General features: G+C 36.0%; 4 protein-coding genes, 3 long non-coding RNA genes and 2 pseudogenes across 9 annotated transcripts in view; 3 read left to right on the top strand and 6 right to left on the bottom strand.

Moving 5' to 3' along the window:
• The window catches only part of LOC122292978 (40S ribosomal protein S14-3), a 3,105-nt gene extending 1,165 nt beyond the window's left edge, over nucleotides 1-1,940 (bottom strand). The window contains exons 1-3 of the mRNA XM_043101568.1: nucleotides 1,782-1,940; nucleotides 342-461; nucleotides 198-243 (exon numbers count right to left, since the gene is read on the bottom strand). Of these exons, the coding sequence (XP_042957502.1) occupies nucleotides 198-243; nucleotides 342-461; nucleotides 1,782-1,784 (169 nt within the window). The 5' untranslated portion in view covers nucleotides 1,785-1,940. The remainder of the gene's footprint in view (nucleotides 1-197; nucleotides 244-341; nucleotides 462-1,781) is intronic.
• A 4,375-nt stretch (nucleotides 1,941-6,315) lies between these two features.
• On the top strand, nucleotides 6,316-7,668 carry LOC122290872. Its single transcript, XM_043098542.1, has one exon. It carries the CDS (start codon nucleotides 6,619-6,621, stop codon nucleotides 7,327-7,329), a length of 711 nt encoding a protein of 236 aa, XP_042954476.1. The 5' UTR covers nucleotides 6,316-6,618; the 3' UTR covers nucleotides 7,330-7,668.
• Nucleotides 7,669-15,687: 8,019 nt separating this feature from the next.
• LOC122291232 lies at nucleotides 15,688-16,906 on the top strand. Its single transcript, XM_043098882.1, has 2 exons — nucleotides 15,688-15,915; nucleotides 16,348-16,906. The coding sequence occupies exons 1-2, from the start codon at nucleotides 15,771-15,773 to the stop codon at nucleotides 16,755-16,757; spliced, it is 555 nt and encodes a 184-aa protein (XP_042954816.1). The 5' UTR covers nucleotides 15,688-15,770; the 3' UTR covers nucleotides 16,758-16,906.
• Nucleotides 16,907-25,744: 8,838 nt separating this feature from the next.
• On the bottom strand, nucleotides 25,745-27,336 carry LOC122291080 (annotated as a pseudogene).
• A 2,998-nt stretch (nucleotides 27,337-30,334) lies between these two features.
• Nucleotides 30,335-33,442, bottom strand: LOC122291315. 3 transcript variants are annotated; one of them, XR_006236597.1, is made up of 3 exons: nucleotides 33,186-33,442; nucleotides 31,631-31,691; nucleotides 30,335-30,682 (listed from the first exon to the last, which is right to left on the bottom strand). It is a non-coding gene; the product is annotated as an uncharacterized LOC122291315 (long non-coding RNA). The 3 variants fall into 3 exon arrangements; XR_006236598.1 differs by lacking the exon at nucleotides 33,186-33,442 and adding an exon at nucleotides 31,941-33,179; XR_006236596.1 differs by lacking the exon at nucleotides 33,186-33,442 and having other exon boundaries at nucleotides 31,631-31,985.
• Nucleotides 33,443-33,941: 499 nt separating this feature from the next.
• LOC122292990 lies at nucleotides 33,942-35,144 on the bottom strand. The gene is made up of 2 exons (XM_043101583.1): nucleotides 35,039-35,144; nucleotides 33,942-34,463 (listed from the first exon to the last, which is right to left on the bottom strand). Exons 1-2 carry the CDS (start codon nucleotides 35,041-35,043, stop codon nucleotides 34,154-34,156), a joined length of 315 nt encoding a protein of 104 aa, XP_042957517.1. The 5' UTR covers nucleotides 35,044-35,144; the 3' UTR covers nucleotides 33,942-34,153.
• A 1,563-nt stretch (nucleotides 35,145-36,707) lies between these two features.
• Nucleotides 36,708-39,755, top strand: LOC122291292. The gene is made up of 2 exons (XR_006236585.1): nucleotides 36,708-36,915; nucleotides 39,408-39,755. It is a non-coding gene; the product is annotated as an uncharacterized LOC122291292 (long non-coding RNA).
• A 14,240-nt stretch (nucleotides 39,756-53,995) lies between these two features.
• Nucleotides 53,996-55,423, bottom strand: LOC122291079 (annotated as a pseudogene).
• Nucleotides 55,424-56,491: 1,068 nt separating this feature from the next.
• LOC122292816 lies at nucleotides 56,492-61,085 on the bottom strand. The gene is made up of 3 exons (XR_006237037.1): nucleotides 60,715-61,085; nucleotides 60,506-60,632; nucleotides 56,492-59,817 (listed from the first exon to the last, which is right to left on the bottom strand). It is a non-coding gene; the product is annotated as an uncharacterized LOC122292816 (long non-coding RNA).
• Between the last annotated feature and the right edge of the window lie 11,004 nt (nucleotides 61,086-72,089).

Raw genomic sequence — 72,089 nt, 5'->3', positions numbered from 1 at the left:
ACTTACATGGATGCACCAAAAAACAAAAATAAAAATCATTTACTTTTCCAAGGTTTTGAATAAAGATTAATCACACACTAACCAAATGCGCAAATACAGACCAAGCAATGCACATGTGAATGCTCAAGTCTAAATATACTGCAAAAAAATAGGCATTCAGTGTTCAACTAAACCATAAGAAGCAAGATTAGTCATACCAGTGATGCGAACTAGTGTTTCTCGTCCAGACAAATCGGTCACATGCTGTTTTTATCAGGCAAAAAAATCATTTATAATTAACTCAAAAACATCATAGTTAGACTAACAAATATCTACTTACAAAAACAAATAACTGTACTCACCAAGAAGGTATCATTAAAGGATGCATAAATGTGAGCCACGCCAAAAACTTGTTCTCCTTCTCGGGTAGCAGGCCCAAGGGTCACATTTTCTTCCTTTGGCTCCCTTGTCTTTCGCTTCGACTAAGGAACCCCAATAAATGTACAGAAAAAAAATGAAAATTTTCGGTCATCTCTCAAATATCAAGATTTCATATCCTCATAAATTTAAGTCTTGAACAAAGGAATGAGGAAAGGGGCATGCAAAAAAGTGTATACATGCATGCACTTGGGTGGTAATCCAGTATCTAAGTAGAAGTTCACATCTTTGATAGGCCTAAATTAAAGTGCAAAACCTATTGAGTTGAAATGGTGACTTTGGGAAGGAGCCAAATCTGGGATACTTGTGAAAAATAAAAGCTTCTATAAGACAAAATTTACAAAGTACAGTTCAATTACTGAATAAAGTGCCCGGTCCAACTATACTACCATGCTAAGTTTTGCAGTGTTTCACACAAAATATGCGACCATTTATAAGGAATAATATTTGTTTGTTCAAACCACTAGCCAAATCTAGATCAAGATAGAAGGGAATCATCTTGTGTGAGCTTTAAAAAGGTAGCACAATCCAATGCACATTTTCTCTTAATAGTCAAGCCAAAAGATGATGGGTTAAGTCCAAGCAAAAAAAATAAATAAATAAATGGCTGCATTATAAACTATTAAGAAAGATCCACGCAATTGGGAGGTCCATCCTCTTCAGTCCAAATAGTAAGTGCCATGACAAAACTAAGGCAAATATCCCACCAACAGAAACATAAACACCACATGCCCAAAAGTGACTGTACTTAGATATGGTTATTGATAGACTCCTAAATCACTATTGCCATCATTTGTATTTGTCTCACTAAAGTTAACATTAACTTTCCGAAATCAACAACTATTTACTAAAAAGAAAACGATATGGTTCCACTACTTCCATGAGCACATATCAGAATTTTAAAGTTGGAAAAGCATTCAGAGTTCTCATTTCAAAGATTCCACAACATCAGTACGAAGTATTGCAAGAATATTAGCCGAAGTTAATAGATTTCACCTGCTCTTATGAAAACTGAACGAATAAATTTAAAAGCATAACCATACGTAATCTTTCAGCTTTACCTAGTGTTTTTGTAGGTTTCTCGGCAAGCTATGAGAGCTTCGAAAATAAGAAGATATTTAAAAAAAAAAAAAAAAAAAAAATCAATAAAATTGTTTCACTTGCAAAATTCATTCAGCATTCAAACGTACACGAGAATCCGACTGTGTTTCACCTTACAACCTTTTGCAATAACCCTTGCAGATAAAATTAATAATTTCCGACTATTTTTACAACTCTTTCTCAAACATCAAGCAGGATATTAAAAAGAATAACATTGAGCTTCAATTTGCTGAATATATAGAGATGGGATTCAATGTGCATACCATGGTTGCTTCGAGTAGACGAGAGACTTAGAGAGATCGAGAGTGACTATTGGCTGAGGAGGACGGCTTTCTCATCGAGATGAAAGCTTCGCTTTATATGAGGGAGTGGGACTTAGGGTTTTACAGGCAGAGGAAAAGTTTTTGTAAATTACTGAGGAAGTCCCCATCTATTTCTTTATTATGAAATAACGCCTTGACTTGGGGTATCATTTTATTTTAGGCCTTGGAGTTGGACCCCTCCTTATATTTTTCTATTTTTGTTTTCTTCCTCAAGAATATTTTCCCATTTAAAACCCATTAAACGTATTCTTCATCGTACACAAATTAAGAATAAAATAAATATAAAATTCAGCTAATAATAAGTAAATTTGTAACATATGAAAAATAATTATTGATTAGCCTATCAATTTAAATAAAACATTCTACATTCTACATAGAAAAACACTATTCTTACCTATAAAATCCGCTGATAAAACCTACCGATTGGATTTTTTTTATTTAATAGTTAAATAAGTATTTTTTTATGAATTTGTATTTTTTTTTTTTTTGTATTTCTTTAAAATGTTTGACAAAAAAGCAAAAAAAATAAAAATAAAAATGCCATTCGGTGAGGATTCTCAATCCTATGTGGGTGTAACATTACCCTTCTACATATTACATTTTTGTCTTATTCTTTTTTTTTTTTTTTTTTTTATGAAATAGACCTCAATTCATTACTGAATGAAGAAAATTACAGCTGTAACCAATAATGACGGATACCAAGTCCCGATTACAAGTCAACTACCTATCAGTTGTACGTTCCCCCGTACATAATTTTCATTGCGCCGGACTGTGTCTAAAACTTCTAAGCTCTCCAATGACGATGCCATACTGAGATGCGAGACTCTGTTAAAAACAGAAGTGTTCATCTCGACTCGTCTACGAGAAAATAACACTAAACATCCTCACCCTCCAAAGGAGGAGAGGCACTACCCAACCTTCACCCTCAATAAGAGGAGAAGACTCACAACCCTCATCCTCAAGGAGGAGAGGTACTTGCATATTTCAAAAAATTTTATTAAAACCAAATTAAAACACCCATAACAGATTAATAAAAAACAAACTAATAACACTCTATGCTCTCTCAGCGCCGTATGCTCACTCCCTTTTGCCTGCACTACTTTCTGCGCATCTCTCAGTCTGTACCACGCACGGGTAGCCTGCACCACGCCCGGGTAGCCTGCACCATGCATGTCCTCCACAAGAGTTTCTCACAACAAACTAGCCAAAACAACCACTTTCTGCATCCCATCACCATCGCCAGCCCATCAAGATATACTGATCAAGGTCACAAGGGCTTCTCACCGTCGCCGGCTTCATCCCCATAACCATAACCAGCCCACCAGCCCGTACAGCACTTCGGCTAGGTGAAAACAGAATCAGAAACAAAACCGGAGACCAGCACAGAATTTATTCCAGAAGCAAACCAAAACCGAAAGCAAAAAAACCTCAAACAACTGCGTCTCCCCCGCTCCGGCCGCCACCCACAGAGTCTCCATGCTGGGTTACGTTCGGACTCCACCCCAGAGGCTCACCTTTTCCTCCCATGCACCTCAGCCTGAATCCCGAAAATCGCTCTGTTTTCCATAGATGAAACAGAGTACCTTAACCCCACAGGATTACATCCAAGCCTGCAAGAAAACCAAAACACCTCTGGCGATAAGCACCCGGACTCCGTCCACACTGGATACTCTATTTTCCACCACGCCCAGCTACGTAGTACAAAAAGGTGGTCAAAGACTCAGAAAAACACACTTCAGACCACACCAAGCCACGACCAAAGACGCAGACGATGCCCTCCTCCTCCACCGTGCAACCACCACTCCGCCAACCGCGAGATATGTTGGAGAAAGACTTCGAGCTCCTTGACCGGGGAGGTGGAGCTTTCGACCACCGAAACCACTGCCCAAACGACGCTTGATTTAAAACAGAAAACTAAGTTAAACGGTAGAAAACAGAGGAAAAGATAACAAAAATGGAACTAAGCTATACGGAAAAACAAATAAGAGATGGAGGGAGGGGAAGCCTAGGCTCCCACCTCCCTCGGACGGAAGAGAACTGCCTTGTTTCTAGAGAGAATGAGGAGCTTCTCTCACTAGGGTTTTTTTCAGAACTGTCCATGTGATTCTTTATTTTATATAGTGCTTTACAACTATTATTTTTTGTCTTATTCTTATGGGACTATAATGAGGTGGTATTACTCATCAATTTTTTATTTTTTTTAAAGTAATGATTTAAGAGTAATAAAAAGTTTCGCATTTATATAGTAAGATAAGAGCAAGATAAAATATAATAGAAATTGGTAATCACGACCATTATTTATGATTTTGCAATTTCGATCACTCTGAATGAGAAAGGATTAGTCGGTCGACTCGGTCTCGATCAAAGAAATAAAAAAGTAAATGGTTGGAATTGATTTTTATAAAAACTAGGTTCCTCCGTTGAAGTTGTGTAATTATTTGGCCTTCATATTAGTTAGAGAAACATGTTAAATTGTTACATTATTCAAATTCTTATAGGAATGTTGTACAAAGCTAGTTTGGTCCAAGTTTTGCTCCCTTACAACGTTCTAATATTTCACATGAATGTGCACATGTTGACCACTAATGTTGGAATTAATGTCTAGTAGTAAGATCTAATGTTTGAACTCAATTTTGGTTACCGTTTGAACGAACCAAACCGCATTCAAAAAATATTTCATTAGGTTCAAATACTTTTTAATTATATTCAAATGTTACAAGATAACATCAAACTACGTAGGTTATTGCGTGCATAGAGTTATGTTTGAATGTAAATAGGTGAACGTTTGAATCTGAACAATTCTTCAGTAATAATGTTTGAATGTGAAATACAACGTTCGAATATTTAGAATTTAGGGAAGGATTGGATAGTTAATTGAGATAAGATAAAAGTTGAATAAAATTTCGTAAGAATATTATTTTTTAATATTATTATTATTTTAAAATTTAAAAATATTAAAGTCTACCATGATGCCTTTAATACATTTATTGTAGAAAAATTTTGAAATTATAAAAAGGTTAATGATGTCAATCATTGGGACATGTGGGTGAAGATACATATTCATCAAGTAACAATGTTATTAAGTGTCGTGATGCTTTGATGAATTAATTACAATACATTGATAAGGTGATGGATAGGCAAATTTTAGAACAAAGAGAGAAAAATCAATCACGATTGAAGACTTCAATCAATTGTGTTAAGTATATATAAACATCTCAAGCATGTGCTCTCATGATGAAAGCTCTATTCACGAGATTTGGAAAATTTCATTTAATTAATAAAACTTGTACCAATATATAATAAAGATGTGACCGAGAGGAGAAATAATATTTGTAGTTATAAAATATATAAATATTGCGTAATCTTTTTTAAAAAAATAAGTAAATTTAGAATTTATATAAAAAAAAAATTAATTTTTTAACAGTGGATCTACTTATAATTGTAATGCCTTGTATGAATATTCTTGATAGTAGCTTAGCTGATTTTACAACCAGTGTTGGTTGTTGGAATGCTTCGTTGGATGTATCAAACAAGGTCTCACCAACAATTGCACCCTCTTCCTAACATAAATAATACAGCAAGACGTGCAATCCGCTCCATTACCAAACAAACGGGTCCGGCTTGCCAAGTTGCCAACAAGCAACACTGACCATTGAATTTTATGGTAAGAGAAGTCCGTTTGCTTTTGCAAGCTGGACCCAAAAAGGTTTATATTGGGGATCCAAATGATTCATTTCATATATTAATTGCAACACTTTAAAGCTTGAGCTTGATGTGCTTGACCATCTCGAATCTCGATACCAAGAATTTGTCTACAACATCTACGATGTCTCGAGAATTAGCTAAGATGGAAAAGTAAAAAAAAAATCTATTATTTAATTGATAAATTTTCTTTTTTTTTTCCCTCTAAGTCTAAACAATTCATATAAATTATTTATATAATAATATAAATTTTAAATAGATAAATTCTATATAAATCTTTATAAAAAAATATATTTTATTTTAAAAATATAAAAAAAATTATTCTTTATTAATGTGACCATCTTTTTTACATATAATTTATATGAGATTTTATATTTGTATTTAGTATTATTCTTTTTATTTATTTTATTAATTCTTTTAACTTTAATTTCTAATTTGTTATATTTTTATTTTGAATAAATTTACCATGCCGCTCCAAGGGTACCAGTCTAAATGACCATTTTTTAAATTAATTTTTTATTTAATAATCAAGAAAATTATTTTTAATATATTAATATATTTTTTATTTTTTAAAATATTAAAATATATTAAAAATATATATAAAATAAAAAAAAAAAATACATTTATGCTAAAGACACGTCCAGACGCTGGGACAGCTTAGCACCACTTTTTTATTTTATAATGTTTTGATGTGTACGTGGCATATTAACCAGGTGTACGTAGGGTTGCAACTTGGCAGGTGTCTGTCAGTAACTTTTGCCCGGCATCTGAGGAAAAGGCACCGTCCTTCTTCCTCGCACCTCTTCGTGTCCCACGTTTCTGCCAACCCCATTTCCCCCATATTTTTCCGCTGCGTCGCTCGCTGCTCTCAATACCCTGCAACCTTATCTTCAACTGAACCGAATCAACACTGTTGCTTGGGCAAAGCTCGTCTCAGAACAATATAAATTCAACAATATCGACGGCTCTTGATGCATGCATTATCTTTAATACTCACGGAGGAATATTGCAAATCTCGGTTATAACCCTCTCCTTCCTAACCACACCTCTCATTTTGTGGAGCCGGCCTCCCGAGATGGACCTCAACAGTCCAAGCCGATTCTGTCCTCGAAAGTCTACCGTCGGCGACCGCTTCCTCGGCTCTTCTCCCCATCATGACAACACTAGCTCCTCCTCCGCCCCAGCTTCAAGCGCCGGTGTCGAGCTCAACGAAGACGACGTTCTCTGGACCGGAGATTTCTCCGACTTGGACCATCACCACCACTCAACCCCTCCGTCCTCCGCTTCATCCAACCCTCACCACAACCTCCTACACAATCACCACCACAAGAGTTTCGCTGGGTCCGAGAGTTTCGGCATCCTCGCAGCGCTCCCTGAGAATGAAACGTCCCCCAACATCCGAAACTTTTCGCATTTGTACCCAAAGGCTTCTCTTTCGCTCTCTTCCTCGTCCTCCTCAACCTCCACTTCCTCACGTATCATTCCGACGATCCCCAAACCTTCGCAGGATCGAATGTCGTTGCCTTCCTCGGTCAGGTACCAGTCGGCGCCGGTGAACGTGCCGGTCCTGGCCAAGGCCATGCGGAGGCATCGCGAATTCGACGCCATTGATGACGTTGACGATGATGGGGACGGAGAGATGTTGCCACCGCACGAGATTGTGGCGAGAGTGCAGTCGCCGATGCTCGCGTGCTCCGTGCTTGAAGGCGCAGGGAGGACGCTCAAGGGGAGGGATCTTCGCCAGGTTCGGAATGCGGTGTGGCGGCGAACAGGTTTTCTTGATTAAGAACTTCTATTTCTCTCCAATTTCTCGAAAAGTGCGTTCTTTTATTTATTTCTTCACCCCCCCCCCCCCCCCCCCCCCCCCCCCCCCCCCCCCTCCTTAATTTTTGCTTCATTGAGAATTATATGGGCACGAAGTGTTGGTTTAATTATGAAGCCTTTCCTAGGGGACTTGACGTATATGTTGCTGCGAGCTTTGAATGGTGCTAAATCTGTTTCTTCTCCCTTTTATATGGTTTCTTAGAAAATGTACTAACAAAAAAGAAAGGAAAAGAAAATTAGGTCTTTCGAATGTTTGAATACTTGAAATTTCATCTATTAAATTCCTTTTTTGGGACTCTTCTATGGAAGCAAGAGATGGAAAGTATTGTTCTAAATTCTGCCTTAATCCATTCCATGAAATATGCAATTTTGCAACTTAGATGTGCTTAATTCATTTTAGGACTTCAAAGCAGGAACCAATGTGAAACGTATCTAATCTGAGGTACAACAGCTAGGGGGGTTTTATGTTTCCTTTTAGTTTTTGGTTGAAATGTATATGCAGTTCCTTTCAGTTTTATTATTTTCGAAGTGGTAATCTATTGGGCTTAATGAGGATCTACAGTTGAAGCAATATTGGTGAAAGCATGAGCGCAAATGTTGTCTAGAGCCTAGGCATGCTTGACTGAAGTAAGGCGGATATTTTTTAAAATGATGTATAATAGAAAAAATCCCATAAAATACACAAAAAAAAGCTTAAAAAGAAAAATGGTAATATATATAGCCTATTCTCTCAAGTTATTAGTGTATCATTCAACAGAAAAATCAAGTAATATACTGACTACATAAATATCAAGTTAACGTACATAAAAGTCAAGTTTTGATATTTGATAAGCATAATCAAATTAAAGTACATGATTCAATCAAAGTATGCTATTGACTTTATGCTAACATAAGCAATCAAATACAAATCCATATAGCCAACTTGAACTATCGGATCTAAAACATATACATCAATTGTGACAACACGTTGTGCGATGATAGGTAAACGATCTTCAATATCAACTAAATATGTAAATATATTTTATCACATCGTTTTCTAGGTCTTGAACTGATTTTTGTAATTTTTTCTAAAAGCAATTTCAAAAACATACTTTTCTACACTTTAAGCTCACACTAAAAGTTCCAGAAAGTGCACTTTTGGTATGTGAAGTGTTTCAGCCATGTTGCTTTGTGCTTAAGCAGGTTTTTACCAACACTAAGTTGAAGTAGTTAAATATATCTCATATTTTTATTTTTTCCTGTTTTTGCTATCTTATTCATATATTGTGTAAAAGATTAATTTCACATATATTGACATACAATCGTATGCATAGATGTCAATTTTTTGTATGTAATGTTCACAAAGTTTAACATATGTTTCTGTATGTAAGTTCATTCTAACTTGGGTGCATGCTTGCAGTGTTCATGAATTAGCAAGACGTAATTTTTTGGGTAGTGATCATTTTAGGTAAGCCCTTAGTAATGAAAACTTGAGTCATGATATCTTTGCACATTAATTGTAATTAATTATCACTAATCAAAAGTTGTAATTAATTATCATATAACAAGTTAGTGTAATATTTAATGGTTTTTACCTAATACTCACACAATGTTTATGTGTTTGGACCTTGATTATGCTTAGTTATTAAGATAGGTTGGATTTTAGATTCAACTGTTTTAGGAGATTGATGGCTAAACTCTTCATAACTGAGTAATGACTTCGCATAGAGCAATTTTTTTTGGAAAACGAAGATTTATACTATATTCTATGTAATTTGTTGGGATTATTCATCTGCTAGTTTCAGGGTAGTAATTGCTAAATGGGCAACTCTGGTCATGTGTACTGTTATAAAATTCCACTTGAGGGTTTCAGAGAACAATTATTTTTGGGGCTTTATTTATACTAATTGCTGGAACAATGCACTGACATGGGCAGTTTAATTAATCAGCCACTAAGTTTAAACAAGGGTAAGACTTTCCTCCCTTTCCTACTTTATCTTCCTCATTTTGTTTCGTTAAAACTTTAAAGGCTAGATCTCCCTCTTCTTCCATTTTCAACAAAGGGGCTCCCTGTAAATGGAGTCTTCTCCACTAGTTCCACCAAGGCCAACCTTCGTGGGTACCAAATAACTAATGCATGATCCTCATGCATGCCATTAAAGCCTCTATTTTTTTTCTTGCTTTATTTTTTATTTTTTATGTTGGGGAACCTCTCCAAGGCAGGACCCTTCGGACTCACCCCGACAAAGTAAATCCTGGTCCCATGCACCGCACCCTTGGAAGTTTTCCACACAGAACTGGTTAAATCGCTGGCTTTTCACCAGGGGGTGTGGTCCCAAAGGATTGTCTGCACCCATGAGATATTGAACCTTCGACCTTGAGGGGAGTGATACCCCAAGACCGAGGACTTCATCACTTGGGGTTTTTTTTCTTGCTTTATTGCCCGTCCTCAATCTATTTTCCAGTCCTCTTATTTTCTGCACATTTTCTCCTATATTTTCCTCTTTTTTGACTAGAATTAAAAACCTCATATCTATCGATGTCTGCCTGCCAGCTGTTGCTGCACATCCTCTTGTGGCCTAAATGTTTGCCAATCTGCTATCCCCCTGCCACCAGACTAGCAATTGAATCAGCAAGTAGGGTCCACACTCCACTCAATCCAGATATACTTGGGTTTTTACTCTTCTCTCTCTCTCTCTCTCTAAGAGAGCTCTTTTTCCTTCTTCTTTTTTTTCCCCTGAAGAGAACACCAATTCTGACTACCCTCTTTAGAGGACTTGGAATACAAGGGTGAGAAAAGCTCTACTGGACACTGTGAAGCAGTTGTCAAGTGCATCATTATCAGTTATGACTTTTAACCACACTGTGTCGCCATCCCTTAATGTTAATGCATAAAAGAAAATTGCCTTCAGGCAGTCCTTTTCTCGGTCTAGCCAAGGAACATGGTCGGAATAAATGTTGTGGCTCCATTGCCTTTTTTGTGTTTATTTCTATGTGCTATATTGATCCTATAGGAGTGTTTTGTTGAGGCAGCCTTTTGAAAGAAGCTAATGTGATGGGGGTTTCCTCAGACCCTTCCCATCTATTGTTGTTGTATGATTTTCATTCCCCATTTTCTCTCAGGATCAAGACAATTAATGGTCAAATTCCTCGAAATCATGTATGTGCTAGAGAAGCCATTAATCCAAAGTACAAGAAACAGAAACTCACACATTTAGAAATTAGGAGTTTTCTGGACACTACAGAAAGCAGGGATATATAGCATGATCTTTTCTGGACACTTACTTGCATTTTGGCCATTCTGAAGTTTGTTTTTGTTTTCTTGTGCCATTTATAGAAACAGGAGTACACCACGTGTTTTAATTAGGACGTGCATTTGTGCTGTTCACTTGTAGGCAGCACCCATTGTACTGTACGAAACTAGGAATACCGTATAAACGAGATGAGATGTGACATTGCTTTGTGTCTTGGTATGTTTCAGACTTGTATGTAGCAGAGGAAATTATAGGTTTGTCTTTGTGTCTGGGGATAATGTTGTTCCCTTGGTTTCTCATCCTCCAATAAACAATATAGATGGAGGGGAGGGTATTCATTCGGCCTGACCCGAGAAGTGATATTTCCGACCTGAAATGCACAATTCCGATTTTGGCAATTTCGACTAGAAAACAGTCAACGAATCTGTTTTCATTTCCAGGAAAATCGATTTTTTCCCAATCCGATTTTTTAAAAATCCCAGTACTTCCAATTAACAGTTTCTTTGAATTTTGTGATTATTTAGAATAGATTCTTATGAGTAGAGGGAACACACAAATCCTCTACATGCTATATAGCAGAGTATAGGATCTTTCAAATTTATTAAAAAAGAATCTGCGTGAAAGTTTGTGGAGGACAAAGTTGAATCTATAGGGATATAAGGATGCATTCCCACCAGCGATTTTGCATAAGAGGAAAGCCAGCGTAAACTCTGCTTAGGATTTTTTGGTGCAATCAGATCTTTGTTTAAATCTTTTGTTTCCAAAATTTTGAGGCGATGGTATATCAAGAGATTTTTCCTTAAATAATTTTACACGCTTAAATTGCAAAAGACAAAGCTCATCATGAAAAGAAATCATTAAACCTAGGATAATGACAAAGATCTTACTCTTGTAGTAAACAAACACAAAAATGGAACAGAAATTTTAAGCTCGTTTGGAACATTACTCAAAGGGATGTGCTACGTACAGGCCCCATTGGGGGCCTGCGTGCGCACGAGGAGGGTTTTTACATCATTTTACTAAAATTTTGTTTAAAAGTCAAAAATACCCTTCACTTCATCTTCCCTCCCAACAGACCAAAGTTCTCTCTCTTCCAGACCAGAACACGGGCCAGCGTAAAACTTCAACGCCTTTGGTCACTTTTCGAGCTCCGTCCGGCATAGTCGACATCATCTTCTCCTCCACTGGCCGCCGACCACATCAAACCTCTTAACATTGAACGAACCTTTTTTTTTTTTTGTTAATTATTCTTTTAGATTTATATCGGAATTGTGAGGATTTATTGGGAAGATTTATTTATATCGGCATGGGTAGATTTACACGAAGTCAATTTTGTTGCCTTTGGTTTTCTGCTGGTCTTTTTGGATTTCAAGTTTTCGTTAGTTTTGTAGATATTCTTTTTTGTTGCCTTCGATATTCTACTGGTTTTGTTCATAAATCATGGCAAAACTTGCCTTTTTTTTATTGCAAGTTGATATTCTGCTGGTAGGTTTCTATAGGTTTTCCATGGCCTTTTTTTTTTTTTTTTGTATTGCGTTTGTTGATATTTTGTTGGCTTTGTCGATTTCTTTATAGTTCGTTTTTTTTTTTGCTTTCACACGGAAAGCTGAAACCTTTCATCCGAAAGAAGATTGCCTTGCTGATCGAAGGGGCCGGCCCTGTCGAGCTGAGGAAGGGGACAACGGTCCCGCGCCGATGAAGGATCGGAGACAGCGATCTCGATCTGAAGGCGACGGTTTTCCGATCTGAAGGCGACGACGATTTCGAATGATTTTGGGCCAGATTCTTTCATGTATTTTACTCCAATTAATAGAACGATAGCGTTTTGACTATTAATGAAACGATTCGTTTCTAGTCGTGCGTGGGGAGTCCCAAAGTGCGGACTGCATTTAGAATTTTTCTTACTGAAAATGGTTTTGAATTTGATCCTAGTACTTTCAAATCCATAATCATCGAAAAAGCCTGAGAATAAAAGACACAACCAAAATCTACATCCAAAGGTCAAGAAACTTTGAGACCCACACCTTATCTTTCAAAACCCACTGCCACAGTCGTGGGCCAAAAAACTTTGAGATTTTGAAGAACCTTTGAGGCCCTTGGGTTGATCTTTTGACTTCAAGAGCCCTAGATTGATCTTTCAACTTCAAGAGAATTGAGAGGATGGAATAAGAGAGAAGATGGAGCCAGTGAGAATAGAAATTAGTTAAGAAGAGGAGAGACGAAGAAGAGAGATTAGATAAAATGAAGGTGGAAGTGTGAGAGAGGCGAAGAGTAAAATGAGGAAATTAGGGTTTTTTAACTTTTATATCTTAGCAGAGATGGAAGCTAGAATTGGATGAATGGGATCGAAGTATGCTGATCGAGATGAATCCTTGTTGGATTAGAATGTAGAGAGACAATAGAGATTTTGGAAACTATAGGATTTCACTGCTTTGCGTTGGTTTAGACTTTGGAGGAAATCAAATTGTAATTACATAGTGAATTTTGTTTTTGGTCACATGTTGGGTTATTGGTTAATTACCCGGTCCGAACCGAGACACGGTTCAGGTAATTTTATTCGGCCAGGTTAGAAAATCAGGTCGAATCGGGTACACGGCTATTTTGTACAGCCTTACATAATATTTTATTTTACTACTAAAGTTATGAATGTGACTCATTAGCTAAGATACAACCTTAAAAAATGTATGTACTTATCAAAATTTTAAAAAAATCATTAAAAATTTATGTACGGTAGTCTACAAATTAGGTGTGGAAAAAGTGGGCAAGTGCAACCAACTTTTTGTTGTTTTCTCACGTAACGTTGTTTTCTCATGTAACGTTGTGATCACCCTCTTCTCGCAGAGAGAGAGAGAGAGAGAGAGAGAACAAATCTTATATGCTTTCCAAGTTGATATAACCTAAATCTGATATTAATGTTATGAGATAGATGTAAGAGATATACACATATATGTATGTATGTGTATATGTATAAAATTAAAACTGCATATTCAATATTTTTACCAAGAGCTTTATGGCACACGGCATCCTTGTCCCTTTTCCGAAAGGAGAACATGAGTTCGAAACATCTCTTCCCCATTATATAAAAAATATATATATGAGAAATGTTGTTGCACTTCTCATTGAAAAATAAAAGCCATTTAAATGGAATTTTATTAATTTTTTCGACCACCTTCCCATCTTTAAATTGAGAGGAGGGATGAGGGTATTCATTTAAAGTTTTATTATCCATAATCACACATGTTGACGTAACACATTTTGAGAAATTTAAAATTTAGTCCACAGAAGGATAGTGTCTCTTTGTTAACGAGGAAATTAATGTATCTCGGTAACTGTGTGTGTCAGAATACAATAAAGGGTAGTGGTCTCCATAATAATTTGCCTGCTTTTGACTTTGAGATCATATATATGTCATTCTGACTCATCCCTACACAGCCACAAACCATACCCGGCTTGCCCCTCTCATACGACGCTAATGTACTGTTTTTTTTTTTTTTTATTTTTTAACCCATTGTTCCGTTCATTTTCTGTAGTAATTTTTATGTATTTTTGCAATATTATTCTATCATCAACCTTTTTGTGGCCATTTTAGCTGTAATAGCCAATAGGAGACAATCACCCTATTCCGTTCAATCGATTTTAGCTCGCCACAATACGTTAGACTGGACTCGGATGTTTGGAAATAAAATGAAATGAAAATTATGTAAATAATAAAATAATTTATAAATAATAATAAAATTATTTAAGTTAAAATATTTTTATTGAATTTTAAGAAATAAGAGAGAAAAATACCTCGTTTGAAAGCTATCTTAGCCTATTTTATTTCATTTTATTTTATTTCAAAACTTCTCATAATTTCCTTTTCAAACATCCCTCAAATATAAAATATTTTTTAATTTTAATTTTTAAATTTTTTCATATAATCATGACTTAATTATTATAATTTTTTTAAACTTTCAAACAAAATTTATTTTGACTTTTTCAAATTTTAAAATAAAAATAATATTTAAACAATTTTATAATTTTATAATTTAATTTTTTCTCTGATTTTTTAAAATTTAATAAAATATTTTAATTCAAATCATCTCATTAGTCACTATTATTTATAGGATTTTTATCTCATCTAATTATTCAAATACTCCACATTTATCTTTGTCATTGTGTAGTACTACATGACATTCTTGTTACCTTAGCTTATCTCTTATAAAAAAAACATTTTTAAAAAAAAATGCAAAAAGCAAAAATAAAGACAAAAGTCAAAGAAATAAAAGGTGAAGGCCGGTAATTCCCTAGCCTCCACCGCCCTAGGTTCCAGCCTCGTATATTTGTGTGCTGTAGAAGAGGCTGGCTAGAGAATAGGGTGGTCCAGATAGCAAACTAGGGAGCTGCATGCATGCATGAATGAATGGACTCCAACTTGAACTTAAGACTATTTAATTAATTAGGAATCTGATAGATCAGTTCTACATGACTACCATATGTATCTGGAAAGCAAAGGCTGAACGGAAATATTCATCATGTTTTTGAAAAAATTGAAAATTCGGACACAACTTTTCAATAATGCCCATAAAGCACACATACATGCAATGACTTCAGCCTTCATACATATATATAATTGATGCCATACGATTCTGTTGCCTTCCCAGTAATTAATATATTTCGAACAGAGTGTACGTCCGTATAACTTTAATCGCTATGCGTTAAGTCAACATTGACGATCAAAACGAGAAGAAAAAGACACTACAAGAAAAATGAAGTCCTTACGTGTCCTTCATTGATAATTTTTGGTAAATTTCTATGTAAAAATCTTGGAAAAAACACACAACCTTAATTTGTTTTTGTGGCCACCGATCGATGAGTCTCAAGCTGGAGAGGTAGATATTATAAGTAAAAATGAGTATATATTGTACTGGTAAATGTCAGATGAATTGCCACGCTTTGATATTATCGACCATTCCTTTATGGAAACAAATGCAGCTGCTGCATGCGCGTTAATGGAGATCAGGACCTAAAATAATTAATGCACTTCTCGGAAGAACCATCTACTAAACTCTGCTTTGGGTCCCCCTTCCATTATTATGGTGTTTTCCATAGTCCTATATTTGCAGGCTCGCTCCTCTAATATTATTGCCTTCATGCGTGTATCTTCTTCACATGCAGTTTGCTTAATTCAATGGCTTTCCCTAGGTTGAATATGGCAGCAGCAGCAGCACTCCTCTTTGTTTTTGCTCTTGCTAGAATCGAGCTTTCATCATGCAGCCAGTTTGTGAGGGCCAAGGTCTCTTGCCTTGATTGCAATCAACCTTATAACTTCTCGGGTTTGTCCTAATCGATCTTTTGTAAATTTCTTATTTATTCTATGCACACGGCCATGATCTGCATGCATGCATAAAAATTTAAGTTCATCGCTTTAATTATTAGCATTATTTTAGTTAGGGAAAGAGCAGCACTGAAATTTGCCAATTTTATATGTTTAGACACTAATATTTTATGCCTTGGCTTTTGTACAAAAATATATCGGCAGAAATACATGATGACTTTAGCAGACATGAAAACGAGAGATCATCTCAATTTCAAGTACTATGTTTTTAATTCATTGATAATTTCTTTTTTAATTATCACTATTTTATCATATCATCTGTTGATGTTTAAGCATCAAATGATTGAAACACTATATATTAATTATTTTTATTTATTTATCAATTATTTTATGTCAAATTATCAAGAGTACTCTTGGTGTATCGTTATAGGTATTAAGGTTTTGGTGAAGTGTGATAAAGTGAAAAAGTTAGCCATGGCAACCACAGAAGATGATGGCTCTTTTGAAGTCAAGCTTCCTTCAGACGGTACCGATATTTCAAAATCTTCTGATCTTCCTATGAATTGCCATGCAAAGCTGCTGGGGGGTCCAACTCAGCTCTATTCCTCAAGGAAATCAATGGTGTCCAGAATTATTGAGACCCATGAGAAGCCAAACTCCTACACCATCTCCACTCCTCTCAGCTTTTACTCAGCTTGCCCTACAACGTATGCGAAATGCAAGGACATGAACAAGCTTGGTTCTTCCAAGACTATCAATCTGCCTCTGCCACCGGAGTGGGGTTTAGCACCACCTAGCTTTTATATTCCTTGCTTTCCCATCGTCACAGGCATACCTTGATTATCCATATATATTGAAGTAAATCTACGTCATGAGTACTCTGTTTGTATTAATTCTATATACACTGTTGAGAGAGTGCTAAATAATTATCACGTCTGTATTATATGTATGACTCGTGAAGAATGTAATAATCTCTCGCATTCTCTCTCTCTCTCTCTCTCTCTCTCTCTATATATATATATATCTTCTTTTATTTTTCTTTTGCTTCCAATAGCCAACTTAATTTTAAGCCAATGAGAAGTTTGCTTTTTTGTGTTGGGATGATTGGAAATGCGATGAGATAATAATTTTATGAATAATAGTGAAATTGTTTAAATTAAATATTTATTATATTTTGAGAAATGAGACAGAAAATTTTAAATAAAAAATATTATAAAATTAAAATATTTTTATAATATAATTTTTATTTATAATTTTAAAAAATGAATTACTTTTTATATTTTATTTAAAAGTTTAAAAAAATTATAATGATTAATTTAAAAATATTTGCGTTTGTGTTTGAAAGTAAATTTGAAAAGTAAATGAAATAAAAATTATTTTCAAACAGTCCATGAGACTACTAAAAAAAAAAGATGTATTTTTCTATTTCTTGTACAGTACTAAACTATGTGGAGCTTGGAATAAGGCCACAGCAACACATATGCCCATTTGCTGCAGATTTCTTTTACGCGAATTAAGTACGTGGAAATACGAGGTTGAGCAGAATACAAGCACGTCGAAAAGAGTTGGAGCCTTTTCCAACCAAATCTCTTGTGGCATGCCATTAACGGCCACTTTACACATACGCCGTTAGTTAGACAAAAGAGAAGCAAACTGTACAGCATATGCAGCGTAACTTTTCTGTCAAAAATAACATTGAGTGAGTTTTACTGCAGATATTTGAATCTTCGAAGTAGACTTGAAAACTTTTTCGCGCTTATTTCAAATTTTCAAGTATCCATCTAAATTTTACTTTTTCACCAAGTATTTTCCCCCCTCTCAAAATCGATGTCTCTGTCGTCTTCACCTTCAAAGTAGACACTTAAAATCAAACAATTTCTTGAATCTCGAATACACCCACATGCAAGGCTGCAAGTATTTGTCTATGAAAGAAATTTCCTAAACGCCACTATTTACGATCTCTCTTTTTAGGATGAAAGCTACAAAAATTTCCTAAACGCCAAAGTTTACCATCTCTTGTACTATACTAGTCACTTGCCGGTATTCAATAGCTCCATGGCTCAAATGTAGTTTATAGTAGAGGTAGCAATATGTTACACGACCTGTTAATTCAATACAAACACGACACGATAATAGCAGGTTAAGATTTAATCTTAATGGGTTCGGGTCAAAACGAGTTGACCTGTTAAGACACGATTGTTTAACAGGTCAACCCGTTATGACACGTTAAGAAATTTAAAGTTATAATTATACTCTTATATTTAAAAGTAAAATTGTTATAATTTCAATTTCGATATTTTTATTATTTAAATTGTAATTTTAGACTTGTAGTTAGCTTTATAATTTTTATAAATATTATGATTTTAAAATTTATATAAAATTATGCTAAATTTAATCAGGTCAAATTAGTTAATTTCGGACCTATTCAACCAATTTACATAAACAGTTTGAAACATTTCATATTGTGTCGTGTTAACCTATTTTGTAATATTTACTAATGGGTCGTGTTAGGGTTTGAGATTTTGAGACGATAAACTTAACGGATCGGATTAGGGTTGAGCTATATAATATAATATACATGTTTTGATACGACATGAATACAACCCGTTAATACGATTTGATATCCCTAATTTATAGCAAGAGGGAAGGGTCCTTGCACGACCTGTAAACCTTCGCCTTCATGGAAGGAGACCCAAGGTTGGGGTGTGAATCTAGGTCTCCACGAAAGTAATTTTCTTTTCCATTTATTTTTCAAAATGTTTTCAATGACCTTTGCTTAAATCTTGTTCCCTTTTTGATCTTTTTAATTTAGCACAAAGATTTGGGATGCTCTGCTTTTGCGACACTGTCAATAATTTCCACCCATAGGATAATTAAATTTGCAGTTGCAGTTTCTGAAATTTCTAGTTGCAACTTCTTAAATTTTCAGTTGCAATTTCATAAATTCAATTCATATCATGAATAAATAGTAGTTTAAAAAGCCAGGCCAATTGCAGCTTCTGAAAAACAAATGGTTATTAGTGGGGAAAAAAAAAATCATAAGTACTTACTCAATTTCAAGAGTCGCAAAACTCCAAAAAATTTAAGAGATTCTCAAGCATTTCAAGTTGTATCTGTCGAATTCTTAAACTACACGAAATAATATATTAGTTCATAAATATATTAAAATATTCTTAAGTATCAAATATTCCAAATGGGGGCTTAGTTTCTACCATGTCCTGAGTAATTCTCAAGGAAGGAAAAGTAAAAGAGCAGAAGGACCCAGCTGTCAGTTTCGTGATGCCATCTATTGTAGCTCGAGAAAGCACTCAAAATAAGTCATTATTTTGTGAGAAAGCAATGACAAAACTAGCAAATTTTTTTAGGATAAACTTTTTTACTGTGTGAGATATTTATATAAAGTAAAAATAATTAAAAAAATCATAAAAAATATAACTATAGACAAAATTAAATCTTAATAATGTGTTACATACATGTAAAAATAAAATTCTAAAAATATAACTTAATATATGTTTCAGATTTCTATCGATACTATTTCATAGAATAATATTCATCTATTATCATATTTATAATAAAATATTTAGGATTTATTTTATTCATAGAAACTATCAAGTGATCTTTTATTCTAGTATGTAACCTAGTTTATCAAGTTTAATGTAAAATCAAAATATTTTCATATTATATTAAGCATATAATGCTATAATTGAGACCTTAAATAAATTTTTTCTTATTCAATGAAGTTTAGAGGATAAAACCTCGATCTCAATTATTTTTCATATAAATCATCAATGTCCTTAAATGATTTTACTTGTATATATTTTCATTTTAAATTCCATATTAAAAAGCCTGATATTGTATAATAAAAAATTTTAAGATTCATACTAATAAGTTTATTAATTTTCTTAAACTTAATTTTAATTAAATTTTGGTGAGATCACATCCTTGAAAATAGACAATACATAAAAATTATACAAATTCGAGGACTATTAGAAAAAAAAATGGAGAGAAGTATTTCTAGGTATTATATTGAACCTTTAGAAAATTTTAGAGAACATACGAGAATTATAAGTTATTTTTAGCAAGTCACTTTCTATATTTATAAAAAAAAATTTAAAAAAAATCCAGGAGGTATTTAAATATAAGTTTTAAAAATTTTGGGCTAAACATAACCGTACGTGTAAATTCTGTTTAACCCCTACAAAAAATTAAAAAAATAAAATAAAATAAAAGACAACAATGCTGGCTGAAATTAGTGCAAGTACTGAAAGGAGAGACAGCCAGATTGCAAAGAAATTAAGTTCTCCCTTGATCAGGCACCAACGAGGTTGCTAGATCATTCTTATATATAATGAAGGAGGTGGTTGAAGGATTCCAAATTCTACAGAAACCATGCACAGGCAGCCACCCCTACCCTCGAATGATGTTTTAACAGAAGCTGGCCTTAGGCAAAAGGAATGTGTATTTCCATCAGCTTATAATAAAGAAGAAGATGGAAATGTGGTTGAAATTAATGTGTTTTTCGGTTTCACATGCTATTGCTAAGCCTGATCAACCAGCTGTACGTACGTACGTACGTAGTTTGCATTAAATAGCATGAAAACTAGGAAAGGAAGTACAATAACTTGGTAGAGATTTCTACTAGAAGGCCGGTCTACTCTTCCAACACCACACACTAATGATGTGGCAAGTCGGATTTATTTTCAAAACGGTTCAGAGCTTCAGTTTCGCCTTCCAGTCCGAATATATAATTGTATTTCCTCCTTTGCTCTCCTCCCTCCCTTCTTTACTCTCACCCTTCCCTGCTGAAAGCTTCTTCTCCTACTCCTTCTGGAAATCCCTCTCCCCCTCACAAAAGCAAATCATGGTTCTCTTCTCGATCGACACCTCACGAAGTGTGCCTTAAGAGGACCCAAAAATCCCCCACAAAAATCCCTCTGCCGAAGCCCTATCCCCCGTCAACACACCTCAAGTAAAGCACTAACTTAGAGGTATCCTCACCAAATAATTTTTGAAGATAAATAAACAATTGTTGACTTTTTCTTTTCCTATCAGACAAAACTACTTTCAAAAGCTCACTAATACAATCCTTCAATCTAAAATGAGGGAAAGAATAAGAAATAATATAATAGAAGAAACCTGTTTTTTTTTTTTTTAAGTCCAACGAAGGGTGTTTCAATAAACCTAACAGCAAAGAAAAGTATAGAGCTTTCCACCCATAAATCACTGTAGGTTTATGCCACAAGTTATAATTTTTTGATATGCTGAAAGCTCCCCAAGACCGACTTCGTCCCCTCCTAGGTATGTCGAAAGCTTCTAACCCAACAATAACAAGGCTTTATTCGTCCCCTCCCAGATATTCTATGTTATTGCTATCTAACCTACCAACAATTTATTCTTTGTTATTAATCCCCTCCCAGATGTTCTAACCGAAAGTTTCGTGTTTTACTACAATTTCTTAGAGGGAGAGAGATTGCCACGAAGAAAGAGGACTGAAAAGAGAGGAGAACGTGGGAGAAGGAAAAATTTGAATGGAGGTAATGTGGAGAATAAGGAAACCGTGGGGATGAGTTTAACGATGCGTTTTGAAAAAATAAAAATAAACAAAGCTAGCTCAGCTAGTGTGTGGTGTTGGAAACTTTAGTGGCCTCTGAGTAGAATTTCTCTAACATGATATGGCCTGTGAAAGTAGGAAAAGCATTATAATTTTTAACTTCTAAATTTGGGAATCAGAATGATTTTAATTTTATGCGTCTATCTCTCTACTAACGTATCGTTGATCAACAAAACAATCTCTCATGCACATATATACATGCAAAAACGATGAAATATGGTTAGTACTTCCTGCGACACTAATTAAGACCCAATATGCAATTTGATTCTTGTGTCCAAAATGTTTTTTCAACAGTTCAAAAAAAAAAAAAAAAAAAAAAAAAAGAAACAAAAACCAAAAAAGATGTTCAAAGTTTCTATAGCGCCATATCATGTTATTGTACTATTAAATATAATAACAAAAGGAAGTACAATAGCTACTATGTAAGTACGCAAGCGCCATACGATCTATTTAAAAAATTGAATAAATATATGACTCACACAAAAAATTAATTTTTTAATAGTGATCCTCACTCTTTTTTAAAAATATTGCGCAGCATTTGCACACTTCAAAATTATATATAACATTACTCGAATAAAAATAATAATTTTTTAATTATTTAATGAAAAAACACGTCTCCTTGTAAGAGACTTAAGGTGGCTTACGTACACCCTTTCAGATATTATATATATATACTCATTATTTTTAAAAGATTATTTATTAGTATTAAACTCTAGATAATTAAAAGAAAGATACTACTCATTGAAAAATGAACAATTACATTCCTTAATAGAAGGAAGCAACACTTAAAAAAGTAGTGGATAAGCTGTAATTCTCTATCAGTCATATACATTAACATAAATAAAGATAAGCTGAAAACCTCTATCCAATACTATCCATATAAAAATCTGAGCGTTCACAATCCAAAAATAATTAGTTCCTTTGAATACTTAATCAACGATGACCAGAGGTAAGTATTTTAATGATTATTTTATTACTAGATTTTCTCTCAAATCTTACAATAGTAGTACGAGAGCAAAACTCTTGTGCCACGTTGTTTAGCAGGGATATCGATTGTTATATGGATTGTTTGTTGAAATACATGTTTGGGCAACTGTGTTTATTTCGATCTATGAGTTATTGTTAGAGTTCATCTCTATGGTTAAAGGGAAATACATGTTTGGGCATATGCAGAAAAATACAGATCGAAATACATGTTAGAGTTTATCTTCTATTATGTGCAATGGGCTTTTGGGCCATCTGATCAGCTTGTCTGTTGAAGCCCATGTTGATATGGAGGATTATTAGTTCGTTGAGTCAAGTCGAGTCCAACAACGGAGTGAATGTGGCTTGAAGGCCTGATTAGTCTTTAGTCGGTTAAGTATTCTGAGAAAAAAGTGTTTTTTCCTCAGAGCTTCCAACGGGCCAGGAATCTCAACTTTTGAAATGGGTTAACCACTTGATCTTGGTCTTTAGGCCTTTCACAGACTATCTCAATTCAACTCATCTCAACTATCTCATCATTATAATTTTTTCAAATCATCATATAAAATAAAATAAATAATTTATCTTTTTCAAATCTCAAAATAAAAATAAAATAAATAATTCAACTGTTTCAAATTTCAAACAAAAATAATATTAAAAAAATATATTTTAATAATATTTTATTCAACCTTTAACTTTAATCTCAACTCATCTCATCTTATCTGTAAAAACAAATCAGGCCGATTAAAAAGAAATGGTTACTTTTATTTATAAACTATTATTTAAAAAAAGAAAAGAAAAAAAAAAGGCCCATTTGTTTGGCTGACAATTAGGCCAGCAGAATTATTATGACTAATTTATTTTATTCGAAAACTTTGTACACAACACAAAACTCATACTTAGTTTCATGCATTGAGACTAGTCAGTGTGTATATATTTTGAGTTATCTTGTTATTTAATTATTTGATTATGTAATATCATCATTGATGAGTATGTTGTAATGATTTTATTAAAAAATGTTATATTAGAGTAAAAGTATTATTGTGTATTAAGAATACCCACAATATCTTAAGATATTGTGTTATAATGGCATTTCGTATTGCAACTAAATCATTATAGTAATTAATTGGCCTTACACGGACGTAATTAATTAAAAAAATGATCATTTAATTGGAATAAGATAGTGAAAAATGATATTAGGAAAAAGAGATTTCCTATACCCATAGGTGAGGGATCTCTTTTTCTTAAATATTTGTAAAACATTGGTCTTATTATAAAGAAAACTATAAGTAAATCTTATGCATATTACAATATTTGCCAATAGGGAGATTTTGTTTCTTGAATTAGAAATTGGTCGATTCAAACTATAGTTATTGTCTGATTCAAAGCATTGATATATGTTCTTGGTTATGTTATTGTAGCTACTATGACTTTTTTTTTCTAAATAGTAAATTTTCTAATATCTCAATTCTAAATGGGGATAATTTGTCGAACTGAAAAGAAAATGTTCTTTTAACATTAGGGTGCATAGACTTAGACTTGACATTCCATGTGGATGAACCACCTATATCCACTTAATCAAGTTCATTGCTAGATAAAAATACCTATGAAATGTAGGAGTGGTCTAACCGATGAAATCTAATGCTCATAAAGTCACATGTGGGTAAGAGCATTAGAAGTTCAATTCCACAGTATGATAAAGTCAAGGACTACATAAACGCTATTGAAGAGTAATTTGTTAGTTCTTATAAGGCATTGGCAAGTACCATAATAAATAAATTATTAGTTATGAGGCATGGCAAATCCAGAAGCATGAGTGAGCACATAATGTAAATGAGGGATATTGCTGCCCAACTAAAGTCTTTAGACATTGATGAATCCTTCTCTATACTATGACATAGAGATTGGGACACATCTCCATAGAGAGAATTAAAAAATTAGTTAATGATAGTCTTAAAGACTTTAGACTTCTCAGATTTTGGTACTTGTGTGAATTGCATAAAGGTAAGCAAACCAACAAAACCAGTAAAGGTGCCAAGAGGACTGAGGAAACTCTTGGGATCATACACACTAACATATGTGGACCATTTACTATCCCTTGTTTGAATAGTCAGAGATATTTTATCTCATTTATTGATGACTACTCACAATTTATGTATCTTTATCTCATTTTTTATAAATCTGAAGTACTATATGCTTTCATAATATATAAAAATGAAGTAGAGAGACATTAGAAAAGAAAATAAAGATTATAAGACGTGACAGGAGTGGAGAATATTATGGTAGATACATAGAGTTAGGGAAACGATCAGGTCCATTTGTAAATTTTCTCAAGGAAGAATGCATTATTGCTTACAATGCCAAGTTCACCTCACCAAAATGGTGTTGTTGAAAGGCTAAACTGTACCCTTTTGGATATGGTAAGAAGTGAGGTAACAAGAAGAGTGAGAAAATTCTTGAGATCATACACATTGACATCTGTGGACCATTTAGTACCCCTTGTTTGAATGGTCAGAGATATTTTATCTCATTTATTGATGACTATTCATGGTTTATGATGCTTTCAGAATATATAACAAAGAAGTAGAGAGACATTAGAAATGAAAATAAAGATCATAAGACCTTACAATGATGGAGAATATTATGGTAGATACACAAATGTCAGGGCAACGAATAGGTCCATTTGCAAATTTTCTCAAGGAATAAGGCATTATTGCTTAGTATACAATGCCAGATTCACCTCACCAAAATGGTGTTGTTGAAAGGCTAAACTGTACCCTTATAGATATGGTAAGAACTATATTCAATAATTGTAATATTCCTATATATTTGTGGAGTGGCGCCTTAAAAACTGCAATGTCTATCTTAAATAGCGTTTCATCTAAAGATTTTTCTAAAACACCATTTGAATTATGGAAATAATGTAAAGCTAGTTTTAGAAATATGCACATATGGCATTGTCTAGTTGAAGTTATGGTCTATAATCCACAACTAAAGAAATTGGATTTGAATTATGGAAATGATGGAAAGCTAGTTTAAGAAAGATGCAGAGTTCTTCACGTGGATCAATCTTACTGAATCAGATCACATTACCTATTTAGCAACAAAGTACTCACTACAGATAAAAATCAAAGATTAATGCAATTAAGAATTTACCATGTCGCGCGTACGTTGCATGCGCCTCGATTAATGCAATTGAAAGATCTTCCAATTCGAGTGGTACGTACTCTCCCATTCCACCAATGACAGTATTCTATGATCTATACAACGGATAGGCCAATTTTGATGCCAATACAGAGAGTGCCCTTGTGGAAGAACCATCTTCTCTCAAAGCTTTCTCAGCTGCAATTTTGAGTTCTTTCATTTGGTTGTGAACTCTCTTTCCTTCTTCTCTGACCATTAGTCCCTTAATGACTTTTGCAATTTCTTCTCTGTTCACTATGCCTTTCTCGTCAGTTTTTGGTCTCAGGGCCACTTTGAAATCCTCAACTAGTAATACTGCATTCATCCTCTGTTATGAGTAAAGCGGCCATGTAATTAGTGGTACCCATTGACGATACTCTCCAAAATCGAGTTCCAACCGCAGTGTGTTAAGAACCCACCGGTTGAGCAGTGGCTAAGGACTTGGACCTGTGGTGCCCAAGATGACACCACTAGGCCTTGCACTTTGGTTCTCTCTATGAACCCTTGCGGTAAGAAAGCAAGAAGGTCCTCATGGCTTTGGTTACTAAGATATGCTGCATTAGCCAAATCATTGTTTGGTCTTCTTGCTACCCACAAGAACTTTTGCCCACTCAATTCCAATCTTGAGGCTAGCTCCTCTAGCTGATCAGAAGAGAGAGTCCCACCACTCCCAAAAGAGACGAATAGGACTAAGCCACTTTGCTGATTGTCCAACCACCTTAAACACTCCCACCCTTCAACCTGATAAGTACTTTGGCCTGTTTTAATCATGGGTCCAATTGGGTAAAGAGGGGGGTTTCTAGCTTCTTCATCTGCCAAAGCTTTTATAGCTCTCTCCTGTAAGTCCATAAATGTATTAACCTAACCGAGTTTTGTTATATACAAGCAAAGTCGCGTACTAATTTGTGTACCAATACTGATTCTTTCATACTTAAAATTTAAATTAGTATTGTTTTTAATAAAATCTACTTTTTGACCAATCACAATAAATTGGTGTACATATTAGTGTACAAATGTGCTTACAACTAGACTTTTCCTAACCATAATACCTTCAGCTAATCGGAGTTGTTCTGTAAGGCGAAGAAACAATATGTACCATTCACCTTTTCGGTCTTGAATCGGGTCCATCAGATCTCTACCGTGAATAGGTATGCATCCAGAAAGTTTCAAAGGTTCTGGGAGGTCTCTGTACTCGCATGGAACTGTCTTGTCCAGCTCTGGCAAATGCAAGAGCAATGACAACGCCAAAGCATTTGAGGGGAAGAAAATGTACGAAGAGACGTTGAGTTCCTTGGCAATATTTAGTGCATCGCTAGCAGATTGATCAAGGATAACTGCAACCAACCGAGTAGTTTCAGCTAAGGACTTCAACACATGGCGAACAGAGGGCATAGAACGAGCCATGGTGAGGGAGACTTGGATTCCAGGCAGAGCTCCGGAGACGTCTTCCAAGCTCACTGGAGGAAGAAAGACATGGTCTATGCTGGCGGGGGGGCTCTCGAGGACGCCTTTAATGGCATTGGATGGAGTCCCAGTTGTGGGAATGAGGCATGTGACACGAAAATTATGGTGAAGAGCAAGTCGCTTAGCAAGCTCAACTATGGGGATAGGGTGACCCATCCCTGGGCTTGGTAGAATAGCTATGTGTGATTCTTGTTCCATGGAGAATAACTTCTTGTTTTGAAGAGACGGCGTTATGAAGAGACTGACTTGTTGTAGGAGAAGAGCTCGGAGTTCTTTCTGTGTTAGGTGTAGTGGAAAATATATATATATATATATATTATACTTGTATAGTACATTAGTACTAAGGATGGGAAGAGAGACGTGTACTGATAATTGTCTCCAGTTGTTTTCTTGAGGTCCAAGCTTGAAGATGGTCAAGGGGAAAAACGTGTTAGAAAAGGATTGAGTGAATTGTACGTTTGAAAAAGCTAGCTCTTGAGATGACAATACGATGGTTTTAGTTTATAAAATATTTCTACTAACGAGTAATGACTCTTTTTCTTTCCTTTTTAATTTCCGAGTAAGATGGCAATGATGATTTTAGCGTAGGGATCGATTCCGATCAATTATTGTATGCATCCGCGTGCTACAAAATCTTTAACACCACACATAAATATATTTTTAAATGATTTAGTTGAAAGTAGTGATGCCAAGTAACTTACTAATATGAGTTTCAGTCTAAATCTAAATTTGGATATCAAATTGAACAAACTAAAAATTCTATCTTGATGGAATCAAAATTGCAAAAAGGAAGAGAGAACCTTTAGATCCTCGGCTAAGAATACTGCATTCACTCTTTGCTCTGCATAGAGCGGCCAAGCAATTAATCATTAAACCGAGATGGTAGCAGACCAACCTCCCAACCAAATCCACTAAAGGCATCATTAACCATTAAAAGCAAGAATACGGCAAGCAAAACTCTGAAGCCAGTCATATTCGCATTGTGGTTCCTGAGAGAATTCTTGTGCTTAAAAGGTATCATTTTTTTTGTTCTTATTTCTTCTTCTTCTTCCTTTTTTTTTTTTTGGTTTGGGGGGGGGGGGGGGGGTTGATTTTTACCCTACTTGTGAGGACCTCTGCCTTTGCTTTTGCTGTGAAAATATCTACTTTTGCTGCTTGTGAGGATCTCAGTTTTATTTCGAATTGTAATCTACGAGTTCTACCCTAAGATTTTCTCAAGGATACTAGATTCTGCATATACGAGTTCTGCCCTAAGATTTTATTAAGGATACTAGATTTTACATATACATCGTAGGATGTTGAGATAATTCTAACAAGTGAGAGATTTTTGGTAAAACACGTAGAAAGAGAAAATAGAATGTCCCCTGCACTGCAATGGGAAATTCCCACTGCCCTGGAAGTCTCTAGGAGATGGTCGGCAAGAGATCGAAAGAGAAATCATAGATTAGTGCATCCGGAAATGTGCTTCACTAGGTGAATTAACATGGCGTGGATGGGTTTAGTGTTGTATCCCTTGACATGGGCTGAATTGACTGCATAATAGGTGCACATGTTCATCGTTTGTGAGCGCATTAAGTTATATACATGAGCATTGCATGCATGTGCTCGGTCCAATGTGGCAGAAATGTGTATATGAATTGGTGGGTAACATTGAAAAGGGAACAGGGAGATAAGACTCGTAATCCCATACCTTCTTCCTATGAAAGATTGTGTAGGCCTATCTTATCTTTGTCTTACAATATTTGGAGCATTTCAACTTTTTGCACCTTCTACATACCTTTTGCCCATTTAAATCATGAGATTAGGTTTTTAGTCCAATCTTCTGGTCATCATCATCAACTCCATTCTATATTTAAAAATTAATTAATTGATTAATTTAATGTGTTTTTTTTCATTGTAAATGGTTGGATTATCCATCAAGGATAATCTTAAAAGGAGAGAAGAGTTATCTTACTGCACCTGGCTGGTGGTTAGGTAGATTCTGTGTATGCAAGGGCAGAGAATTTATTATGTCTAATGGTAGACACCCCCTGCAAAAGGAAGAAAGGTTTCCATACCTTCTAATAGAAATACTTAATTCTCCCAAGAAAAAGAAAGTTTGAAGTAATTTTCTAGTTAATGGTTAAAAATGCTACGTGTCAATTGATAACACTGAAATTAATAACACTAGATATGGTCTTAGATCTCACGAAGTATGGTGCAAAAGTTGGTAGGGACACTCGTATGGTTATTAGATGCATTGATTATTTTTGTAAGGGGTAACCTTTGTACGCATCTAATATGATGGATTGTATATTAATGAAATCACTCACTCAGTGTCATTAGATGCAGTTGTTGTAATTACTTGTGACAGATTTAGAATGTCTTCATCAATTTCTTCATCTTCTATTGTGAAAGAAGAAACTAAATTGTTAAGGAAGAAGGAACCACTTTGAAAAAGAAAGAAGGAAATTGTGAAGAGGGAGTTGGGAGTGGAAGTCAACCAAGTCGATATTCAAAGGCAGCAGACATCCGGCATGAACGCACAATACTTCGTATGTATTAGGTGATTTCCATAATAATTTCATTGTATTTGATACAATCATAATAAAATCTCCAATTAATAGGAACTTTGTACATCATGGTTTGAAAACTTTGTTGTGTATAATCACGAACTCCTAGTCGCTCAGTTTGTTGTATAGGATAATTTAATGCTTCATTTTTCTTTTGCTGGTTAGAGGATTTTATCTATGAGTTGCCTCTTCCTAAATTGGGATTTTGATGCATTTTATTTTCTTGAGATTGATTCCAGTGCTTTTTTTTTTTTTTCCTTTCCAACCTGAGGTCAAAAAGTCCTAAGTAACTCGAACACAGTTCTAATAAACGTGGAGAAGCTGTTAAAATTTATTAATTCCTTGGTGCAACACATGCCACGACTTCACAAGCACCTGTAGTCCTGAAGTCCAAACCTGACTGCCTGAACCATCAACAACCTCAATGTCTTCACTATATAATGGTTCTTCTTCAAGTTCTATACACACGAAAATGACCTGAGAAAGAATATTACATAAGTAATGAACATGGAATTTTAAAAGGAAAACGTAACTGATTAATTTTATGATTTCCTTTATAGCAGCCTCATCGGATCAATTTGTCACTATCCAGAAATGGAGGCTTGCAGCTAATAACACAAACAAAATGACAATGAAACGCCAAAGACAAGAAGTTGATATCCATTAATAGCAAAAGTCGGTGGTGCTTTTTACATGAAAAATCATATAAACTTAAAAAAATGAAAAAAAATAGTAGGCGGTGCTTCCAAATAAATGAGAAAAACTCCTTAATCATCATGAAAAAGGTGGTTCGAAAATCCCATAAATAAGAGGCACTACTTGTCTTCATCAATGTAATTTAAGATCATATAATTAGCTGCAGTAAACTGCAAGACCAGATTACATCACTCCTCATTCCGATCTCGTTCGATATCCCCAAGCACAGCTCCATACAGGTCCGGTTGTGTCCCAGCCAAGCTATCCTGTTGTGTTCCATCCACCCCAAGTTGCATCTGATCATATAATAAAATATTGACTTAAAACGAGATTTAGAGATCATGCCATACAAAATCATGAACATTAGAGAGAGTGACATGATGTTCTATATATATATATGCATATATATTGTGAAATGCCACCCTTTTTAAGAACTTTTTAAACACAACATGCTTGCTCATGAACTTACAGAGATATGGTCTTGTGAAGGCAAAAAGTGTTGAGTTATAAATACCAGTATCGTATATTGCAGATGAAGGCAAAAATTGACAATCAAAAAGAATTTAGCATAATTTAGAGGTTACCATATTCACTTCAAACAACTCGGCATAATTTATGAGTTATCATGAATACTTCAAACAATTTAGCATAATTTATGAGTTACCAGGAGCATTTTAAACAACTTAGCATAACTTATGGGTTAATAAAAGCACTATGGCCGTGCTTTAAATATGGCAGTGAATTACAAAGAACTAATTCAAATTTTTGGGACCAAACCAGGAAGTCACTCTCAATATTCGAGAATCGCATGCATGTTTGGGTAGATTAAAAATTTATCAAAGATGACAGATAGAAGAACTAAAGAACAGCTTAAATTAAAAGAACATGGCAAATGAACTTAAAAACAAAATCCCAACAGATGAGAATTAGAGAAGATTTGTGCAGTCCATCGAAGTTGGGTTATTATCGAAGATGAGGCAAAACTAATCTATTTCTTTTGCTCTAGCACAAAAGTGAAGAAACACACCAATAAAAAGAAATGAAGAAGCGCACCAATAAAAAGGATGAATATTAGAGTATGATAACAGAGTCATTCATGGGTAAAAGGACGAAGCACACTTCCCCGCCAACAAAAACAATTAAACGAAGTGAATTCAATTAATTGAACCCAGAAAAACAAATCGAAAAATACCAAACTACTCTAAAAAAGTTTCAAATGAAATAGAGAAAGTTGATGCACTCACCGTGCGAGAGGGAGTCAGAAACTTCCACTGCACGAGTACGAGCAAGTTTGCAAGAGAGGGTCTGAAGGAGAAGAAAGGGTTATGGGATATTTCGGGCTACGTAAATGCGAGAAGAGTCGATGTAGTAGGTTATTGCATACAAAGAAAAGCACTTCCTCAGTGTATAAATCATTTCTAAAACAAAATCAATGCTTCCACCATTAAGATGTAATAGTTATAGTTAAAGCAAAGCAATGGAATCCAACCAACAGATCTGAGACGACGAGGAGTGGCGGTGGGGGAAAGGATATGACTTTCCAAGAATACTCACAATCTGAGAGAGAGAGAGAGAGAGAGAGAGAGAGAGAGAGAGAGAGCCGGCATGAGATCACTTCTGGCGAGTGCGTAGATGTGGCAACATGGGGGAGAAATGGTGGCAGAGATGAGAGAGACACCCACAATTGGCGACAATGCAAAGTGGTCAAATGCCGGGAAAAATGGAGCCTGGTATTTGCATCGTGGGTTTGCATCCGTCGTCTTGTTGTCTACTTCATGTTTTCATTTTTTTTAAACTACCACCACGTCATCTGGGAGTGCGCAAGTCGTGCGTGAAATAGACTGTATATAGAAGAACAGATAGGGCAATAGTCTGTCCATTTCTCATCCTACCAAACCTAGCAAAAGACTTCATAAAACATAAGCTACGGAGACGCCACCAAAAATAAAAGGAAAGATCCCATCTATATACAAAAGGAAAATGCTGGAGAGAGTAAAAACCCAATAACAGAATGACAAAAAAACAAAGGAGTCGTTATATAGTCAAAACTACAAGCTTACTACGATCAAACAGTTACACATTCTTTAATGTCTGAACCACCCCCACCCACCCGTGAGTAGCCTTAGTAAGGGTGAACTTGTATGCATGTGCCCCATGTCACACGTTGGATTTCCCTTGAGATCAAACTGCGAGTTAAGTGGGAGGCCATGGCAGTGGGCTGTAATGCTAGTCTCCCCGGGGGTTTAGGTTCCATGGGTGAGTCCTAAGGACTCTACCATGGGGTGATTCCCCAGTCATAAAAATAAAAAATAAAAATTGTCTGAACCACCCCCTCTCAATGCAAAAAAGCCTCCCAAAAAATAACTTCCTAATTACCTAATTCCTATAAATCTGAAAGACGCCGAATTCCAGAAGAGAAAAAAGTAGGCTTCTTTAATATTTAAACAACAATGTTGCCACGATTACGTGCATGCTCTGTACCCTTTATCTCCAGGAAAATATCAGTCAATGGGTCTAAACTCAAATGTACTGAGATATAAAATCTCAAACAAGTGCTTATTCCTCATGGAGATGGGGGTTACGGAAATTCCGCAAGTTTCTTTACAAATTTACACAAATATGATCATCCATTGGTTAACTAGTAGCAAAAATCTTATAATTCCAAACATAGAAATTAAGATTTTCCGAACAAGCCAAAAGAAACCCCTAATTTCATATGAATCTAACGAAAGACGAGAAAAATCTGAACTTTTTACAAATGAACAGGCTTCCAGGGAGAAAAAGTACAAAGAAAGATACCTTACGAGCTTAGAAAAAGAGAATATGGATGGTACCCTCTAAGTCTCTCTCCCAGATGCGCAAATGATCACTTGGAAGTTTTAACCCCATCGTTGGCGATCTTCTATAGAGATTGGGAATTGCTACTGCCAGAACTGGATGTGCTTTCTGTTTAAAAACCTTTCACTTCTGGGGCTCCTTCTGATTGGTCACCGGCTGACGGCTATATATTGAAAGGGAAGATGCTACTGAGTCGGGCTAGCGTGCCGCTTGCACGCTGGTGTAAAATTTATTTTTTATTTTTATTTTATTTTTTTATTCATATTTTTTTAAATATATTTTTATAAAAAATAAATATATATCAATACATTAAAAATTACTTTCTTAATTATTAAATTAAAAAAAGATTTCATTGAGCGGACAAATGGAGTGGTCACTATTGGGCGGCAAAATAGCTTTTTTCAATGCTAAATAGTTATTTTGTACTTTCAATCTTATCGTTTATATATTTAATTTTATTTTTTTATTTAATAATCAAGTAAATAATTATTAATAAAATTATTTTTTAATAATTATTTTTTTTAATTTAAGATAGCTGGCTGATGGCTTCAATATAAACATCGACACATGTAACATCATAACACCCATGTTATATTATTGATGTGGTTAGTTGTGATTTTCGTTTTTTTCCAAGCAAAATCACTTGTGACGATCCAAAGTCGCTGTAAAAGGTCTTTTATGTGGCAATTTTTTCGATCCCTAGAACAAAAACGCAGCTACAGTTAATTGTGATCTCTTGTAGTGAGTAAGCAATAGAGGTCATGGTCTAGTTCCAATACAAACATAAACAAAAGTAGTCCAAAGCAAATAAAATACATATCTAGAAGTAAAGTAAACTAGGCCCCCATGAAACAACATTAAATCTAAAAAAGCAGGGATAACACATGGTCCATGAAGCCCATCAAATCAAACCCATCTCACATGGATACTCAGATATGAGCTTGTGATAGAAAGAGGGCCAATAGTAGTATGACACATAGGACACCCGAAACGTAAATGATGGGTCCAATCACATAACGGTAGCGCGTGTTTGAAACATGGTTTATTGCCTCCGCTGCAGCCATGTAAACAAATGATACTGGAATAAAAACCAGTACAATTATAACGCCGACCATGTTCAACGGAGGACCAGATAAATTCATCACTCTTAAAAGCTTAAGCAGCACATCAACTAGCTTATTGGTAATTCTTATGAAAATGGCGGTGCAATCATAATCAGTCTCATCTTGCTCCCTTGCACTGCCAAACAAATAAAATAAGAGAATGAGAAATTGAATAAATCTTATTTTAAATGAAATAAGCGGAAGAGCTAAAAATAATAATAATACTACTATAAATGTAGATTCAATATCCAGGCTTCAACTTTTAGATCATGTATGTGGCTGTAAAGTTTTGGTCATCCCGCGAATGAAATCAAATCCCTAGAGGCCCATAGCCCAATATATTCATATGTGCTTATACCTAGAAAAGTCAAGAATTTATATGAAGAGATTGGGTAGTTTTTTGTTTTTAATTTTTTTAATAATGGGAGACCTTGAAAATATTTATTAAGGTCTATGGATATGAGGATTTTAAGATATTATTTTACCGAGAGGGGTTTTAAAGAAGTTAATTTGAATATAGTAGATATTATATCAATAACAGTTAGCCTAGCCTAGCTAGCTATGATAAATTATTTCTGAACAAAAAAAAATATATACAATATACAATATTATCTATTAACCAAAAATATATGATTAATAGAAATTTAACAAAGGCATGTGAAGACCAGAGATTTTAATTGATACGAAATGATAGATCGAGACAATAATTACCTCATATTGTCGGAGTTGCTGCTGCTGTTAGCTGCTATTCTCTCCGTCTGTGTGTTTGCAAACTAAACTGAATGGGTATATTTATAGCGCGCTCCCAGGAAAGTGTAACACTTTCCTGGTTACAGGCTGGCTACAGACCCCGGTGATAAAAGAATTACAGAAATGCCAACACTTTCCTGGTTACAGACCCCGGTGATAAAAGAATTACGTATATATCTATTGCCTTGGATATAATTACAGAAGAACCAAAGGTTGTAGTTTCCCACATACTTTCCCAGGAGCTATAAATATACCCCCTTAATAAATATTTTCAAGGTCTCCCATTATTAAAAAAATTAAAAACAAAAAACTACCCAATCTCTTCGTATAAATTCTTGACTTTTCTATGTATAAGCACATATGAATATATTGGGCTATGGGCCTCTAGGGATTTGATTTCATTCGCGGGATGACCAAAACTTTACAGCCACATACATGATCTAAAAGTTGAAGCCTGGATATTGAATCTACATTTATAGTAGTATTATTATTATTTTTAGCTCTTCCGCTTATTTCATTTAAAATAAGATTTATTCAATTTCTCATTCTCTTATTTTATTTGTTTGGCAGTGCAAGGGAGCAAGATGAGACTGATTATGATTGCACCGCCATTTTCATAAGAATTACCAATAAGCTAGTTGATGTGCTGCTTAAGCTTTTAAGATCTGGTCCTCCGTTCAACATGGTCGGCGTTATAATTGTACTGGTTTTTATTCCAGTATCATTTGTTTACATGGCTGCAGTGGAGGCAATAAACCATGTATCAAACACGCGCTACCGTTATGTGATTGGACCCATCATTTACGTTTCGGGTGTTCTATGTTTCATACTACTATTGGCCCTCTTTCTATCACAAGCTCATATCTGAGTATCCATGTGAGATGGGTTTGATTTGATGGGCTTCATGGACCATGTGTTATCCCTGCTTTTTTAGATTTAATGTTGTTTCATGGGGGCCTAGTTTACTTTACTTCTAGATATGTATTTTATTTGCTTTGGACTACTTTTGTTTATGTTTGTATTGGAACTAGACCATGACCTCTATTGCTTACTCACTACAAGAGATCACAATTAACTGTAGCTGCGTTTTTGTTCTAGGGATCGAAAAAATTGCCACATAAAAGACCTTTTACAGCGACTTTGGATCGTCACAAGTGATTTTGCTTGGAAAAAAACGAAAATCACAACTAACCACATCAATAATATAACATGGGTGTTATAATGTTACATGTGTCGATGTTTATATTGAAGCCATCAGCCAGCTATCTTAAATAAAAAAATAATAATTATTAAAAAATAATTTTATTAATAATTATTTACTTGATTATTAAATAAAAAAATAAAATTAAATATATAAACGGTAAGATTGAAAGTACAAAATAACTATTTAACATTGAAAAAAGCTACTTTGCCGCCCAATAGTGACCACTCAATTTGTCCGCTCAATGAAATCTTTTTTTAATTTAATAATTAAGAAAGTAATTTTTAATGTATTGATATATATTTATTTTTTATAAAAATATATTTAAAAAAATATGAATAAAAAAATAAAATAAAAATAAAAAATAAATTTTACACCAGCGTGCAAGCGGCACGCTAGCCCGACTCAGTAGCATCTTCCCCTTTCAATATATAGCCGTCAGCCGGTGACCAATCAGAAGGAGCCCCAGAAGTGAAAGGTTTTTAAACAGAAAGCACATCCAGTTCTGGCAGTAGCAATTCCCAATCCCTATAGAAGATCGCCAACGATGGGGTTAAAACTTCCAAGTGATCATTTGCGCATCTGGGAGAGAGACTCAGAGGGTACCATCCATATTCTCTTTTTCTAAGCTCGTAAGGTATCTTTCTTTGTACTTTTTCTCCCTGGAAGCCTGTTCATTTGTAAAAAGTTTAGATTTTTCTCGTCTTTCGTTAGATTCATATGAAATTAGGGGTTTCTTTTGGCTTGTTCGGAAAATCTTAATTTCTATGTTTGGAATTATAAGATTTTTGCTACTAGTTAACCAATGGATGATCATATTTGTGTAAATTTGTAAAGAAACTTGCGGAATTTCCGTAACCCCCATCTCCATGAGGAATAAGCACTTGTTTGAGATTTTATATCTCAGTACATTTGAGTTTAGACCCACTGATTGATATTTTCCTGGAGATAAAGGGTACAGAGCATGCACGTAATCGTGGCAACATTGTTGTTTAAATATTAAAGAAGCCTACTTTTTTCTCTTCTGGAATTCGGCGTCTTTCAGATTTATAGGAATTAGGTAATTAGGAAGTTATTTTTTGGGAGGCTTTTTTGCATTGAGAGGGGGTGGTTCAGACAATTTTTATTTTTTATTTTTATGACTGGGGAATCACCCCATGGTAGAGTCCTTAGGACTCACCCATGGAACCTAAACCCCCGGGGAGACTAGCATTACAGCCCACTGCCATGGCCTCCCACTTAACTCGCAGTTTGATCTCAAGGGAAATCCAACGTGTGACATGGGGCACATGCATACAAGTTCACCCTTACTAAGGCTACTCACGGGTGGGTGGGGGTGGTTCAGACATTAAAGAATGTGTAACTGTTTGATCGTAGTAAGCTTGTAGTTTTGACTATATAACGACTCCATTTTTTTTTTTTCATTCTGTTATTGGGTTTTTACTCTCTCCAGCATTTTCCTTTTGTATATAGATGGGATCTTTCCTTTTATTTTTGGTGGCGTCTCCGTAGCTTATGTTTTATGAAGTCTTTTGCTAGGTTTGGTAGGATGAGAAATGGACAGACTATTGCCCTATCTGTTCTTCTATATACAGTCTATTTCACGCACGACTTGCGCACTCCCAGATGACGTGGTGGTAGTTTAAAAAAAATGAAAACATGAAGTAGACAACAAGACGACGGATGCAAACCCACGATGCAAATACCAGGCTCCATTTTTCCCGGCATTTGACCACTCTGCATTGTCGCCAATTGTGGGTCTCTCTCTCATCTCTGCCACCATTTCTCCCCCATGTTGCCACATCTACGCACTCGCCAGAAGTGATCTCATGCCGGCTCTCTCTCTCTCTCTCTCTCTCTCTCAGATTGTGAGTATTCTTGGAAAGTCATATCCTTTCCCCCACCGCCACTCCTCGTCGTCTCAGATCTGTTGGTTGGATTCCATTGCTTTGCTTTAACTATAACTATTACATCTTAATGGTGGAAGCATTGATTTTGTTTTAGAAATGATTTATACACTGAGGAAGTGCTTTTCTTTGTATGCAATAACCTACTACATCGACTCTTCTCGCATTTACGTAGCCCGAAATATCCCATAACCCTTTCTTCTCCTTCAGACCCTCTCTTGCAAACTTGCTCGTACTCGTGCAGTGGAAGTTTCTGACTCCCTCTCGCACGGTGAGTGCATCAACTTTCTCTATTTCATTTGAAACTTTTTTAGAGTAGTTTGGTATTTTTCGATTTGTTTTTCTGGGTTCAATTAATTGAATTCACTTCGTTTAATTGTTTTTGTTGGCGGGGAAGTGTGCTTCGTCCTTTTACCCATGAATGAGTCTGTTATCATACTCTAATATTCATCCTTTTTATTGGTGCGCTTCTTCATCATTGCTTTTTATTGGTGTGTTTCTTCACTTTTGTGCTAGAGCAAAAGAAATAGATTAGTTTTGCCTCATCTTCGATAATAACCCAACTTCGATGGACTGCACAAATCTTCTCTAATTCTCATTTGTTGGGATTTTGTTTTTAAGTTCATTTGCCATGTTCTTTTAATTTAAGCTGTTCTTTAGTTCTTCTATCTGTCATCTTTGATAAATTTTTAATCTACCCAAACATGCATGCGATTCTGGAATATTGAGAGTGACTTCCTGGTTTGGTCCCAAAAATTTGAATTAGTTCTTTGTAATTCACTGCCATATTTAAAGCACGGCCATAGTGCTTTTATTAACCCATAAGTTATGCTAAGTTGTTTAAAATGCTCCTGGTAACTCATAAATTATGCTAAATTGTTTGAAGTATTCATGATAACTCATAAATTATGCCGAGTTGTTTGAAGTGAATATGGTAACCTCTAAATTATGCTAAATTCTTTTTGATTGTCAATTTTTGCCTTCATCTGCAATATACGATACTGGTATTTATAACTCAACACTTTTTGCCTTCACAAGACCATATCTCTGTAAGTTCATGAGCAAGCATGTTGTGTTTAAAAAGTTCTTAAAAAGGGTGGCATTTCACAATATATATGCATATATATATATAGAACATCATGTCACTCTCTCTAATGTTCATGATTTTGTATGGCATGATCTTTAAATCTCGTTTTAAGTCAATATTTTATTATATGATCAGATGCAACTTGGGGTGGATGGAACACAACAGGATAGCTTGGCTGGGACACAACCGGACCTGTATGGAGCTGTGCTTGGGGATATCGAACGAGATCGGAATGAGGAGTGATGTAATCTGGTCTTGCAGTTTACTGCAGCTAATTATATGATCTTAAATTACATTGATGAAGACAAGTAGTGCCTCTTATTTATGGGATTTTCGAACCACCTTTTTCATGATGATTAAGGAGTTTTTCTCATTTATTTGGAAGCACCGCCTACTATTTTTTTTCATTTTTTTAAGTTTATATGATTTTTCATGTAAAAAGCACCACCGACTTTTGCTATTAATGGATATCAACTTCTTGTCTTTGGCGTTTCATTGTCATTTTGTTTGTGTTATTAGCTGCAAGCCTCCGTTTCTGGATAGTGACAAATTGATCCGATGAGGCTGCTATAAAGGAAATCATAAAATTAATCAGTTACGTTTTCCTTTTAAAATTCCATGTTCATTACTTATGTAATATTCTTTCTCAGGTCATTTTCGTGTGTATAGAACTTGAAGAAGAACCATTATATAGTGAAGACATTGAGGTTGTTGATGGTTCAGGCAGTCAGGTTTGGACTTCAGCACTACAGGTGGTTGTGAAGTCGTGGCATGTGTTGCACCAAGGAATTAATAAATTTTAACAGCTTCTCCACGTTTATTAGAACTGTGTTCGAGTTACTTAGGACTTTTTGACCTCAGGTTGGAAAGGAAAAAAAAAAAAAAAAAACACTGGAATCAATCTCAAGAAAATAAAATGCATCAAAATCCCAATTTAGGAAGAGGCAACTCATAGATAAAAATCCTCTGACCAGCAAAAGAAAAATGAAGCATTAAATTATCCTGATCCAAATACACCCCGTTAGGTATATTAATCCATCTGTCCACTACAACAAACTGAGCGACTAGGAGTTCATGATTATACACAACAAAGTTTTCAAACCATGATGTACAAAGTTCCTATTAATTGGAGATTTTATTATGATTGTATCAAATACAATGAAATTATTATGGAAATCACCTAATACATACGAAGTATTGTGCGTTCATGCCGGATGTCTGCTGTCTTTGAATATCGACTTGGTTGACTTCCACTCCCAACTCCCTCTTCACAATTTCCTTCTTTCTTTTTCAAAGTGGTTCCTTCTTCCTTAACAATTTAGTTTCTTCTTTCACAATAGAAGATGAAGAAATTGATGAAGACATTCTAAATCTGTCACAAGTAATTACAACAACTGCATCTAATGACACTGAGTGAGTGATTTCATTAATATACAATCCATCATATTAGATGCGTACAAAGGTTACCCCTTACAAAAATAATCAATGCATCTAATAACCATACGAGTGTCCCTACCAACTTTTGCACCATACTTCGTGAGATCTAAGACCATATCTAGTGTTATTAATTTCAGTGTTATCAATTGACACGTAGCATTTTTAACCATTAACTAGAAAATTACTTCAAACTTTCTTTTTCTTGGGAGAATTAAGTATTTCTATTAGAAGGTATGGAAACCTTTCTTCCTTTTGCAGGGGGTGTCTACCATTAGACATAATAAATTCTCTGTCCTTGCATACACAGAATCTACCTAACCACCAGCCAGGTGCAGTAAGATAACTCTTCTCTCCTTTTAAGATTATCCTTGATGGATAATCCAACCATTTACAATGAAAAAAACACATTAAATTAATCAATTAATTAATTTTTAAATATAGAATGGAGTTGATGATGATGACCAGAAGATTGGACTAAAAACCTAATCTCATGATTTAAATGGGCAAAAGGTATGTAGAAGGTGCAAAAAGTTGAAATGCTCCAAATATTGTAAGACAAAGATAAGATAGGCCTACACAATCTTTCATAGGAAGAAGGTATGGGATTACGAGTCTTATCTCCCTGTTCCCTTTTCAATGTTACCCACCAATTCATATACACATTTCTGCCACATTGGACCGAGCACATGCATGCAATGCTCATGTATATAACTTAATGCGCTTACAAACGATGAACATGTGCACCTATTATGCAGTCAATTCAGCCCATGTCAAGGGATACAACACTAAACCCATCCACACCATGTTAATTCACCTAGTGAAGCACATTTCCGGATGCACTAATCTATGATTTCTCTTTCGATCTCTCGCTGACCATCTCCTAGAGACTTCCAGGGCAGTGGGAATTTCCCATTGCAGTGCAGGGGACATTCTATTTTCCCTTTCTACGTGTTTTACCAAAAATTTCTCACTTGTTAGAATTATCTCAACATCCTACGATGTATATGTAAAATCTAGTATCCTTAATAAAATCTTAGGGCAGAACTCGTATATGCAGAATCTAGTATCCTTGAGAAAATCTTAGGGTAGAACTCGTAGATTACAATTCGAAATAAAACTGAGATCCTCACAAGCAGCAAAAGTAGATATTTTCACAGCAAAAGCAAAGGCAGAGGTCCTCACAAGTAGGGTAAAAATCAACCCCCCCCCCCCCCCCCCCCACAAAAAAAAAAAAAAAAAAGAAGAAGAAGAAGAAGTAATGAGAACAAAAAATATGATACCTTTTAAGCACAAGAATTCTCTCAGGAACCACAATGCGAATATGACTGGCTTCAGAGTTTTGCTTGCCGTATTCTTGCTTTTAATGGTTAATGATTGTTAAAGCAATAGACTCTTCTAGAATAATCGAGAAGAAGTCTGAAGAATCTTCTTGTAATAAACTAGGTTGGACAGGTGTCAAATGATGTATGGTATTTGTCTGCAAAATCTATTATGACAAGGTCTATATATACGGACCTCTTATACTCCTGTAATGCAGTGAGGAAATATTCAGTAAAATGATGCAGTACATTTCTTTATAAGCAGATTCTTTAAAGCCTTTTATCAAACACTCAGTGTGTCTATACTCTGTTTTCATCATGGTATCGGAGCGTAAACGGACCAACGTCCAATTTTTTTTACTTCTCGGCTACTTCATTACTCATGGCCAAAACAGATAAAACTCCCACAAATCCCACCCTTCTTACCACTGCATCTCATTATATCAATTTCAAGCTTACAATCGAAAATTTCCTTTTATGGAAAGCTCGGATTGTTCCTTACCTTGAAGGGCATCAACTCTTTTAATATGTTGATGGTTCCTTCCCTCAACCTCCAACTATGCTAAATGATAAACAAAATCCAACGCACACGCAATGGCGTTTACAGGATAAACTCATTATTTCCACCATCAATTCCTCTTTGTCTAATTCGATCTTGGCACAAGTTTTGGATTGTTCTACCCCTTGTGAGGTTTGGACGACCTTACAAAACCTGTTTGCTGCCAAGTCCTCTGCACATCTCATACATACCAAATTTTAGCTTGTTATGCTAAAAAAAGGAGCTGAATTGGTTATAGAATACTATAATAAAGTAAGGTCCCTTGCCTCTTCCTTAAGCGCCGCTGGCCGTCCCCTAGATGATTCTGAACTTGCAATTTATCTTCTTGCTGGGTTGGGCACCGAATATGAGAGTCTTGTAACCTCCTTAACCACACGTCCAGATTCTCTATCACCTCACCAGATTTTCAGTTACCTTTTGAATCATGAATCAAGGCTCTCCCATCAAACCCAGTCCCTCCTTTCTGGCACCTCTATCGCCGCCCATAACACCACCAAGTTCACTGCTTCAAATATTTCCTCTCGTGGTCAAGGAAACAATTTCCGTGGAGGTCGAAGTCGCGGTCATGGTTATGGCCGAGGGCTTCTTTCTACTCCATGGACTCACGCCCCATGTGTCAAGTTTGTCGCAAACTGGGTCATGAAGCAGCTGCCTGTTATCATCGATATGATCATTCTTATCCCACTCCTCCACCTACTGGGTTTACGGCTAATTATTCTGCTCTTGCTCCATCATTTTCTTCCTCAAACACATGGTTTCCTGACACCGCTGCCACGCACCATTTTACTTCTGATATTAATAATCTTAATGTGGATTCTAGTGTTTATCGAGGATCAGACCAAGTATGCATCAGAGATGGCTCTAGTATTCCCATTCAGCATTTTGGATCCGCCAACTTCAGCTCCAATAATGGCAACTTTCTTCTCAATAATTTACTTCATGTTCCCTTTATATCTCGCAACCTTCTTTCAGTACGTCAGTTTTGTCTTGACAATAATGTATTCTTTGAATTTCATTCCTCTATTTTTTTTTGTGAAGGATGTTCGTTCCCAGGAAACTCTTCTTCAGGGGTCCGTTGAGAATGGTTTATATGTGTTTCATGCGGCTGAAGTGCCCTCTTCCATCTCTCTGCAAGCCTTTTCTGCTGTTAGAACATCGGCTCAGCTTTGGCACTCCAGGTTGGGACATCCTTCTCCTCGTACCACATCCTTGACTCTTCAACGGTTTAGTCTTCCTCTTACCACCAGCACGACTGTGTCTTCATGTTCAGCATGCTTCTCCTCAAAAGCTCATGCTCTTCCTCATCCTGTCTCTCCCACACGTTCTACCTTTCCTTTTCAATTAATGTTCATGGATGTATGGGGTCCGGCCTCAGTTTTATCTACTAAAGGATCTCGTTATTTTCTGTCCATTGTTGATGATTACTCTAAGTTCATTTGGTATTTTTCCATGCAATTAAAATCTAATGTTACAACTATCATTCTTGCCTTTCTAAACTATGTCACTACACAATTTTCTTCCAAGATTCTTTCCATTCAGACTGATTGGGGGGGGGGGGGTGAATTTCGGCCTCTTCATCCTATTTTCTTAAAATTTGGAATTAATCACCGAATCACTTGCCCTTATTCTCACCAACAAAATGGTATTGTTGAAAGACGTCATCGTCATATTGTCGAAACAGGCTTATCTCTTCTTTCTCATGCCTTGGTTCCTCACATCTATTGGGCTGAGGCTTTCCACACCGCCACATATTTAATAAATCGCATGCCTACTCCTGTACTTAAAAATCATTTGCCGTTTGAAATTTTAATGGGAAAATCACCCGATTACTTATTTTTTCGATTTTTGATTGAGTTGAATTATTGCATTTTTAATGCTTTTGGAACCAATATATATTAATTCTTTCATTACTTTATCATTGGTTTTATATGGAAAAATAAATAAATCAAAGTTGTGATTTTAATTGATTAAAAGCATGAATTTCTGCTCTAATTTTATCAACTGTCAATTAATATGGATTATGGTACATTTCGCTCGAGCTGCGGCTTCTGGCCGCTCGAGCGAAGTCAGGCTTCAAACGCTCGACTTCCGCTCGACAGTGGGCTCGAGCGAGATGCGGGAAAAGAGATCGCTCGAGCGGAGGCATTTGGCCGCTCGAGCGAATTCACGCACAGTCGAACGCTCGATGTTTGCTCGACAGGCCGCTCGATCGAATTTAGGCAGAGTCGAACGCTCGATGTTCGCTCGACACTCCGCTCGAGCGAATATCGTATTTTTACAGATCAGGGTTCATTCCGCCGTCAAACTATATATATGTTTTTTTTACATCCTAGGACGACTCTTGGGCTGAAAAACTCGGTTTTTGAGTAGAGAAACACTTAGAATTCATTTTTCCTTTGATTTTCGTTCAGATTCGAAGAGGAGGATTCATTCAATCGATCATTCACGCAGCTACACAATTTCCACTGGATCATTCACTCACACTGCAGCAGATTGAAGAACTCCTTGAGGGGTCCAATTGCCACTGCAGCTCAGCCTCCTCCACCGCTTCGAATCTTCATCTCCATTCAACTGGCTTGATCTTTTCAATTCCCTACTTACTATTTCATTTCAGTTTTGAGTTTCTGAATTATTTTAGAGAATTTTGATTTAGACGTTTGAGTAATTTATTTGTTATTCATTTAATTCGTGTTATTTATTCTTATCGTTTCGTTAAGCTTTCATTTTAGTATTGATTACAATTACGGTGGTTTAATTTGAAAATTTGTGATTTGAATATAATGATGAACCCTAGAACATTGAATTTGGGGCTTTTCAATTTCAGTGCATATTTTGTCAATTACTTCCTAATTTAGTTTAATTCTTAATTTAGTTTTATCAATTTCTGAGTTTAATCTATTAGTCCTTTACATTACGATCCGACAATCAAAATCCAAAAATATGAATCTAGTCCAAGACTAGTGTCCTCTCCCATCCATTGCACATACCATCATTTTATTTTCTCTTTGTGAAGTTTTTCACCTTTTTCAACGAGTTTGATTTCTAAGTAACTTTCCCTGAGGAGACGATCTAGTAATTTATTCCTAATTATTACACGACATCCTCCTGCACTTGGGATAGCTTTAGTGCTACTCATTTTTGAGTGAGTCAAGTTTTTGGCGCCGTTGCCGGGGAACGTATTTTAACTTAAATTTAAACTCGTTATTTTTATTATGCTCTTTAAACTGATGTTTCATGTCATGGGTGAGGGACAGTTCAAATAGGTTGCATATAGTCACATCGAGTGTTGAGAGTAGTATACACAGTTTGGAGATAGATAACTCTTCTGTCTTTTTTATTAGTGAGTCAGGTGAGGAAATTGAAATTGAACTAGAAAACATGGCTGCACCTGCACCACGCACTCTTAAGGATTATTTGCAACCCACTCGCACCACTACACCTTCATGCATTGTTTTACCTGAAAATGCATCTAATTTCTCTATTAAGTATGGCATGATGTCAGTAATACCTCAGTTCCACGGGATGGATTCTGAGAGTCCTTACCAGCACTTGACAGATTTTGAGTTGGCTTGTACTACTTTTATCACTAGGGCTGTTACTGATGAATTCATTAGACTTCGTTTATTTCCTTTCTCTTTAAAGAATAAAGTGAAGATTTGGTTTAATTCTTTGAGGCCTAATTCTATTTCTAGTTGGTCTGATATGCAGCGTGAATTCTTACAAAAATTTTTTCATTTTCAGAGAACTCAGTTTTTGCAAGAGCAAATTAGTCAGTTCAGTCAGAGACCTGATGAGACTTTTCAGGCCAGTTGGGAAAAATTTAAGGATTTGATGAACATCTGTCCACATCATGGTTTTGAATCTTGGAGGTTGGTGAGCTATTTTTACACTGGTCTTACTCCAGAATGCAAGCAGTTTGTTCAGACAATGTGCAATGGGGAGTTCTTCAGCAAGGAACCTGATGAAGCACTATCGTTTTTTGACTACCTTGCTGAGAGCGCACAACAGTGAAACACTCGTACTGATCGAGTTCCATTAGCAGCACAGCCACTGAGGGCTATTTCTGGAGGGGGTAGATATAAGCTTAAAGAAGACACCGATGTTCAGGCCCGAATAGCTGCATTGACTAGAAGACTAGAGGTCATGGAAATGGAAAAAGTGAAGGCTGTGAAAGTAGTAGAGGCATGTTCTATATGTGCTGATTCAACCCATAAGACCCAAGACTGCCCGATTATGCCAGTATTTCAAGAAGGTGGGTCTGAGCAGATGCAATCAGCTAACTGGGTTAATAGAGCACATAATCAGCCTTTCTCTAACACATATAATCCGGGGTGGAGGAATCACCCAAATTTCTCATGGAGAAATGATCAGCCTGGTCGGTCCCCACCACCTCAGCAGCAGCCATTTAATCAGGGTGCTCATCAACACCAGTATCCACCATATCAGAATCCTCAGAGCTATCCTTATGTAGCTCCTCCTGGATTTCAGCCTCATGTAGCTGCACAGAGTTCTCAGCCTTCATCATCTGCAAAGAAGACTCTAGATGACAGTATGGCTCAGATGGCCAATACACTTCAGCAATTCATGCAGATTCAGGCCACCACAAATAATCAGAACACTCAGGCCATAAATGAGTTGCGAGGCACTATTAATAAGATGAGCACAACCTTGAGCACCCTAGAGAAAGGGAAATTTCCAGCATAGCCTCAGCCTAATCCTCAAGTGTACAGGCAGCAACAACAACAAGTGCATAATGTCTCAGGGGATGTTATTGAGACAGCAAATGCAGTTCTTACTTTGAGAAGTGGGAAGGAAGTTCCCCAACCAGAGATGCCTATAGACACACAGGTAGTTGGTCCTACACCTGAAGATGTAACAGAGAATGATGAAGTTGAGAAAGAACCAGAGGTAGTAAGACCAGAGCTGAAGAAGCCTGTGAGTGCAGATGTTGAGACTAGTAAGGGATACCAACCTGTGGTTCCCTATCCTCAGAGATTGGCAGCTGGCCAAAAGAACAAGTATCACACGGAGATCCAAGAGATTTTCAAGCAAGTGAAGATCAATATTTCACTCTTGGATGCCATACAACAAGTGCCTTCATATGCAAAATTTTTGAAGGACTTGTGCACAGTGAAGAGGAAACTGAATGTGAAGAAGAAAGCTTTCCTAACGGAGCAAGTTAGTGCATTGATATTGAGCGAGACTCCTCGGAAGTTTGGAGATCCTGGCTCTCCCAACATTTCCATTATGATTGGTGAATCACGCATTGGGAGAGCTTTACTTGATTTGGGGAGTAGTGTGAACTTGCTACCGTTCTCAGTATATGAGCAGTTAGGATTGGGTGAGCTGAAAAAGACCTCCATCATGCTACAGCTGGCTGACAGATCCGTTAAGGTACCGAGGGGCATTGTAGAGGACGTGTTGGTCCAGGTGGACAAATTCTACTACCCAGTGAATTTTGTGGTTCTTGACATGCAGCAGCCGGTCTTCACTATTTATCAAGCTCCTGTCATCCTGGGAAGACCATTTCTAGCTACATCAAATGCATTGATCAATTGCAGAAGTGGAGTTTTGAAGCTTACCTTTGGGAACATGGCACTTGAGTTGAACGTTTTCAACGCTTGCAAGATGCCAGCACATTTTGATGACACAAGCGATCTGAATGCTGTGGAGAGTTTGACACCAACATATTTTATTTGCTCAACTTCTCCATTCTCTGATGATGATTATATTTTTCAGACACCTGAATTTTTACTTGATGAGAAAATTGATCATATCAATGAAGATGACTTTGATTTTTTTTTATTGTTTTGCAGATTCATCTTTACCACTTGAAGTACAATTTGCGGGAGCAAGATGGAAACCCCAGTTTGAAGCTCTACCACCACCAGACATGCTTAAATCTTCAGAGGAAGAAGTTCTCCAGTTGGAACTGAAACCACTTCCTCAAGATTTAAAGTATGTGTTCCTTGGTCCTGAAGAAGGCACTTTTCCTGTGGTTATTTCCTCAAAGCTAAATCAGAAGGATGAAGCACAGTTGATTGAAGTATTAAGGAACCATCGAGGCGCAATTGGTTGGACAATAGCTGACATCAAAGGCATTGATGCCACTGTATGTACCCACAGAATCCATCTTGAAGACGATGCTAGACCAGTTCGTGATACTCAACGTAGGCTCAATCCTACCATGAAGGAAGTTGTGAAAGAGGAGGTGCTTAAGCTACTCGCAGTGGGTATCATTTATCCCATCTCAGACAGTAAGTGGTATTTGTTGGCTAAGAAAGATGCAAAGCCACGCTTGATTCGCTGGATTCTATTACTTCAAGAGTTCAACATCAACATTAAGGACAAGAAAGGAGTTGAAAACGTGGAAGCTGACCACTTCTCTAGATTGTCATCATCTCCTTCTTCAAATGTCAGCCTTCCTCTTGATGATAGTTTCCCGAATGAGCAGCTGTTTGTGGTTGATAGAGCTCCCTGGTATGCTGACATAGTCAATTATCTGGTGACTGAGAGAATGCCTTCTGAATGGTCCACCCAAGATAAGCGTCGGTTTCTCTCTGAGGTACGACACTTTTATTTTGATGATCCATATCTTTTTAAATATTGTTCGGACCAATTGATTTGAAGATGCATTCCTGATGATGAGTTTTCTTCTGTTTTGAGATTTTGTCATATGGGTGCATGTGGTGGTCATTTTTCAGCAAAGAAAACAATTTCAAAAATTTTGCAAAGTGGTTTTTACTGGCCTTCCATGTTTAAAGATGCTTATAATTTTTGCAAGGCTTGTGAGCCTTGTCAAAAATTGGGATCCATTAGCAAAAGAGACATGATGCCTCTTTCCCCTATTCTGACTTTAGAAATTTTTGATTGTTGGGGAATAGACTTCATGGGACCTTTTCCGGTTTCTTTTGGAAACACATATATTCTTTTAACTGTGGATTATGTTTCAAAATGGGTGGAGGTCATTGCTTGCAAAACAAATGACCATCATGTTGTCCTGAAATTTTTGCAATCTTTGTTTGCTCGTTTTGGCATGCCAAAAGTTATTATAAGTGATGGGGGTTCTCATTTTTGCAACAAACCATTTTCTACACTTGTGAAGAAATATGGTATTACACACAGAGTTTCTACTCCTTATCACCCTCAAACAAATGGGCAAGCTGAATTGGCAAACAGAGAGATAAAAATTATTTTAGAGAAAACCATCAAGCCTAATAGGAAAGATTGGTCGGTTAAACTTCTTGATGCTTTGTGGGCTTATAGGACAGCTTTTAAAACAAATCTAGGGATGTCTCCTTATTGATTAGTTTATGGTAAAGCTTGTCATTTACCTGTTGATATTCAGCATCGAGTTCTTTGGGCCATAAAACATGTTAACATGTCACTTGATGAAGCTTCAGGGTTGAGAAAATTGCAGATCAATGAATTGGATGAAGCTCGTCGGAATGCTTATGACAACGCTCAGATTGCAAAGGAACGCATGAAAATTCTGCATGATTAGAAAATTCATCCAAAGTATTTCACACTTGGCCAGGAAGTTTTTCTTTACAACTCTCGCTTGTACATTTTTTCTGGAAAGTTGAAATCCCGATGGAGTGGGCCGTACATTGTAAAGACCGTTCATCCTCATGGTGCGGTAGACATTGTCAATCCGAAGAATGGTAATAGCTTCACTGTCAACGGATAACGTCTAAAGTCATTTCTGAAGGTCTTTGATCCACATGAAGAGATCTTGCTTGTGCAAGACCCCAGGGAAGTGTTTTGATTTGTTTCTCTTTCTTTACAGTTTTCTTTACTTGTTTTGTTTTTATTTGTTCTTTTGCTTTGATTTTATATTTCATGATTGATTGTTTGTTTTGCTTGCTTAGTTCTGTGCACTTTCTTTTCTTTCGCTCGACTCATTGAGGACTATGTCTCTCACTAGTTGGGGGTAGCATGTGTGCACAGTTTCAAAAAAAAAAAAAAAAAAAAAGATTTGTGAAATTTGAGCATCTTGGTGGAGTAGTTGAGCGGGATCATTTGTGAAGATTTATTTTCAAACTTAAATATAGAGCATGATTTTTGATGCATCATATTTTGTTGATATGTGGCTTGAAACACCGGGATATTATGCTTATTGAGATGAAACTTGATAAAATTTTTGTAGAACGAAAGATAAATTTTGAAGGACATTTTGCACATGCTTACGCTTGTAGTGTTCCTTATTTACCATTCATTGATTTAACACTGGAGAAGTAAACTACAGGACTACCGAGCCATGCCAAAAAGAAAAAAAAAGAAGGAAAAAAAGAAAAAAAAAAAGAGGGAAAAGGATTTGAAAAGATTAGAATGAAAAGAAAAAAAAAAAAAAAAGAGAAAAGGAATAAAGGCAACTTAGTGAACTTTCCTAAGTAAAAAGGGCTAGAAACAGTTACCCAAGACTTTGGGGGTTGAGTGTCCAACCTTTAAAAACAGAGCTGGCGTGAAAACTGCTAGACCCTTGGGCTTTGAGGTAGTTAGAATCAGCAATGATTAATCTTAAGGTTGAAAAATCCTATGGCAAATCATGGCTAGTAATGAGGAACACACAACCGATCTAGCTCCACACACACATTTGAGTTCTGAGCCATTTGCCTTAATTCTATGTGAAAGATTGTTAAGATAGTCTTGGTGGGTATAACCCTTGGGGGTTGAGTAGTAACGTGTCACTTTTGTGAGAATTCAGAATTGTGTTTGATTGTTTTTGTTTGAATTTCGATCTTTATGCAATATTCATCTCAATTAATTTTCACTATTTTGCTCAAGGATTAGCAAAATGCTAGTTTGGGGGTGTGATTGAGTTGAATTATTACATTTTTAATGCTTTTGGAACCAATATATATTAATTCTTTCATTACTTTATCATTGGTTTTATATGGAAAAATGAATAAATCAAAGTTGTGATTTTAATTGATTAAAAGCATGAATTTCTGCTCTAATTTTATCAACTGCCAATTAATATGGATTATGGTACATTTCGCTCGAGCGGCGGCTTCTGGCCGCTCGAGCGAAGTCAGGCTTCAAACGCTCGACTTCTGCTCGACAGTGGGCTCGAGCGAGATGCGGGAAAAAAGATCGCTCGAGCGGAGGCATTTGGCCGCTCGAGCGAATTCACGCAGAGTCGAACGCTCGATGTTCGCTCGACAGGCCGCTCGAGCGAACTTAGGCAGAGTCGAACGCTCGATGTTCGCTCGACATTCCGCTCGAGCGAATATCGCATTTTTACAGATCAGGGTTCATTCCGCCGTCAGAGTATATATATGTTTTTTTTACATCCTAGGACGACTCTTGGGCTGGAAAACTCGGTTTTTGAGTAGAGAAACACTTAGAATTCATTTTTCCTTTGATTTTCGTTCAGATTCGAAGAGGAGGATTCATTCAATCGATCATTCACGCAGTTACACAATTTCCACTGGATCATTCACTCACACTGCAGCAGATTGAAGAACTCCTTGAGGGGTCCAATTGCCACTGCAGCTCAGCCTCCTCCACCGCTTCGAATCTTCATCTCCATTCAACTGGCTTGATCTTTTCAATTCCCTACTTGCTATTTCATTTCAGTTTTGAGTTTCTGAATTATTTTAGAAAATTTTGATTTAGACGTTTGAGTAATTTATTTGTTATTCATTTAATTCGTGTTATTTATTCTTATCGTTTCGTTAAGCTTTCATTTTAATATTGATTACAATTACGGTGGTTTAACTTGAGAATTTGTGATTTGAATATAATGATGAACCCTAGAACATTGAATTTGGGGCTTTTCAATTTCAGTGCATATTTTGTCAATTACTTCCTAATTTAGTTTAATTCTTAATTTAGTTTTATCAATTTCTGAGTTTAATCTATTAGTCCTTTACATTACGATCCAACAATCAAAATCTAAAAATATGAATCTAGTCCAAGACTAGTGTCCTCTCCCATCCATTGCACATACCATCATTTTATTTTCTATTTGTGAAGTTTTTCACTTTTTTCAACGAGTTTGATTTCTAAATAACTTTCCCTGAGGAGACGATTTAGGAATTTATTCTTAATTATTACACGACATCCTCCTGCACTTGGGATAGTTTTAGTGCTACTCATTTTTGAGTGAGTCAAGGATTTTCACTCTAAACAATGTGTATTCTTGGGATATAGTCCTGATCATAAAGGGTACATTTGCTTGCACATTGAGTCTGGGAATACATATATTTCTCGAGACGTACTCTTTGATGAAATGATTTTTCCTTTTTCTCAAAACACTCCTCTGTCCCGATCCACTGGCCCAACTTCTAATAATCACACTCTTACTTCAGGCCCTTCTTTGCTATCTCCAGATACATCGGTTCCTCACTCCTCAACTCCACTTCAGTCCACTCCTTCCCAGCCCGTACCCATAACGGCACCTATTGACCCAACTTCCTCACAAGGCCCCGTTACCCCTTCTTCACCCATATCTCGTCCAAGTCCAAACCCAGGACCCGAGTATTCCACTTCATCTCTTCCGCAGTCACCAAACCCTAACTCTGCCGCAGTCATCTCTTCATCCTCTTCCCCGATTTTACCCCCTTCACTACCCAGTACGTTTGAACCATTCACTCACTCCATGGTTACACGATCTAAAACTCAAATCCGGTGTCCTCTGCGGCCCACCGATGGGACGATTCCCTGGCCTTCGTCCAAACCCATGGCTTCGATTTCCTCTGTTTCTTCCTCCCCACCAGATTCCACACCTGTTCCAGAAGAGCCCTCATCATTTTCCGAAGCCTCCAAACATCTAGAATGGCATACTGCCATGACCATAGAGTTCGACGACCTCCTTCAAAATCAGACGTGGAAACTTGTCTCCCCCTCTCCAACCTATAACCTTCTTGGATCCAAGTGGATTTTAAAGACTAAACGGTGTGCTGATGGTACACTTGAGCGACGCAAGGCTAGGCTTGTAGCTCAGGGGTTTCATCAGCAACCGGGTCTCAATTACACAGAGACCTTTAGTCCTATTGTGAAACCAACGACCATCCGACTTCTTCTATCTGTTCTTTATTTGCTTTGGACTACTTTTGTTTATGTTTGTATTGGAACTAGACCATGACCTCTATTGCTTACTCACTACAAGAGGTTACATGTGTCGATGTTTACGTCGAAGCCATCAGCCAGCTACCTTAATTTCTTGGAAGGTTTAGGGCAAAAATCCAGATGAAAACTTTTCTTGTAATAAGAGTCGTAAAGAAAACGACCACCAAGGCACAAAAAATTAATATTAAGATTCGTAATTCTATCAAATCTTCTGAAGCCAACTATAACACATGATAAAGTGATATAAAATTGAACTCTTGAGAGAAAAAAGGATGAAAGGTAGACAGAGCGAGAAAACTAAAATCGTCTACGCTAAGTGCTTTCTCTCTAAACTAGTAAGTATCTGAGGCCAATTTTGATGTGAATTCAGGGAGTGACCTTATGGAAGAACTATCTTCGCTCAATGCTTTCTCAACTACAATTTTGAGTTCTTTCATATGGTTATGAACCATTTTTCCCTCTTCTCCGATCATTAGTCCCTTAATAACTTTCGCAATATCTTCTCTGTTCACTGTAGCTTTCTCGTAAGTTTTTAGTCTTAGGGCCACTTTGAGATCCTTAACAAGTAATATTGCATTCATCCTCTATTCAGCAAGTAAGAAACCAACTGGGTTACAACAAAGAGTAAGACAACAACCACCAAGGCACCAATGACGTAAAACAGGGCACGACCAATCATTCTATTTTCACATAAATATGCAACAACAGCACATGACAAAGTGACTTTAACTAAAAGAAAAACAAGAACCATAAAGAAGAAGATCAAGAAAACTAAATTGATCTCGGTTTAAAAGCAAGTTTCGATGCTAATTTGGAAGAACCATCTGCACTTTTTGCTTTCTCAGCAGCAATCCTTAGCTCTTTCGTACGCTTGCGAACACTCTTCCCCTTTTCTCTAGCCATTAGACCCTACACGACTTTCGCAATTTCTTCTCTATCCACAAGGCCTTTCTCGTTAGCTTTTGGTCTTAATGCCACTTTTAAATCCTCAGCTAAGAATACTGCATTCATTCTTTGCTCTGCATAAAGCGACCAAGTAATCAACGATGTGCCATTGATCATGATGCTCGCCAAGTTGAATTCCAACAGTAGTGGTTCAGGAACCCACTCGTGGAGGCATGTCTTAGGATCTAAGCTTGCGGCGTCAAAGAGGGCACGACTAGACCTTGACCTTTAGTCCTAGCTAGAAACCCTTGTGGTAAGAAAGTAAGAGGATCGTCATGGCTCCGCTATTTAAGGTATGCGGTGTTAAAGATTCATTGTTTGGGCTTCTTGCCACCCATAAGAATTTTTGCCCACTTGATTCCAATCCTAAGGCTAGCTCATTTATTTGATCATACGACAGGGTCCCACCACTCCCAAAAGAGACAAATAGGACAGCACCACCTGGCTGATTGTCCAACCATCTTAAACACCCTGACTCGTCATCTTCATCATCAGTACCTGAGCCACTTTGAATGATTGGTCCAACTGGATAAATTGGGGGATATCCAACTTTGTTCTCTTCTAGAGCTTTTATGACTCGTCCTTCCTAATTGATGAACGTGTTAACCATGATCCCCTTGGCTAATGGGAGACATTTTACATGGCGAATAAATAGTTTGTACAATTTACTTTTCCAATCTTGAACTGGGTTTATTAGATCTCTATTGTGAATAGGTATGCACCCCCAGGAGTTTCAATGGTTTTGGTAGGTCTCTATACTCGCATGGAATTGTCTTGTCCAATGTCAGAAGATGCAAGAGGAGTGACAAAAGCATGGCATTTGTGGAGATGAAAAAGTACGGTGATAGTTGTAATTCCTTAGCAACTTCTAGGACGTCGCTTGCAAAGGAGTCAAAGACGGGAGCAACCAGCCGAGTCGTCTCAAGTAATGACTTCAACACATCACGAAGGGATGGTAAAGAGAGTAATGGTAAGAAAAATTTGGACCCCAGGCTATGCTTCCTCGAGGTCCTTGGGGCTCACAGGAGGAAGAAAGATAAGATCTATATTGGTGGGGAGGCCTTCAAGAACGACTTTCATGGCTTCTAATGGATACCCCCAATTGTGAGAAAGATGCACTTGACACCGAAGCCATGGTGAAGAGCAAGTAACTTGGCAAACTCGATTAGTGGGATGAGGTGATCCATCCCTGGACTGGGTAGAATATCTATATGACATTAATAACTCTTTTGTTTGAGATTTGAAGGCCGGATATATGGTGTTGATTAAGTAGAGATAAGGTGGTCTATTATCTCTACTTAGTGCTTGGTGTATACTGCACTGTTTTATGTTTCATATGTTCTGATATTTTGATATATTTTGACTGGTACTAATTAGAGTCATGCAAGCAATATTGTTGATCTTGATATAATTATATATATATATACACACTAGTAGTGAAGCAACGTCCAAGCGACGTTTACCTAGTTGAGAGAAAATAACCTAATAATATATATGAACTATTCATGACATAATAAAATCATTTATAGATCAATATTCATAGCATATCAACTTGCGTCTCAAAATAAGCTAATATACAAATCAATCATAGTAATATAGATGGCAAAACAAAAACAAAAAAAAAAAAAAAAAACCAAAACAAAATAATCATATATGTTAACTAAGCATCTCAAAATAAAGGAATATATGCATCCATTATAATAATATACCTAAAGGAAATGACCCCGAGTATATTTGTTTAGCAACAATATACTACATCAGTAAAACTATAAAATACTTATCATGCGTTCACCATATAGTAAACACAATATAATTCTCAATATGTGATACATAATTCCATTTAGGAAGAAAAAATCAAGCTCAAAGAGTAACTAATAAGAAAATCCAACCAGAACTTTAAGTTCAATAAAAATTTATGTAAAACAATCATCTTATGACAGGAGGGTCATTATGATCCAACAACACAGTACCTCTTCAATTAATTTTATACTCATAATTCAAAACATATCTATTTGATCATGACCAACAACAATAGTCACAAATCCAGAGCTCTAAGATTCACCACCAGGTCACACTTTGACCCCACCTCCCACGACGACTTCTTGGAGCAAATGTTCTCCATCATCCCTCCTCCTTGTTGTTCCTAGTCCGACCTCAACCCCCTTAAGATCCCTGCCAATTCCTCATTTTCCAGTAATTAAAGAGAAAGAACATACTTCTACATTAAAATTAAAACTCAACTCTAAGAGAAGGATCATGTAAACATGAAAATCAAAATAGATAGTAAAAAAATTTGAAATAGATAGCAATAGAAACTGTAAAAGATAGCGGTAAGTTCTTTTCTCTCTCAGGTTCTTCAAGTTTTCAACCCTTTTCCCTTGATTTTTTAATGAATTATAGCTATAAAACATCCATAAATGATTGCTAATAGATGTAGCAACACCAAGTCTTTGGGAGTGTTGGAGTACTATCATTACTTCAAACCTAATAAATCAATTATAGTCAAGCAAGTCTTTAACAGAGAAATTCATAGATGTTAAAGGTAATTCATCTGTATTAAGTCATGCATATAAGAAATTCATAGAAGTTAGCTATGTTAGATATGATATATTAATGATCAATACCTATACCACCTTCGTACTAAGTCATACCTATCCACTTTCTTGCTATGCTTAGTTGGCAAAGGGAATGCATTAGCTATACATTGTCTACTAATGTCTTTATATACCTATTTACAAGCATAGTTTTCTACTTAATGTCAAATAATTTGTTTTATTTACATAAAGACTACCATTTTATCAAACATATGATGTTTCTATTGGCAATCCCCAACCAGAATTGTGGGCAAACCCAGCATAAGATCACTAATCATTCCCTTAAGACAAGAATTAGTACTAGATCCTGATACACAAAATAAAACTGTAATCCCCAATCAATCCTTATATGCCAATGAATGGTGTGGGATTTATAGCATGCAGAAAGAATACCTTAGAGGAGAATTAGGTAGTGGATGAACTCCAAAAGGTAATGTACCGACAGATTTGTAAATTTTACATGATGCAGCAATAAATTATGTGTATACTAAATGAAAAAAAGCTAAAGACAAGCGCCATGTGCAATCGTAGCCCACGTCACTTTAATAAAATGACAGCATTTCATAAACAGAGCCCCTCCCCTTTTCTTCTTCTACCTCTCTTTCTCCCTCTTCATCTCAGATTAGGTGGGAGCAATAACATGGAGATTTTCACTTGTCAAGGGTGCAAAGGCTGAACCCCACAAACCCGTTGAGGATCGTCATCAACAATGCCACTGAGCTAGAACTCCCTCTCCTTCTTAGCTTTCTCACCCTTCCCAACCTGCACAGCCCACTCTACACCAACCCCACAAGTGTGTTCTCCTGTGTTTGCCAAATTTTGACATTGATGGCTTTTGAAAATTTTATTCATGAAATCTGCAATTGAGTTTCTAGCAATATAAACAATTTTTTTCTTGTAAATGTTTGTTTGTATTTTTCAATTCATACTCATATTTATAATCTGTTTAGCTAATGTTTTATGGATTAAATTATAAGTTAGATTCTTTAACATTACACAGTGGTGACTTTAGATTCTTTAACATTACACAGTGGTGGTTTATCTTCAGCTATCCATAAAATCTTGAATGTATCAGTTGGCTCTAGAACTAAAACTAGAAAAAAGTATACGGGTTTGCAAATTGTTTGAGGTATTTGGCAATTTACGAACTGGAACTTGGGAGAAAGTTACAAATTGGGTTTGGGAGAATTGAAATCCAGTTTGTGAACTGGGAGAGATCTGAAGATTAAGCAATAAGTGAATTGGAAGTGGAAGAAAGTGGTTTGCGAACTGAACTGGGAGAAAGTCTGAGTTTAGGAGAACGGGAATCGGGTTTCTTTGCCGTAACTTTATCTGAGTATGCTTCTTCTTCTTCTTGTTTTGTTTTTTAATTTTTTATTGATGCTGATGTCATGTTTTGCCAAGTCATACAATTGCATGCCGACTCCTACCCACCACTGTACATAGCAGAATTGATACTAAATAAATTATGATAAAAAATTCTATGTGCAGTCACTTTTGCGTACTATTTTGCGCACTTTACTGATGTAATTGGTTGTGTATTAAAAAACATTGATGCAGTCAATCACATCAATGGAGTGCACAGGAAGTACTCAAAATGACTCTATGTAGTATTAATCAATTATGATAAACCATTCATCGCATAGTAACCAAGCATATGGATAATCAAGCATTCATATATATATATATATAGTAATAGTTACATAAAAGGGTAGAGAAATAGCGTGCCTGCTTTGAGTGTAGTGCTTTTTGATGATGTAGTGGATGCCTCCTACTTCGGTAGAGCCTGAGAACTTAACGATCCACCTGTAATATCAACCTCAACGCTACTTATCAAAAACAAAATCCACCACAACGCTAGAAGCTGGCTTCTTATACTGAAACCCAGCAGTCTGTGCAACTTGTTTAACAAAAATTGATGCTCAGTTAGGCCTCAAAGCTTCTTTCACAAAATCAGAATCTTTTGGTGATGATCCCTAAAATTATTTGCAACGGTGCCAAAAAAAAAAAAGTAAGATGGATGAAAACTGGTAATTCTTTGGTCCAATCAAGAGCTTATATTACAATAATGTGGAAATAGCTTTTGTTAACAGAAAATTGCAACTTAAAAGACAGCAATAAAATCCTTACAATAGAGAGGAGGTAAATTTCAACAACAAAAGAGAAAATCATATAAAGGCATCAAGGAAGCTTTCACCATGCAACATAAGAGAATCAACAATTAGCAGTCTAGCGCCAAAATGTTTGGCAAGCACTTTACCAAAGTCTCTTGGTTTGTCAAAGAACCTATAAAATTCCATTGGAAATATCTCATCTAGGATTAGGAATAAAAAAACTTCAACACGCCCAACATAGGAATCATATGAACATTCAACATAGAAATGGCAGAACTAATGGCAGGACCAAAGAGTAATATATGTGGGGACGCAGTAGGTAGGTTTAAGGTCAGTTCTCTTTTTCTTTGATCTCAACAAGATGGGTAGCTCTTCCTTGAAGTCGTAACTCGGATTTTACTTCGCTTTCCCGAACTCAAGTTCCATTATCTCAGCTTGGATTCTTCTTTCTTGTTCCTGGAGCTCTTGGATGTATTTAATAGCATCTTTGATTATTGAAGCCTTATCCATCAAAACGTAAACAAAAGGATGTTGGAACAAATTAACACTTAAAGTCCCAGATTTAAAAAAATATATATATAAAAAAAACAAGGAACTAAGCCAACCTAGCTATTATTCCATGGTGGTTGAGCCAGGCTTCTCTATAATTACACCAAAGTATTTGCTATTTATCAATAACAATTAACAAATTTTCAAAAAACTTGCAAAATAGAAACAAGTGTAGATGTTCATTTAAGATATCATAGGTTCATGGATTCTATAGTCTACAATTTAACAAACCTACTTTTTAATAAGTGAAAGGAAAACAATTTAACAAACTTTAAAAGCCTTTTGTATGGTTGCCAGGAGTTTTCATTAAATGAGACATAAAGAACCAAAACCTCCACTCAAGTTATATTAATTAAACTATTAGGCCCCAATTCTTTGGTTTCTGTAATTTTCCAAATCCCAATGCAACAAAAAACATAAAAAAATTAATGAGACAAGTACCAGTCAATTTATTAATGCAGCGATTAGTGATGCTGAACTGCAAGATACATATACCAATATACCATCAAACTTAACTTGTTGTTTTCAAGGATATTTGTAAAATCTATTCCTTCCTTTCAACATAATCCCGATTCTATCTAAACAAAAACCCTTTTTAATCTTTTGAAGACACGCAAGAGTCACAAGCAACTAAGCATACCTATAATCAGTCAGAGGATAAAGTTAGAAAGTTCCCTAGAATCTAGGTCATCTTCAAGACTCTATGTGTCAAGAGCAGCCCTCCATACTTCTCCATCATGCCACACGACAGCATCAATGACAAGCCCCTTGTCAAACATAGAAACATCACAACTTAGTAACAAAAGAAACTCAGCAAATATAAAAAACAAAAAGATACTTAGTACTTACTTCTACTTGCTTTCGTAGAATATCAATTCTGTTTTGGAGGTCTTCGCGGGTCCTTTTCAGGTTTGTATCTTCCACTTTAGTGTGTTTCTAGAAAAATAATATCATGATAACTTATATGCAAATCCTCATTAGCCCAAAAAAATAAAATCCACAAAATCTAAACTTCAATCAAGCAGAGTAATAAAAAACCCATTAGGTTTTCCTAAGCAAACAAATGAAACATTGGTTATGATAAACAAATACAGAAAAAAAGGCATGGAGTTCAAATTATCGCGATCTTTGAGCCAATCGAAGTAATATTCTCCTTCTTTTGCAAACAAAAATCACAGATCATCAAATCCATAAATAAAATAACACATAAATTCAAAAATGTGGAGAGAGAGAGAGAGAGAGAGAGAGAGAGAGAGAGAGAGAGAGAGAGAGAGAGAGAGAGAGAGAGAGAGAGAGAGAGAGAATAAAGAGAGAGAGTGGATCGGCAAGATGGCAACAAAGAGAAGGGTAATGAACTGAACTTTATTGCCTTCCTGCGCGCTAAGCGAATGGGTGCTGTGCTGTGCTGTGGGCCAGTTTCGAGGCGGGGGACAAAGAGAGACCTAAAGAATGATTCCATGGGTTAAGGCCGAGAGGGAAGAGTGGTTGTCACCAGCTAGGCATGATGATGGAGATGGTAATGTCCACGGTGGCAGCATTGGACTAAAGGCTTCCTTCCAACGCAAGATTTATTTGTTGGCTAGAATTTTGATGATTTTTTCATTGATGTATTCCATACATTTATAGATGACTAACGCAACAGACTTGGCAAAGTAATTGCCTAATTACAAGGGAAATGACCACAACTAAAAGTAAATGACCACGACTGATACACATGAATGCCGAAATACAGGGAAATGATCACAACTGAAATTAAAGAAATAATAACTACTAAGACACGACGCCACTACGTATCTGACTACCAACAAGGTAGATAATAGATTTTATTTGCAACTTGACTAATTCAACTCAGTAAAACTACTGGACATAACTCATAATGCTATGGGCATGGTGACGATATGTGCTCAAGCTTCTTAGGCCCAATTACCGGGCTTGGCCCGTAACAATCCCCCCCTCTTGAGTGACCTTGTCCTCAAGGTTAGGGAAGTCGTTTTTCAGCTTGTAATAATCGACTCATGAATCATCCTCATGCGCGAGACCCTTCCAGCTAACAAGCACCTCAACGCCAGCCTTATTGTTTCTTCTCACCATTCTCCGTTGCAATATCTTGTCTAGCTTAGGTCTAAGAGATCCATCAACTGCCGTTGGTGGCAGCTTAGTGGAGAGGAGGTTTCGATGACCCAATTTCAGCTTCAAGCTAGAGATATGGAAAGTGGAATGAACCCTAGAATTGCCGGGAAGCTCCAAACGGTAAGCTACCTTCCCCACTTTCTCAAGAATCATATATGGACCATAGAAACGAGGAGATAATTTTTTATTGCACCGATTGACTAGGGATTGTTGTTGATAAGGTTGTAGTCGTAGATAGACAAATTCCCCAATATGAAATTCACACTCCGATCTTCGCATGTTGGCATATTTCTTCATTCTATGCCGCAATAATTTTAGGATTTCATCCCTAGAACGTAAGTTGCCCTCGAGAGCTTGAAGTTTCGTTGCACCTAGAGAAAAATATAGAAACTTTGGGGGTGGGTATCCATAGACGACCTCAAAGGGTGTTAGTTTTGTAGAAGTATGAATGTTGGTGTTGTACCACCATTTAGCTAAAGCCAACCAATTTTTCCAATCTCTGGGCTTAGCACCCAAAAAACTCATGAGATGCTGTTCCACACTTTTATTGACAATCTCAGTTTGGCCATCAGATTGTGGATGGTAAGCAGAAGAGAATTGCAAGGTGGTTTTCTGTAACTTAAATAATTCTTTCCAAAATAGGCTGGTAAAAGTGGGGTCACGGTCTGTGACTATTGAGGCAGGCATGCCATGTAATTTAAATATATGCTCTAAAAAAATAGTAGCTATTTTTGAAGTTGTATAAGGATGCGATACAGCAATGAAATGTGCATACTTAATTGGAGAGTCGATCCACAATGACCAGAATAGCACTACACCCATGAGAGAGAGGTAGACCTTCAATAAAATCTATAGAAATATCCATCCATACCTTAGTAGGAATGGGGAGAGGTTGAAGTAGACCAGGTGTGGGAATATTCTCCGATTTATTCCTTTGGTAGTTTTCACACTCCTGAATGAATGTACGTATGTCCCAACGCATTCCTTTCCAGTAAAACTCAGATTTCAACTTGTGGTAGGTTTTGTGGAATCCAGAATGACCTCCTAGAGGGCTAGAATGCATGAGTTCCATAAGCATATCCTGGATAGGAGATTTGGCAGCAATAAAAAGTCTGGTTTATAAAGAATTAGCCCATCCTTCATAGAATAAATTGAAGTATCGAGGTGCCCTTTTTGAAACTGATCCTGCAATTGAATTAATTCAGGAGAGTGGCATATCCAGAACGTAAAGTAGATAACCAAGAAGCCAATGGTAGTGTAATAGTTGAGAATTCTCCCGTATCTTTTCTAGATAATGCATCAGCAACTGAGTTTTCTTTACCCTTCTTGTAATGCACCTCAAAATCATACCCCAAAAGTTTAGTGAGTCAACGTTGTTGAACGGGAGTACCCACACGTTGATCCAATAAATATTTGAGATTTTGTTGGTCAATTTGAACCACAAATTTCTATCCTAAGACATAGGGTCGCCACTTTTTAATTGCCAAGACCAAAGCGAGCAATTCCTTTTCATAAGTTGAAAGTGCAAGAGCTTTTCCCTTTAATGCTTGACTAAAAAAAGCAATTGGTTTGCCTTGCTATAAGAGAACTACTCCAATGCCATAACCTGATGCATCACACAAAAGGTTTAGAAAAATCAGGAAGCACCAAAATAGGAGGTGATGTTACAGCCCTTTTGAGGTCCTGAAAAGAGGATTTGGCTTCGTTGGACCTGGAGAAATTGTTCTTACAAAGTAAGGCTGTTAATGGTGCTGCGATGATGCCATAATTTTTAATGAACTTCCTGTAATATCCCGTAAGTGTTAGGAACCCACGAAGTGACTTGAGAGTAGTTGGAAAAGGCCAATAGAGCATGGACTCTATTTTGGATGGATCAGCCTGCACACCTCTTTTGTCCATTTTAGCCGCCTTCCCGAAGTCAGCACCTCTCACTAATGAGAATGCAGAAGGAGTAAGGCCGTGGAGCGCCATCTTGCTGCCTTTGTAAGTAAAGGCCATGGATAACTTTGAAAAATTCCATAGGATAGGCCTAAGAGTTTTCAGCCATTGAACACCTAAGACCACATCACAACCACCCAAGGTGAGGGCAAAAAATCCTGTGTTAAATGGAATACCTTGCATCTGAAAAACTTCAGATTGCGTGAGTCCTTCGCTATGGACAGCTTGGCCATTTGCCACCTTGACTGTTAATCCCGATGTATGGCATTTGGCTACGATTGAGGAATCCACAAAATTGTTGGTGCTTCCGGTGTTGATCAACACAACTATTCGTACACCACAAATAGAGCCAATAAGCCTCATGGTTCTTGGGTTGGGAGAACCAACAAGAGCATGGATGGAGATTGCTAGTTCAGGTTTTTTGGCAGCAGGTTCCAGGCTTAATTGCTTTGAACTCGTCCCTCCAACTTCCAGAAGTTTGGTAGGGTAGGTAACCATGTCCTCCTCATCGGAATCATCACATTCCATTATGAAAAGCTTGGCTAATTTGCAGCGGTGACCAGGTCCCCACTTGTCATCACAATTATAACACAATCCCTTGTCTCTTCTTTCTTTTATTTGTGTAGGAGATAAACGTTGAATGGGAACCGATGTCTTGGTTGTTTGCTCGGGAAGAGCCAGCTGGTTTTTAGAGGGACACATAGGCATGTGAACAATTTGCTTTAGTGCTGCCACATTTTCTTCTTGCATCTTAGCAATGCCAAAAGCAGTTAATAGTGAAGTTGGCTTCATCATGCGCACCATATAGCAAATATCTTCATGTAATCCACCCAATAAACAACTAAGTTTGTAAGACTCAACTAATCCAAGGAGTTGATTAGAAAGATGCTCAAATTCGGTCTTGTAAGCTTCCACCGTTGTGGTTTGTTGCAGCTTTGTGAGGGCTTCCATGGCATCTTCATAAACGGATGGCCCAAAATGAGTGAGCAATGCACGTTCAAACACTTCCCAAGTTGGAAAGGCACCAGCCGCCTCTAGCTCCTGGAACCATGTCAAGACTTTGCCATCCATATGAATGGAAGCTAGTAAAACACAGTGCTTGGGATGAGGTTGATGGTATTTAAAAAATTGATTGGCTCAGTACAACCACCCATTAGGGTCAGCTCCATCAAACGTAGGGAACTCTAAGCGAATGGTGTTGGTTTGAATGCCACTAGTATCTTCAAATAGAGGATTTGAAGAGTGTGTGACTAACTCGGTATTGGTTTTAGCTTCCACTTTCTTGCCTTCATGCTTCAATAGTAGCTCTAAATTTGAAGCCACTACTTTGACTTGTTGTGCTAATCCTTCCATAGTTTGTTGCAGGTGTGCTTGCTATTTTTCATGCATCTCCTGGACCTATTTTAAAGTGGCTAATGAGTCGGCTAACTGGGAATAACGAGTACTAACATTACCCTTAGCCATGGATGAACCTGGCTTTGATACCAATGTTAGTAACAAATATGGATTAAAGGAAATATAATAGGGAACTGATCTGTTGGAGAAGATCACTCTCCAAGATTTATCTGTTGGCTAGAATTCTAATGATTTTTTCACTAATATATTCCATACACTTATAGATGACTGATGCAACAGACTTGACAAAGTAATTGCCTAATTATAAGGGAAATGACCACAACTAAAAGTAAATGACCACGCCTGACACACATGAATGCCGAAATATAGGGAAATGATCACAACTGAAATTAAAGACATAACAACTACTAAGACGTGACGCCACTACGTATCTGATTACCAACAAGTTAGATAATAGATTTTATTTGCAACTTGACTAATTCAACTTAGTAAAATAACGTGACATAACTTGTAATGCTATGGGCCTGATGACCATATGTGCTCAAGCTTCTTAGGCCCAATTACCAGGCTTGGCTCGTAACAGGAAGGAAAAGAAAGAGAAAATAGAGATGAATTATTCCCAACAAAATACCTGTCGGGGCAAGTGCAAACTAACTGAGACCACAAACTGGGTGTGGTAAGGGATCTGAAAATGAGTCATGAGAGCGATCCTGGAGGTCTTTGAAGGGATTTTTTTTTTTTCTGTTGGATTCTATACTCAACCCAAAAATTGCTTTTGAAAGGGATGACCAATTCCACCATCCCTCGAAAATGTCGAGAATCTCCAGAGTGACAACGAAGAAGAACACGCTTGATGAACCAAGAACACATAATTTTTTCTCCCAAAGCCTTCACTGCACAGTGCACCATTGGTAGGACCCCATGAGGAGAGGGGCCACCCTAGCCCACCCATGGACTCATGCATGCCATGGGTCAACTTGGCCCATGCCAACTACGTTATTGCTTATTATTTATTTTAATTTAATTATTTATTTTTCAAGGGATCTATTGAGGGTTTTCAAGTTGTAATCCTTATAAATAGGACTCTTAGTTTTTGCATTTACATCTTTTGGCAAATTCCTTAGAGGGGGATTATTTTGTTTATGAGATCAACAATCGGTGCTAGGCACTTGGACTTTTTGGGTGCAATCCGTGAATCCCAAAGAAAGGATCACATCTTGCAATTCGTGAATATGTGTGATTTATTTATCTTGATCTTGCAACTTGGTGCAATTCGTGAATCCAAGTTGTTGTTATTCTTGTTTTTATCAAGTTATCAATTCATGAGGTTTATTTAAACTATTGTACAATCCGTGAATCATTAGTTGATATGTTACCTTTTGTCCATTCAAGTTCTTAAGTATTTTACTTTGTTCTTGAGTGTTCATCATTTTGTTCTTGGTGTTCATTTTTCCATTGTTCATTTGATTCTTCCATACCCTCATTCTCGACCACTAAAGTGTTTGCCACTTTCCATAAATCTTTCCCTCCACAAATAGCCGCCCACCTCAAGCCCCTATAAGGTAATTCATTCCTTCTAGGAGTCTTGACTCCCCCCCCTTTGAAATTCCTTAATTTAAGATATTGACAATCACATTCAATCCCTTAAATCACTCTTTCTAAAATCTCTCTAGTCAACTATTGACTTGCCATTCTAGTCCAAATTCGAATTCCCATTTTCCCTCAAAGATTCCCTCCATCTTGCAAACCTTCCATAAAACCCTAACCAAATCATCACTTACCATACACGGCATTATCATATTTACCCTTCTTCCATCCCAAGTTACCCTAGCCGAAACCCCCCAGCTTTCCATAAGGAAACTCTTTCCTTTTAGGAGTCTTGACTTCCTCCAATTCAAATCCTTTAATTTAAGGAATTGATAATCCTCTTCAATTCCTTAAATCCCTCATCCCTTAAATCTCTGAAGTCAACATTGATTTTCCAAACTAGCCCCACCAATTCCTCAAGGATTCCTACCACTTAGGAATCTTTCCAAAACCCTAGCCTCCATCCATCTTTGCGCCAACCCTAATTCCCTTTTGTAATTTCGGCAACCCTAGTTGCCTCATATCCGAAACCCTAGCCTCACTATCTTTCATCAATCCTAGCCCAATCAACTTGGCACCACACTCAAGGAACAAGCTCTAACCGTCCATAGTGAATTGCAAGCCCTAAACACTTAGCCTACCCAATTCCACCATCATTTCATCTCCCAAACACCTATCATTTGTTGAAGGCCAGCCTGGTTAGACAAGTTGGCAAGATCACTCGGTCACCATCACCAAGGCGAGCTCGTGGGCTTAATGTTTAGGATCAAGACAGGGGTCCCTAACAACCCACAGTGCATAGGCAACAAGAACAATTGAACAAAGAAGAACAACCGAGAAATACATAGCGTGAGAGAGAGCTTTTCTTTGTCTTTGGGACCTCACATCCAAAATCCCTGCGATCGATGGGCAAGAAGCAGAACCGAGGGATAACATGGGGAAACAAAATTTGGAAAAAATTAGGGAATAAAATTGAAAAGAAAAATTTTGGAGAAAATATACTGTTTATAACGGCTCTTTTATTCCTAAAATATACATATATAAATATCATTTCTATTCATCATTCATATATCATACATCACATATATTTTTTATTTATTTTTACTAAATTAAGAGAATCCTTATATGCAATCCATATCCCACATATTTAATAAAAAAAATTAAAAATATTATATTTAATGTGTGGTATAAAAATGATAAATAAAATTATATAACTTTGTTTGACTTTGTAGGACGAAAACTTCAAGATACGGAAAAAGAAAATATTTGATTAAAAAAAAGATTAAATAAAAATAAATTACAAACTAATATTAGTTTACATAATTTTTTAATTAATCCTATAAAAATACGTACTTTTGCATAATCTCTTATGTTCGGCAGCGGTTCTAGGTGCAAAATGCATGCTGAGAGGCCCATTATTCCTAACGGCGTAATGAAAAAGGCCTGGATGTGTCTGTTTGACGTAAATTCAAACGTATATTGATCAGGATGATATATATATATTGCGTTAAATTTTCATAAATGCCCTTTACATGATGTAAGTACGCACGTAACGCGTATGCCATTTTATTCTCATAATTATACGTCTATCATTGGAATAAATATTATATTCTGAATCCCGATCGTATTAAAAATGAAATTGGTTTTCTTTTCGTAAAAGAGAGACGATGGATACGGGTTCTGTGGAATCCGTTTGAAGTGAGTGGGAGTAAAGATCTCAATAATCGAGCAACCATATATTAATTTATAAGTTGCTAATTATTTGGAATCTTTTGCAATTGAAACCATTCTTTAGTAATTAGGCGCAGTTTTATATATATATATATATATATATATATTATATATGTATGGCATGCATCAGACTTAATTAACAAGAAAATCAGTTTGCTAATTTTTTTTTTTTTAAAACATATATAGTACTTGTTGTATTCCATCGATGATCTCTTATAGCCAGCACCTTAAATATATTGGAACCAATTTTAAATAAATATTAAAATATTTTGCCAAAGCCCTTAATATCTTTATATATATAAAGTGGTTATCTAACAGAATTTTGTTGGTTTAATAATTTTTGTTGTTTTACCGTTAAGATTAACGCTGCTAGTTACATGAATAAATTAAAGTGGCTCTTTCTCTCTCTCTTCTTAAAAATTCTTATTTTTTTAATCTCTCTCCCCAATCACTTATGAATAAACTCATAGTTATCAAAGTTCATGCAGCATGCATCGATTCTGGAACCCATGCATTGATGATCATTTATTTATGAGGTATATTAGATATATATTGTATTATATATATATATGATATTTTATATAAATTATAATTTATATATAAATTTATATTATATATAAATCTATATATGTGATTTAAAATTTCTATTCATTCCTTATATAAACAAAGAGAAATGTAAAATAATTAAGTTTAAATCTATTTACCAACTACATTTACGAATACATATTTATTTATCAATTTAAATTCATTCTAAAACATTAAAATCAAATAATAATATCTTATAAAAACTTAGTATTTTATTTCTTTATAAAACTATATCACTTTCGAAAAATAATCACTTTATTAAACTAAGAAAACGTGTTCTGTATGTTGTTTTACCGTTAATGGTTTGTCTTCTGCGTTGCACAGTTTTGGTTCAAGGTTCATTTTTTTCATGTATTTGTTGTTTCTAGCCGTACCCAAGAGCATATGCAGTAGTAAATAATAAGATTTTAATTCTAAATGCTTTAAAATCAATTTAAGTCTATCTTACTATTTGATATTAGAAATTATATTTTTTTTTTCCTAAAAGCATTACATTATTAATCGAAATTTTTCCTTAATAAAAATAATATTAATTCTTAAAAATAATATTTCTATACACTGAGCGAACGTCTCTTGGACGTTGCCCAACTACTAGTATATATATATATAAATATATATATATATATATATTCTCCTTTAATAAATGAATCAATATGTGAAATATTTTAATAAAATGACTAGGGGAAGTGTAGAATTGGGATTTCAAGTTCGAATCCACGACATGATATGCTTTGAGATCATGTTAAATTACTACTTGCATGCCCAAAATATTAAATTAACGAGCCTATAACCAGCACAATGCCCGGACTGTTGTGTATGATGTGTATGAGGGAAAGAGATCTAGAGAGAGACAGAATTTTATAGTGGAATTGGTTTATAAGGCAGTCTTTTTTTACGAAACAATATAAAGTTTGAAATACTACTTTTGGGTGAAGTTTTGAATTAGTTTATATCTTTATATGTAAGAAAAAAAATAAAATTTAAAAGTTATAACAATTCATAATGAAACATTGCTTTTAAAAAAATTACCGCTCCATAAACATAACACTTCAAGTGTATGAGGGAGAGTGATCTAGAGTGAGACACAGTTTTATAGTGGAAAAATTCAAAACGATTCATAGGGCGATTTATTATGACAAAACAATATAAAGAATGAATAATTATTTCAAGTTTTAATCCCGATTCAAATAATTTCATTTTCTCAAGTATTGTACTTTTTTCATCAGAGACCCTAACTTTTTTTTTTTCTTTTCATTTATTTTTTTCTTTTAAATATACACAACTTTTCAGAAAGTAAAATAGAGGGTAAACTATCTATTGTTTGTCTGAAATTTAGGATTCAATTATAACTGAAGTATATCTTAAATCCTCTTGATCATGTTTCATGAGTTTCTATATATCTGTTTTTCATTTTAATAATTCTCTATCCAAAAATTTGGTCATTTCTTATTTTGTTCCTATTAAGATTTATCTACTTTCTTTTAAGAATAATCCCGTCTTATGACAAATTTAAGATTTTCCATATTACTTAATATTTTTGTTCATCTTACTTGAGGTAAAATATATGACTATCTGTAAAAAAAAATAAATAAATAAAATTAAGATTTAAAAATATCAGATTTAAAATTATTTTGTTTTAAAAATGAAAATAAAAAATAGGAGATTAAAAAAATTTTATTCTTAAAAAATATTTTTAATTCTCTCTACTAATTTTAGTTTGTTAGTCTTTTTGAGATTTCTTGATAAGTAAAAGAAATAATAATAATATTATTATTATTATATCACAGTTAATTGTTTTACTGTATAAGATATTAACATAAGATGCTATATATGATGATTAATGATTACATAAATAGTTTTTAGCTCCAAAATTACCTAGTAATAATAATAATTATAATTATATTAATTGTGGATGGGAGAAAAAAAATAAAAAGTCATGAAAACTCCAATAGTTTCCACGTAGCAAAAATAGGGAAAGCGTGGTAAAATTTAGTAGTTTCTAGTGTAACCTTTTGCAGGCTTCCATCTCCTTCCAGACCTCTCTCTTTGCTCCACAAAATGAAGTGCCGCTTCCCCTCTGTGCTCCTCACTACTCTGATCTTATGAAACAAAAATACCAAACGAAAAAAAAAAAAAATCACACTAATAAAATGAAAATAAACCTAACGATGCAAATAACAAACCTGAAGAGAGAAAACCCAAAGATGGAGAACTCACAACATGCAAATATAACATCCTAGATCTCCACTTCTATTTTTGAACTTTCCTCACTCTCTGCAACTGCATATATACATTATATATGCATTCTTTGTATCATCTTTACTGTACATCCCATTTCTTTCATCTATTTTCAAGCACTTAATCCAAAAGGTCAAGCCCCGGACCATCATCGAAGTGGGCACATTTCTAGGCGCGTCAGCGATACACATGCACAGGTTGACTTGGAAACTCAGTCTCGACGCCTAGATCCTTTGTCTTAACGATTTTTAGGGCTGGCCCGGGTTCTAGGACCGGTTCAAGGACATCAAAATGGTAAACGGCGACGTTTTGCCGGTACCATTCTCGACTGAGTCAGCCCTGGAAAAGCTTTGTGATTTCATTGACTCTCGTTCATCGTGACCATTGTATAGAAGCATAATGCTGGCTATGGGGTTCCTCTCCCATCGATGTTCGAGTACTTTAGCCGCCTTCATGAGCGCATCGTTCGGGCAAGTTCCATCCCTGATACAACCTATAGCATCGACGACCTTTCTTGTCAATCTCTGGCCTTTCACAGTCATCCTCGTCAGAGGCAACAAACAGAGTCGATGCTTTCCCTTCAATTTCTGATTTCTCGAAAACTATCTGTAAATTCTTGTATTTGTTAGGGGTATTTATATCACCGGAAGCAGTTTGAC

Source organism: Carya illinoinensis, chromosome 13 (genome assembly GCF_018687715.1).
Source record: "Carya illinoinensis cultivar Pawnee chromosome 13, C.illinoinensisPawnee_v1, whole genome shotgun sequence".
Lineage (NCBI taxonomy): Eukaryota > Viridiplantae > Streptophyta > Magnoliopsida > Fagales > Juglandaceae > Carya > Carya illinoinensis.
This window is presented reverse-complemented; position numbering and strand designations above follow the sequence as displayed.

What these genes read in the sequence shown, in the direction of transcription:
- LOC122290872 (XM_043098542.1), top strand. Translation starts at nt 6,619, where the DNA reads ATGGACCTCAACAGTCCAAGCCGATTCTGTCCTCGAAAGTCTACCGTC.
- LOC122291232 (XM_043098882.1), top strand. Translation starts at nt 15,771, where the DNA reads ATGGCTTTCCCTAGGTTGAATATGGCAGCAGCAGCAGCACTCCTCTTT. An exon ending in TCAACCTTATAACTTCTCGG is followed by an intron (nt 15,916 to 16,347) that starts GTTTGTCCTAAT and finishes GTATCGTTATAG; the next exon opens with GTATTAAGGTTTTGGTGAAG.